This window comes from Thermobia domestica, chromosome 9 (genome assembly GCF_964235325.1).
Source record: "Thermobia domestica chromosome 9, izTheDome1.hap1.1, whole genome shotgun sequence".
NCBI classification, from domain to species: Eukaryota; Metazoa; Arthropoda; class Insecta; order Zygentoma; family Lepismatidae; genus Thermobia; species Thermobia domestica.
In genome coordinates this window covers 181,074,606-181,146,694 of record NC_137462.1, presented here as the reverse complement: position 1 = coordinate 181,146,694, position 72,089 = coordinate 181,074,606, and the positions used below count along the sequence as shown (strand labels likewise).

The window sequence follows — 72,089 nt, the reverse complement described above, 5'->3', positions numbered from 1 at the left end:
TAATGAATATGTATCAGGCAAATCCTGGATTGGTATTGCCAGTTTATAACTGCCTAGCTTCACATATTATAGCAAAGGGTCGCCGATTTATAACAATCTTTTCCAGGGATGAGAAAATCTCGAGAATAAACCAATTTATAACAAACCATTTTCTTTGGTTAAAAACCATTTTCTTTGGTTATGTTTTAACAGTTCAAGCATGCGCAACAAATTTCGTCAAAAGATTCCAAATTCTTGTTAAGTGGCCAATCGAAATGAAAGAAGACTCAACGTCGTTAACTTAAGTTGAATGAAAGAAAAAAAAATATCAAACTTACATATGCTTAACTCTATGAGCAGTATTCGAAATTATAAAATTTAGATTTGGTCGTGATCGTTTATTTGTGCCAATCAGTCAACAGTTACATTGTAATTCTCAAGAGCAACAGAATAAAATCTGTTAAATATTTGCCTACATCGCAGTACGTTAAAACAATTACGATATTATGTTCTTACATTGACTTAATATCAAAAAAAATTGTATCCATTCTCACATTTCAATATTTTTTACAATACATACTCAGTTCGTGATCACTTAAGGATAACAGTCCATATGCTCAAATTATTCATTTAACAAAATGACATTATCATTATTAAAATTATTACTAAATAGACGTTCACGATTTATAACCCTGTACATATCATTTGAGTTAGGCGACAACATAAGCCTACATGACTGCTACTACCTTCTCATTGTACTCTAGAACAATCAAGTAGCATGTATCAATCGTACATAATACATCTACAAAAAAAAATCTACGATTAATGAGATGATATATTTACAAATGAAAAAAAAAGAAAATGCTCTACTTCTACTTCTCTACGCCAGGGTTTACATATTTTATGAGAGATTAGAACGTCATTATCACCATTATTATCACTTCTAACTTCACAATATAATGTCATTAATTTTTCAAGAGCAATGGACACATAATAAATTTCAAATTGTGTTTAAGATCGACAAATTGAATAAATGTAAGTACGTATATGTTTATCAGTAAAGTTGAACATCAGTTCACTACGTTGACTTCCGATGAGGCAAATATGTAAGAAATTCCATGACGCGTGAATGGCACCTTTAAACTAAATATATGCCCAAGACAGAGTCTTGCACGGAAGCATATTCGAACAAGATTTTAAATATATCTGAAATCTGCATAGATCAAGTATGCACTCACATATCATAAGACAACAACAATGAAAAAAACCGGTATATTTACTATCCTAAATTACCAAAATCCTTTTTACATTTAAGACCCGAGTCATATGGACGAGATCATTTTCAAAATATAATTTCTTAACCTACATAAAGCCCTAACCTACGCAATTTGGAAATACATGTAAAAAAAAAAATACATCGCGAAACAAAATAACAAGACATTATTTCACCGTAAGCACACAAGTTCAATTTACGTAACCTAAGCAAGCAATCAAAGTATGTATTTTCCAAAATATATCACAAGACAAAATAATAGCACGTTATTTAACCGTAAGCACACAAGTTCAATTTACCTAACCTAAACAAGCAATTGAGACATATTTTTCCCGAAATATATCACAAGACCACACAAAAGTACATTATTTAACAGCAAGCACATAATTTGACTCCCTAACCTAACAATCAAGATAGATGTATATTATAGGACACGTTAAATTTAAATCTTACCTAACCTAAGCAACCTAAACACATTATTTAATAAGGTACACGTTAAAATGACATTTCAGAGCGGAGATATTACTTAATCTAACAATAAAGGGAAACCGTATCAATTCTCACATGGAAAATATTAATATCAAGCGGTGCGCTTAAAGTAAAGTTCACCAACAATTTTTGATGTTGATCACATATTCTTATAATATCATTCTATTGAGTGGTAACGAGATGAGCTGTTTAAACGCGTAACGCCTTTTACTTTAACTACACATATTTATTTCAAAGCACTCCATTTGATGAGTTAATGAATCTGTTTATGATCGGAACAAGAAGAAAATAAGATAAAATGGATAGAGATTACCAAATCGATGGGGTTCCTACGAAATAGTCCTCTCAGTCCTTGTCACCTGGATTCCCGGCTTCACAGGACAGAATAGGTTAGTAAACCTATTTATTACACGTTGCAGTCAATCTCCTCGGGTATTGGTTCCACGTCCTATTGAATATGGGACTTGGTCCCTTTATCTGATGAGATGAACTCCAACAAACCTACTTCCTGCACATTACGCTATCACTCGTAATGGCGGAAGTAACACTCGATGGCTTTAGCCAAAACTTGTTTTATGGAATTTTCACTTCTGTCGGATTCCTCAGTGTTCCTTTTTTTCTCCCAAAATAGGTCAGGTTTTCCAATAAATGATTTGTACTAGGTTAACTTCCAAAATTCTACACTTTTGATTACGAAATTTCTATTTCTGAGGAACCGACTTAAGCCATCGTTATTTTATACTGTAAAACGGCGTTTCACTGCGTCATCCTCGCTTCACCAGACCTTAATAATAGCGATTTAATATTGCATAGTCGACTACGAACAAAAACAAATTTATATTATTTCTGTTATTATACAAAACCCTAAGTAAATAAGCAATCGTTTTACCTCTTAAATAACATCTCCCGAGTATTAGAAGTACTCCTGTAATGAAGGTTTTAAAAACTCACCTAGTTAGTTCTTGCAGTTGTTTAATATCACTATAACAACCATCGTTCCCGCTATGTAAAAGAATCGCCATCTTGGCGATGTTAGCTTTACGTATAGCGATTCCTATGCCCTCTTGCGACCGTAACCGAAATGATCGCTATGCTCTTAACAAAAGAATGACGGAAAGCAATAACGAGAAATAACATGATAAGTAAAATTGTCGTACGATCGTATTTCTGGATTGATATTATTATGAGGTAAAGTAAATTAAGGTAAATTAAAGTAGAGTAAAAGTGTAAATTAAATTTTCACTATATTAAGCTATAACCTGAGTTGAATTATTATAGTAACGCGAAAAACATTGTAAAAAGAAACAATTCGAAATTTTGTGATAAACTATTGGTGTGTTTGCGTATCTCATATGTGTTTTGCATATCGCATATAAAACTAATAACCCTTTTGTGCCATTTATTTCATCGGCAACGAAACAAATTAACCTCAAAACGAATCTTTGGAGGCACTCGGGTGCAGTATTAAAATACACGAACCAACTTTAACGCTGCATAAGCAACCGGTAAACATTACAATACGGGTAAACATTACAATCCGGGAGCCAACTCAAATAGAATGTACACAACCGTTAATCGGTCTGTTACATTTTTCCCGGCGGCTTTAGAAAAAAATTTTTTTTAAAACTACTTAAAACATTAACATTTAAATTTTTTTAATTATTATTTATTTTTTTTATTTTTTTTTTATTTTTTTGCGACTATTTAAAGTCTCTTAACAATTCTTCTCTCTTTTCTGGAGAGCAATTGAACAATTTTATATTTGATAAATTTTGAGTCGGCACTTCTCTCCCCTCCAAATCTTTTAAAGAAACAGAGTTGTGATGCACTCGAGTCGCAACAAAAGGCCCTGTGAATACAGGCATATACTTATGTGTGATTTTCTTAAACGCATCCGATTGAAAATGGGTTTTAACCATAACCAAATCCATTTCCTTAATTTCAATCACATTATTTTGCGACTTTCGTTTTCTTTTTGATAACAAACGGGGTTCCACCTGAATATGCCGTTTAGAATTTTCTATTGTTTTCAGTTCAGACGGCCATGGAAAATTTTCTCGAAATCTATCGGTAACTGAAAAAGAAGTGAACACCTCAGCAGGCGTACATCCAATGGTGCTATTATAAGAATAGTTTAAGAGGTCTTGTGCCGTCTTTAGCACTGTTTTCCACTTAGTGTGGTTATGGCTGCACAATAATCGAATAATTCGGTTGAGTTCTCGATGCGAACGTTCGATAATGCCATTCCCAGAAGGGTTGTACGGCGAGACCAAAATATGCTGAATTTGGTGATCCTTACAGTAATTCTTCCACGTGTTCGAGAGGAACTGTGGGCCCTGGTCGGATATGATAAAATTTGGATAAGGGAAGAGATAGAAATATTCCTTTTCTAGAGTCCGAACAATCTCAGCAGCTGTGGCAGTCCTCAACGGCAAATAACATAGAAACCGTGAATAGACATCAACAATTGAGAGGATGTAGTAGAATCCATAACTACATGGCAATTTTCCCACGAGATCTATGCATAATTTGATATGTGGCTTATCTGCCTCAATATGTAGATCCTCACGAGCAATAATTCTATTGGAGAACTTCGTTCGGGCACACAATTCACAATTATTGATGAAATTTTGGAACGTACGTTTTTGTCCTTTCCAGAAAAACAATTCCTGAACTAATTTCAAACATTTACTAACACCAAAATGCCCCGTTTCATGAACCTTCCTAATCGTTCTCTCAATCAATAACTCTGGGATTACTAGCAGCCAACGTTTCGTTTTTGAATTTTGAATATAGACCAAATTATTTACTATACGAATTCGAGAATCGGCACTGTCTGACATTTTCGCTTTTAATTCGTTACAGTACTTATCACCCGCTTGCATTTGCATTAACTCATTTACAGTGAACCACGTACTCTCATCATAGCAAACAAAATTAACAAAATTAACAGAATTAACATGATATTCTTCAGGTTCGGCAGGGAGCTCCGGAGTATTACGACTCAATATGTCGGCTATTTTATTGTCCACCCCTTTTATGTGCTCGAACCGAAGATCGAACCTCTGTAACTTTAATAAAATTTTTGTGGTTCGGGGATCTAAGTTCTGTAACGTAAAAGCGTATGTCACTGCGCTGTTGTCACAATGGACTGTAACTTTTCTACCTAAAATATAATATGAGAAATGTTCGCATAGAAACAATACTGCCAGCAACTCCAGTTGAAAAATCGAATAGGAAACTTCATATAACTTTAATTTTCTACTTGCGTATCCGATAACGAGAAGTTCTCCAGTATCATCATACTGAGCCAGATAGCCGGCCAAATTTTCTAGAGACGCATCTGAAAATAAGTGAAACGGTTGGTCGAAATTAGGTTGACTGAGTGCTGGAGGCTCACTCAACAATTCCCTCAATTGTTGGAATCTATTCAGCAATTCCTCAGTTAGACAATATTTCTTGTCTTTCTTTAACAAATCGAAAAACGGCGCTGTTAGAGCAGCGAACTGAGGAATGAATTTTCTCCGCCAAGAAAGAATGCCCAAGAAGGATCTAAGTTTCTTCTTGGTTTTCGGTATCGGAAAGTACTTTATCGCTTCGTTGTGTTTGGGATTCGGCTTCAATTCCTTCCCATTCACAATGTGTCCCAAAAATAAAATTTCAGACTTGACGAACTGACATTTCTTGAAATTTAGCGCAAAATTTCCAAAGGTTAGAATTTCAAAAAGTTGTTCTAAATGAATGAAATGCTCATCGAAAGTAGAACTAAAGCACATTAAATCGTCAAGATATACTACAACAAAATGTCTAGTATCTAATCCAAAATATGAATTCATCACATTTTGGAAGATACTAGGACTTGACTTTAAACCCATTGGAAGGACACATAATACATACTGTCGACCTAAATATATGAAGCTTGTGGATGCGAAGGAATCTGGATGCAGTCGAATACCATAATATCCCGTTGTAGCATCCATGGAGCTAAAGATTTTAGCTCCAGAGATGCGAGTGAGAATTTCATTAATAGGTTCGACCTGTATTTTAGGACTTACGACCTTTAAGTTCAGTAATCTGAGGTCAATTACAGGCCTCACACCCCCAGAAGACTTTCTAACGCAATGTATCGGATTGCGGTAACTGCTAGGATGTTCTTTAGCTATCCCCAACCTTATCCATTTATTCAACTCCTCCTCAAACTCTTTTTGCATAGCCAGAGGGATTGGATAGATCTTTCCGACCACGGGTTCTTGGTCTGTTAATTCTATTTTATAAGGTTCGCATCGAATGGGTTTGGGATATTCGCAAAATAAGTGCTTGAATTTAAGGAGCAAATTTTCTAATTTTAATTTTATATCATCATCTAAATCATCGCGACTTTTAATGTAGTCTTTGATTTCCAGTTCAGAAATCTCACCGTAATCTCTACATTGTTCGTGAGAAGAAGAAAGAATTTGGTTAGGTTCACGTAATTCCGAATTAGTATCTAAATGAACAAGGAGTATCTTTGGATAAGAGATATCCAAAGTTACTTCTTCCTCACTATTATTTTTCAAGATTAACTTTCTGTTATGACTATCCAAAGTAACTCTAAACTTAGCAAAGAATGGCGAGCCCAATAACAGTCCAGCTTTCATGTCCTTCACGACAAAGACTGGGACATTAAAAAGATTATCTTGTATGTTTAAGGTTAATTCAAGCAATCCCTTAACAGGAAAATTGTCCTTGCCTGCAAACGCAGTTAAGTGTACACTTGGCACTGGTTTGAGTTTTGCCGAACGAAAGGAATTTTGTAGGTTTTGCCAAATATTATAATTTAAAAGATTTAACTCAGCGCCCGTGTCAAGGATACACTTAATTCGCATTTCCCCCACCTTGCAATCTATAGAAGGGGAAGGAAATATCTCGAAATCTTGTTTGGACATATTCCCTTCTTCTTCTTTTAACACAAAATAAGTCAGTAATTTTAAAGAAGACTCACTTTCAATCGACACATTTTCTTTCTCAAAAGAATAAAGTTTACTAACATTTTGATTCGGGGAGAGAAGTTGGTTGGAGCAGCCGTCGTCTCCCCTCAGTGACGACTGCTCAACATGTTTTCCGAAACAACTACCGGATTTGTCGGTTCCGCAGTCACCGAAGGATACGGTGGACGCAAAGCGGAAGTAACAGTAGTCACAACAGGTAAGCTTTGGGGAAATGAAGAAGTTACCATAGCAACAGAAGGACCTGGCATCATAACCGGTTTCATATTACTAAAATTATACATTCCCGGTACCGTGTAAGGTACTGGTACTGGTACACCCCCATACATCGGAACCGGCTGAATACCGTTCATGGGTCTAAAGTTATTATTTCTATTCTTTTCCCATGCTTGTTTCTGATTTCGGTTTCTTTTCCAGTTATTACGGTATGATCTCCCGTTGAAATTTTGAGGTTTGTTTCCAAATTGAAAATTGGAGCTATTTTCTCTTACACTACCTTCATTGCAGATCGGCTCCGTTTGCACTGCATTGTCGGTTCGATTAGTGTTATTAGGTAAGAAGAATGTTTTCCTAACCTGTGGTTTCCTAGGTGGAAATTTTGAACTACCCTGATTTCCTAAGGAAGGAGTTGGACTACATTCTAACTCAGCTATTCGTAGCATCAGGTCTTGCACTGTGCTGACTGAACCTAACTTCAAAATTTTCGCTTCTTCCTCAGGAAGGCAATCTAAAATCAGATCCTTCAACTCTTGATCTGAAGGTGAAGTTACTATTGAATTATATCTTTCGACAATATGCCGCACAAACCCTAACAAGGAAGAATGTTTTGATTTGTCATATCGTAGTGAGTAGAGGTGGCGCTTTTGTGCCCTCTCCAATCGCTCCGATATGTATTGCAGTTTGAAAAGCCGCAAAAAGTCAGGGAAAGATTTTATCTGAGAAGCAACACTATGATACCAGATCTTTGCAGATTTCTCTAAAACTCGTCCCACTATATACATCCTATCCCTATCCGTGAGAACATACATGTTCATTGTATGTAAAAGATCATTTAGAAAGATTTTTGCCATTCCCTGGGTCAGTTGCCCATCAAATTTTGGGAAATGATGCAATTCCTTTAGATAGGTTCCTGCACCCCTTTTATACGAAGGACCGTTGTCATCTTTTCTATGTTCACAATCTAATTTAGGTATACCCTCGGTTTCGTGATTATTAATAACAAGATCTAACGGAGGACACCGCTCAGTGCATGTTTCACAACGCGATTCTTTCTTTCTTTGTCTCATTTTCTTATGTTTGTGTGGGGGTTTATTCCTAATTTCTTCCACATCGGACGAGGAGGACATCTCAGTCATATTTATGATTTCTTTAAATCGACTTTCACCTAATTTTGGAACTGAAGGTTCCCTATCATCTTGATGACCTCGGTTACTAGCCGTCAAATTCTCTTCAAGAGGAAAGTTTTCATTATTTACATTTGCATCACCCGACTCGAGTATTTTTTCAAAGTATCGGTGTTCCGCTCACATCGTTCCCGATTTTGACGATATGCGTCAACCATGTCACGTTCTAACATCTTTATCATATTCACGGTATGTTCGTTTACATCCCGGAATTTCCTATAGTCATCAATTTGTCGCTCTTTGACACCTTTCAATTCAGATTCAAATTTGGAAGTTATGTTCCCGAATTGGGTTTTCAACACTGACACTTCTTTAGTAGTAGCTTCTAATTTACAATTCACATTTTCATTAAATTCACTAACATCTACGGTTACTTTATCTAAATCTAACCTAAGACTAGTCATATCCTGTTTTACATTATTTACTTCCATCATACAACTATCGCGTACATTTTCTACGGTTTGTCCTAAATTAGTTTTTGTCTCATCAATTTCAATTCTTAACTTAGATATTTCAGTTTTTAATTCCCCTTTTACTGACGCAAAAGATTCTTACAAGGACGAAATTTCACTACTCATCTTATTTAATTCAGTTTTCATTTCTGCAATTAAATCATTTTTATTAACGGTCATCTGATTGATCAGTTCTACTCTTACTGCTGAAACCTCAGACTTTAATTCCTTCCGTACCTCAGAAACCTCAGACTTTAGTTCTTTAATTATGTCCACTAACTTATCTAGAAGCGGACCTCCACCAATTTCAATTTCTGGAGCAACTTTCTTTGGGTTTTGTGTACGTCTCACTTCTTCCCCATCTGATTCTACAGATTGTTTACCTGCACAAGTTGCACAATACCAATTTTCCTCTGAGTGTCTTAACACTTCTTGTTCCTTTTCCGGTATATTTAAACAATTCATATGGTACCATTTGTCACAACTCTCGCAACAAATTGCAATCGCGTTCTCAACACTATTTGCACCATTACAACAACTATATTCTTCAGTCTCATGCATTATATCTGTTTCACTCATCTTACATCATATTAATTGGGTCACGCGTTTAGCAACTCATCATCGTTATATCCACTCATTATTTAGCTTTCATCTCGCTTAGCACAAAACAGAATACTTTATCAAGTAAACAAATATCCTAAAGCTGAAGTCGCCAATTTATAACACACCGTTTTAAGGGTATTGAAAATTAATGAATATGTATCAGGCAAATCCTGGATTGGTATTGCCAGTTTATAACTGCCTAGCTTCACATATTATAGCAAAGGGTCGCCGATTTATAACAATCTTTTCCAGGGATGAGAAAATCTCGAGAATAAACCAATTTATAACAAACCATTTTCTTTGGTTATGTTTTAACTTAATGTTTAGGTTATGTTAGCTTAAAAAAAATCAGTTCAAGCATGCGCAACAAATTTCGTCAAAAGATTCCAAATTCTTGTTAAGTGGCCAATCGAAATGAAAGAAGACTCAACGTCGTTAAGTTGAATGAAAGAAAAAAAAATATCAAACTTACATATGCTTAACTCTATGAGCAGTATTCGAAATTATAAAATTTAGATTTGGTCGTGATTGTTTATTTGTGCCAATCAGTCAACAGTTACATTGTAATTCTCAAGAGCAACAGAATAAAATCTGTTAAATATTTGCCTACATCGCAGTACGTTAAAACAATTACGATATTATGTTCTTACATTGACTTAATATCAAAAAAAATTGTATCCATTCTCACATTTCAATATTTTTTACAATACATACTCAGTTCGTGATCACTTAAGGATAACAGTCCATATGCTCAAATTATTCATTTAACAAAATGACATTATCATTATTAAAATTATTACTAAATAGACGTTCACGATTTATAACCCTGTACATATCATTTGAGTTAGGCGACAACATAAGCCTACATGACTGCTACTACCTTCTCATTGTACTCTAGAACAATCAAGTAGCATGTATCAATCGTACATAATACATCTACAAAAAAAATCTACGATTAATGAGATGATATATTTACAAATGGAAAAAAAAGAAAATGCTCTACTTCTACTTCTCTACGCCAGGGTTTACATATTTTATGAGAGATTAGAACGTCATTATCACCATTATTATCACTTCTAACTTCACAATATAATGTCATTAATTTTTCAAGAGCAATGGACACATAATAAATTTCAAATTGTGTTTAAGATCGACAAATTGAATAAATGTAAGTACGTATATGTTTATCAGTAAAGTTGAACATCAGTTCACTACGTTGACTTCCGATGAGGCAAATATGTAAGAAATTCCATGACGCGTGAATGGCACATTTAAACTAAATATATGCCCAAGACAGAGTCTTGCACGGAAGCATATTCGAACAAGATTTTAAATATATCTGAAATCTGCATAGATCAAGTATGCACTCACATATCATAAGACAACAACAATGAAAAAAACCGGTATATTTACTATCCTAAATTACCAAAATCCTTTTTACATTTAAGACCCGAGTCATATGGACGAGATCATTTTCAAAATATAATTTCTTAACCTACATAAAGCCCTAACCTACGCAATTTGGAAATACATGTAAAAAAAAATACATCGCGAAACAAAATAACAAGACATTATTTCACCGTAAGCACACAAGTTCAATTTACGTAACCTAAGCAAGCAATCAAAGTATGTATTTTCCAAAATATATCACAAGACAAAATAATAGCACGTTATTTAACCGTAAGCACACAAGTTCAATTTACCTAACCTAAACAAGCAATTGAGACATATTTTTCCCGAAATATATCACAAGACCACACAAAAGTACATTATTTAACAGCAAACACATAATTTGACTCCCTAACCTAACAATCAAGATAGATGTATATTATAGGACACGTTAAATTTAAATCTTACCTAACCTAAGCAACCTAAACACATTATTTAATAAGGTACACGTTAAAATGACATTTCAGAGCGGAGATATTACTTAATCTAACAATAAAGGGAAACCGTATCAATTCTCACACGGAAAATATTAATATCAAGCGGTGCGCTTAAAGTAAAGTTCACCAACAATTTTTGATGTTGATCACATATTCTTATAATATCATTCTATTGAGTGGTAACGGGATGAGCTGTCTAAACGCGTAACGCCTTTTACTTTAACTACACATATTTATTTCAAAGCACTCCATTTGATGAGTTAATGAATCTGTTTATGATCGGAACAAGAAGAAAATAAGATAAAATGGATAGAGATTACCAAATCGATGGGGTTCCTACGAAATAGTCCTCTCAGTCCTTGTCACCTGGATTCCCGGCTTCACAGGACAGAATAGGTTAGTAAACCTATTTATTACACGTTGCAGTCAATCTCCTCGGGTATTGGTTCCACGTCCTATTGAATATGGGACTTGGTCCCTTTATCTGATGAGATGAACTCCAACAAACCTACTTCCTGCACATTACGCTATCACTCGTAATGGCGGAAGTAACACTCGATGGCTTTAGCCAAAACTTGTTTTATGGAATTTTCACTTCTGTCGGATTCCTCAGTGTTCCTTTTTTCTCCCAAAATAGGTCAGGTTTTCCAATAAATGATTTGTACGGTTAACTTCCAAAATTCTACACTTTTGATTACGAAATTTCTATTTCTGAGGAACCGACTTAAGCCATCGTTATTTTATACTGTAAAACGGCGTTTCACTGCGTCATCATCCTCGCTTCACCAGACCTTAATAATAGCGATTTAATATTGCATAGTCGACTACGAACAAAAACAAATTTATATTATTTCTGTTATTATACAAAACCCTAAGTAAATAAGCAATCGTTTTACCTCTTAAATAACATCTCCCGAGTATTAGAAGTACTCCTGTAATGAAGGTTTTAAAAACTCACCTAGTTAGTTCTTGCAGTTGTTTAATATCACTATAACAACCATCGTTCCCGCTATGTAAAAGAATCGCCATCTTGGCGATGTTAGCTTTACGTATAGCGATTCCTATGCCCTCTTGCGACCGTAACCGAAATGATCGCTATGCTCTTAACAAAAGAATGACGGAAAGCAATAACGAGAAATAACATGATAAGTAAAATTGTCGTACGATCGTATTTCTGGATTGATATTATTATGAGGTAAAGTAAATTAAGGTAAATTAAAGTAGAGTAAAAGTGTAAATTAAATTTTCACTATATTAAGCTATAACCTGAGTTGAATTATTATAGTAACGCGAAAAACATTGTAAAAAGAAACAATTCGAAATTTTGTGATAAACTATTGGTGTGTTTGCGTATCTCATATGTGTTTTGCATATCGCATATAAAACTAATAACCCTTTTGTGCCATTTATTTCATCGGCAACGAAACAAATTAACCTCAAAACGAATCTTTGGAGGCACTCGGGTGCAGTATTAAAATACACGAACCAACTTTAACGCTGCATAAGCAACCGGTAAACATTACAATACGGGTAAACATTACAATCCGGGAGCCAACTCAAATAGAATGTACACAACCGTTAATCGGTCTGTTACACCTCATTGCGATTTTGTTTCGTACAAGAAAATGGCTTCTTGTTGCAAGATATTTGGAGTTCTTCTAGGGCACTTCCACCACTTCCCTTTGTATCCTTTTGCTGAGCTTTAGGTTCCTCCAGACTTTTCTTTCCGGGACTGCAGTATTTTCAGCAGAACGACCCCTACCACGATTTGAGGATCGTACAGGTAAGTTTGGTGATGGTTGAATGCCGAAAGAAGAGAGTTTTGTCTTGGAAGATTCAGAAACTTGTGAAGTTGAAACTTTATGTGAAGAGTTGCCTGAAGGTGAGGCAAGAAGCGGTGTGCCTAATTCCTCTATTGAGACACTTTCTTGTACAGATAATTCTCCGTCTGCTCTGGCATCTTCAATAGGAATAAAGTCTGCTTTAGAAAACTTATTTTGGTCAAAAAGAATAATACCACTATTCTTAAAGTCGCTAATATCTATTTTCAAAACTAAAGTTCTTGCATATGTCTTTCCTATCAACTCTCCAACTTGGTAGGTCAATAGAGCTCTGTATGTATGGTTTGATGTCCGTACGATATCAACATCTTGTGAGTATAAGTCTGAGGAGGTCACATGAATGAAATATCCGTGGGTAAAAGTCTGTGATGTGTTTGATGAAGAGTTTTGACACAATTATTACATCATGCTTTCTTCTTAGATCAAGATTTCTTGTATGGAAATAATGATAAACTCAAATCAAAACAACTGGATCTTTTTGAGCGGGTTTCCTATAGCTTAGGAAATGTTGAAGTCAGTCTGTAAAAATATAAGCCTCGATACATCTAGAAAGATAGCATCTAGCAATAGTTCCTGAAGAACTGTCGTCCAAAAGTTCAGGCTAACATTTCTCCTGCGAAATACGATCAATGGCGATATAAAAATTCCGGTTGCACTCATACATGAGACAATTGTCATCAACGAGCCTCTTTCTTGTGACAGAAGAGTTTCGACCTTATTTTTCCTCTTCACAGAAATAACTCTTACAAGTCGCGACTGAATCATAGTGATTTGTTTCGTTTACATTGAACACTAGCTGGATTATTGCCCATCTTTCTAAGTTCAGGTTCTAACATATTATAAAAGGCGATTTCTTTTTCCATACTAAACCCTCTAGCTCTGAATAATGACAGATTGTGGCCTCTGCTATCTGTAATAATCGAACAATAATCTAATCAATAGTTTCCTATTATCGGATATCCGATATTTGACAACGCAGGTCTTGTGAAAACTTTCAACTATATGCCTAAACGTAAACAAAAAGAACTACCAAAACACCGTAATATAAAATGACTCTTTTAAGTCGATATTTCATAACACTAAAACAAACAAAACAAAACTTCACCACACAGACAAACTTATAGTAAAAGATAAGAATTGAAGAGCGTATGGCCGACCAATTAGTGTACAGCTACAATAACAACCACTACGGAGCATCACCTTATATGGAATATTTCTCGATATCCATTACTGGGAAACCATCCGATATTCAGCATCTTCACGCTCCTAATATGACTATGGTCTTCATAATTTGAATTGTCTTTCATAAGATAAGAGCTTAAAGCGAAAGCCAAAATAAATTATTTGTGGTAATGCAAAGCTAATTTTTCACAAATCATTCACAATAAATTTGATCCGGCATCTTTGCAGTTTGTATATGTAATAATTAAATATTATTTACAGCGAGGAAATTCAATAACATAATTTAAGTCTGTCTCTGTAATCGTAAAATAATTAGAACATAGTGTAGGCAATCAAACTCATCTAATATAATTTTAAATTAAAATTTTTGCGGCAAGAATGACTTCGCTTTAACATAGGTAATAGAAAGAAAATTGTTACACATGCAGTTTTACAATATGTCATTAAAGAAAAAAATCAAACTCCCTCTATTTGCCCTATATCCACATAAGTCCTTAGACTTCACATAGATTTTTGGGCACCAGTTCCGTCATTTCCATATAAACACCGCGAAGGGACTTTTTCAGTGGGTGAAGCTTAAAGAACTTTTCGAAGTCCATTTATTTCATTAACATTGCATATATAACTCATCATATGATTCTTTTAAATTATGTGAATGTGTGTACGTATATATGTGTGTCACCGGTTCTGCGTTTGTCCTGAACCTATTTCTCAAAGGTACTAGTCTTGTAATATGCTTTTGACATGTAAAATATCATGAAGTAGAAACACTAGAAAATTAGTAAAAGTTATTGCTCAATACTAATGCTGATACCTCTAATTTTTCATGGTTTTATGGTGAATGCAGTTATTTCCGCACGTATAGCTCTTGAGCATTTGTTCTGGTCAGTAATAATAATAATTTTTAAAAAGTCTGCCTTCGTCACTGGTGTAAAATGTAATAATAATAATAATAATAATAATAATAATAATAATAATAATAATAATAATAATAATAATAATAATAATAATCCATTATACTGAGCACGATTTAAATAATACAAGTTTACTTCTACTGATAAATACGTAATAATCTTATTTAACGTTTTTCCTTAATCAACTTCAGTATGTTTCCTACAGAAGAGAAATCATTCTAGGTTATTTTTAATCAGTTTACTGAATTACAGTAAATAGAATATTGTTTTCATTTTTGTTTTACTGATGGGAAATTACTTAAGTTTCGTTCATTATCATTGCACAGTTCATATTTTTCATAGAAAAAGAAAATAGTTGAGTTTGGTGATCCGTAATATTTACTTAATCTAAATATTTCGAGAAGAAAGAAGTTAAATATACAAGGCTAAAATTCATTACATGCACTACTCAAAGAATGGTGACGGTAAGTGGTAGTTTCGTAAATAAAATCGAGATAAGGATATTTTACTTCAAAATACAATAGTAATAATTTGTGTGAATTAATTTGCAATTGATGATATGTGAGAAAGTATACTGTGTATTTTTTTATTTTTGAAAGTCCTCAGAATAGTGTGATAGCGTCAGTTTCGTTGCTGGATCTCGTAGCATTTTTGAGGGAAGGTGAGTGTCAGGTTTTTGTTTTCTATTTTCTAACCTTAGGGGGGTGGGGGTAACAATCCCAGTTTGGAAACAGCTTTGTCGTGTAAAATTTTGACAGAAGGGAAATGTGTGAAGGTATTTACTAAAGTGTATGATCGCTTTGAGCAATTAAATTAAATATCACTCAGTCAAGGGCCATCGACTTCATGAATAAATCACAAGAATATGGAAATCTAGAGCGGTATATGAATATACATATTATATGCATACTTGGTTCATCACAAAATTTGTGTGGGGTGAAAAATTGCGTAAATCTGACAGGATAAAAATGTTATGTCTATTTTGAGATACTTACATGGAAAAATAAATTAACAATCAAAAGAAATCATTATTACCGGCACAGTTTAAAGATACAGTTACCATTATAGAAGAGTGTAGTTCTAGTGCATCTTTGATTACAAGTTTTTCTGTTATGAATTTCCATCTTATTTTATACATATACAGTAATTTTAAAATTATATCCATGTTTGTAATTGATTTATGTTCGGAAGAAATTAGGACATTTAGAAAAACTAGGGCTTAATACAGAAATATACCTTAAGCGGCATTTATTCCGAAGTTTGTCATTCTCCTAGTTTTCGGCCAAAAGCATAATAAAAGTTACGAAAATTTAAAAATCATCAGTTTTTACTTTAAAACTCAATTCACGACTTAAGTTTACAGGCGTCCCTCTAGTTTGGAACGTACAAAAAAGCAGTTGAAACATGAAAAACTGTTAGGTTGGGTTACCCGGTAATTCTTTAGTTCGACGAGAATAGTAACGACCCGGCTTTCATAGAAGTTTCAGTTATCACAAATTCAGTAGTATATGCTTCTCATAAAAATGTAATAAGTTCTCTTCATTATTCCTATATAATTCTATAAAACTCAATTCAGATATATCACATTCAACGCACCGATTCGCCATCCTATATGACTACCGTTCTGCTGAATCATCGAAATCGTCCGTGTTATGCAAATAGTACCCAATTCTAAATATCTTTTCTCGTATTAAACGTAACTTTACTGCCAAACCTACACACCTAAACACCACATAAGAACTTCAAATCATTTTTTTACCTCATTTTCCTAATTTTTTATAAAAGGCGAAGGGACATATCTAAACCTAACTCCAATTCATATAGTAATGCCGAACGAGTGAAGGCGGGTTAGTGGCCAGGTTGGTTACATTATTTACCGTTACACTGAAAAGTAACTTTCTCCTCGTTTCTTTGCAGTTATTTGCTTACCTTACTTTCTTCAATTTATTCATAGATATAGTAAGCAATGACTTTCACATACTTTTAATAGATTTTTCTGATTATCACCACATTGTTTCACTAACTATTACTGTTACCTCATATGCAGGGCAACATGCCTGTATACCTGCAGCCGTATTTATAATACAAATCCTTATTACTTTCCCACAATCCTACCATGAGGTAACCTACCACCAAATAGTTCCCTCCGCTTGCCAAATAGTTCGTTTATATATATAAGAGAGAGAGAGAGGCAAGGTTCTAGAACGCATGTCCCCCTTTTCATTTAGCTGTAATAAAGACAGAAAGCCACATGCCCTGCGGTGCTCTAACTCGCCTTCACCCGCTAAGGCTCGCTCGGCAATACTATGTAAATTAAATATTAGATTTTGGTACAGAACGAAACCAACCTAGCTATTAATCTACATAGAGGGACAGCCGTGTTTTAGAACCTTCCCATAGGCCTAGGTTCCAGAACTTCCAACTTTGAAACTTAAGCCCATTAAGCTCCCGTAATGGGCATATATTCCAAAGTTGGGCGTCCGCTTTCGCCACTTTTTTTTCGCTGTTATCTCCTTTCCACACTTCCAGCAATTTGTTATTAGGTTCATTAATCCGTGCTCTTTACAAACTTTTAAAAGATTTTGCTCGTTATCAGCGTATTGCTTCACAAATGTTAAAACTGTTACTTCATTGCCGTTGTACATTCGCCATGTTGATAACATAAATGCTCGTTTCTTTCGGACAATGCAACTGTTCGGTTACCTTCCGCCAACTAGTTCCCTCCGCTCGCCGTATAGTCCCATGTTTATAACCGCTTATATATAACAAATAAACAGATTTTTTGAGACTCTTATATATTATCAAGCACAAAAACGATCAAATTATCCATATCTTTCCTGTAAATTTTAAAAATTTTGCTGGAAACGGACGCCCAACTTTGGAACTTAACCCCCGTAATGTAAACAAATACTTGAGTGTTTTTCTACTGTACCTTCTAAAGTATTTTAGTAATTTGTAATGATACTTCGAGGGTGTAGCGAGAATTACACCGTGGTTATGTATTAAACTATCATGCACTGTAAGGGTGCCTAGAGTCCCTCTCAAGTTTTTATTTACATATATTATCTACTTTGTAATTTTTTAAAAGAATGTGTTGAAAGTGCCACAATTCGGTAATTGAAGGCTTGATGTAAAGAAACCTGAAGCAGAGCCCCTTATTAAGGCGGTTATAATGTACTAGTATTTGTGTTGATACGGTTGCGCCAGAACACCGTATCAACGATGTTCTGGTGCGTTGAAGAATAAGTGCGTTGTCAGTCAATTGCAGTAGTTTGACACGTTCTTCGAGAGTATTTTTTAAAGTCTGTTTATTGAGCGATTGTTACATTCTTGATTACTTTTTTTTAGGTTATATAGTAATCAGCAAGCTGAATAATACCTTGAATTCTATGAAGATCTAAGAAGTTGTTTTTAAAATATGTTTTCTCAAACAGGGCAAATATCTTGTACTCGTGCGTACAAAGGTGCAAATGATATTCGGAGATTGCCTCGTGCTAATGAATAATGTTTAGTTCCGCTGCAGAAGATCTTGTAATTCCAAAGGAATACCAACCGACGTAGTTCGGTAGTAATGATGATTGTGTCATATATATCTCTAGTCATGTTTTACGGTAGGTGAATTGTACCATGACGTAACATGGAGGTTTGAATGATACTTTATTCATAGTATACTTAAGAATTACGAAATATTCAAAAACGTTCGTGCCGTATTTCCCAGTAAGAAATACCGACCCGTTCAGTAAAATAAACTCCTTCAGCTTTAATTACATGTTCTAAGCGAGTTACGAACTTACGAATCCTACGTTTGTGAAAGTTCTTGACCCTGAAAAAGAAGTCCTTTGGTGTTGTGTTTATCACCGTGATTGCATTCGCCATATGAGGTCTGGTGTCTTGAAGAAAGATCACTTCTTTCCTGTTGAGTAGTACTGGCTGCTTCTGACGAAGTGTAGGTGCAACTCTTTGCAGCTGAACAAGATCACCTCAACTGTTATGGCTCTAGCATTCTAGCAATTCGAAGTGCCCAATACCAGCGGTGGTCCACCAAATACAGAGCAGTATCTCCTTTTGATGAATGTTTCGTTTTGGAGCAGATGCAATCGAATAGTTTCCTCTGGCACTCCAAGCCCTTGTGCAAGTTCCTTGCATAATTGATGTGGATGAAGCTCCATGTTCTCTTCAGCAGAGCTTCGTCGATAGGGTATGAAGATCCAGCTCGAGTCTTGTCTTGGAAGCTCATATTCGGATCCAGGTGGACTGAACCACTTTCTTACTGTGTGCTTACTCAGTGATACGATACCTCTAAAAATGCAGAGCATATCTTTCAAGCGGCTTCCGTAGCATTGCTGCCCAACTTGAAGTCATAAAGTAAACACGGCCATAAAACATCCTTTGACGCTGAATGGTAACTTCTGGATTGTAATTCCTACAGAACCGCTTTCAACACGCCTCACAACTCTGCACTGACTGTCGGTTGCCGGGATTGTCAACATTGACGTCATCCAGACTCCGACACCAACCGTTTGAATTTCATTTTTCATCCCAGCGGCACGAACTTTTTTGGATATCTGGTAAAAGTGGTAATACTGCTATTTGGTAGCTTTTTTCGATAGCGTCTTAAACGCTTACATTATAGTATTTAATTCAAATATTAAGTTGTTAAAGTTATAAAATTATCAAAAATTTGTAATTCAAAGAGTGCAAAAAGACATGATTAGGCCAGGAAATACAGTTAAAATATATATTTAAAAATTCGGGATTCCCTCCTTTTGTTGTATAGTATCACATCAACAACCTACGTAAGTGTTCATTAATAGACACTAGATTGTCCAAACTACATTTCCAACTAGCCAAGAGACGTACGGTGGCTCAGTGGTCGAACACGTAACTTCTTGTGTTAGAGGTCCCTTGTTGGCCACTTGAATTTGAAAATGAAAAATGAAATGAAATCTTCGAGTTTTACATCCCACGATTATGCCGGTTAGGCTAAAGGAGACGGTGATGATGAGTAATGAATGAAATGGTGGAATGAAGAAAGTGGGAGAACCCCGAGGAAACCCACGCACACGGTGTTTGTCCACCACAAAGCTCACTTGGCGAACCCGGGACCCCAAGTACCAGAGGTGAACGCTCTACCACTGAGCCACCGCGGCCGCCACGTGAATTTGTGGTGAACAACATCGTGTCCATTGGTTAACTCGGGGTTTTTACGTTTTTTTCATACTCTCATTCTACCCTGTATTTCAGAACCGTCGTGCGACTGCGGTGGAAGTGACAGAGGACCTCAAATAGTATCTCCCAGCCTGTGTCGACAATCTAAGTCCTCCGCGAGTTAATGACATGGGTTTACGAGATCGGGTTGCGCGAGTGAAATCACTGATGGGGGACCATAACACGTAAGCACGTCGCTAATAATGCTGTGAACATGCAACATGGATCACTGATAACTGGGAAATGTAGTATGGTCGAACGAGTCATCATTCACCTTATTTCAAACAACGAGCCTTGTTTATGTGTGGTAGTAGCCCAAAGAAACGTCTGATCCACTGTGTATCCGCTCAACCTTTGAAACAAGATGGCGGCTCTGTGATACTATAAATCGTATTATCGTTTGCTTTTCAGTGGGTGCCGGAGACACGGTCGCTCAGTAGTAGAGCGCTAATCTCGGGCATAGGGTTCCTGGTTCGATCCCAGCTCTCGCTAAATGGGCTTTGTGGTAAAGAAATACTGTGCATGGGTTTTCTCGGAGTTCTCTCGTTTCTTCCCACTTACATTATTACACCAGACATCACTGTCTCTCTTAGCCTTGGCACATAATCGTCAAGCTTTTTTTTTAAGGTCGATACTGTGCTGATTTTTACCAGTCACGTCACTTCTCGTTATTATTATGTCGCCATTTTAGAGGACCACTTATAATGAAGGTGTTTCCCGGCAATGACACCATATTCCAGAACGATAATGCACGCATTCATTCACACAACTGAAACTATTAAAGCGTGTTTGTAGAATATCGAGATGAAGTTGAACAGCTCCCCAGGCCTACCTGATAAACAGACCACAAGATAATTGGAAATCTATAGTTAGTTTTGGATACAGAATTTGGCGCACATTTCCATCTCCATTCTCTCTCACGAAACTGTGATGCACTGCATGCAGAATAGTATAGTATTCCACTTGCTACAATTCAGACCTCTGTTACTCAATTCCACGTCTCATCAGAGGTTGACGAAGGTTATCCAACGCCATATTAATCTGATAAATTGCATTTTTTTTTTTTTTTCAGGCGTTTCAGTTCGCGGTTACGGACGTGTTTATATACATAACTGCTGTTAGCTCCTTCCCGACAACTTCTGTAAAGAATATCAGGATTCAGATAATAAGAAAAGATCTGACTTGATATACTGTTGACAAGACATTTCTGAATACTTCAGAAGCAAAGTGATTTAAAAAAAAGTACAAAATAGCCGATTACGAACATGACAGAGAAAACAACACATCTGCTTTTGTGAACAGTGTGATTCTTCTTGAGGTACAGTCTCGAAAAAATGCATGTCTTTGGTAATACAAATTGATGCTTATAATTATACGAATATTGTTAAAAGCAGGTATGTTTTAACTAAGTGTAAACTACCATTAAGAATAATATCATAGTATTTTACGAATGCGACAGCTTTGATTGCGGATGTAACACAGCCAGAAAGAAATACCAAATAGCCTCACAACTTACTTCACGAACTACAAAAATAACAGCAAAAGGGTGGAAGCAAGTATAACGTTTACAGGCAGAATCATTTAAATTTCATATTGCCTCTGCTGTTGAGCATTCTCGGTTCTAGTAGCTTCAACGCTATGTGACTACGATTTTCCTATGACATTTCTTTACTGTATACCTAGACTTAGTCCTGCCTTTTAAGATTCTTAACTTGTACTGTAACTTTCAGTCTCAGTGATCTGAGCTCTGTCTCCCTTTCAACTTCTGTTATTCAAGAGAATCTCTACAAAATCACCTTGTTCAATAGAATGTAACAAGGCTTCCGATTTTTCTTCACAAGTAGATGAGGTACAAACATCGCTAACACATAGTATCTTGCTTTTCACTAGTAACAAGAAATTTTACATTCAGAACATAGAGAAGTACAGGTTGGAAATAATATAAATTCTATTTGCCTTGGATTGCCCAACATTTCCATGAAACTTCCATTTTCTGTGGCAGGGGTATAAATAATATTAGGCGTAATTTATTAACTTTCTCCTTTGCGCATTCTGCAAATTCTTATACACTGGTTACACTGCAGTGTCTTGTTCGAACCACATGCTGTACCGACAGTTTTCATCACCACCAATACCATTAACAGCTCCCTTTCCATATAAGATGCGGGAAAAAAAAATTCTTCTGCGATATTCAAATCATTTTTCATGAATGTTAAATTTGAAAGTGTATATGTTTTTAAACTGAGCTGCACATCGATCGGAGCAAATTTTGACATGAGTAATTGCTGGTTCAAGTGTTTATAGTTTAGTGAACAAAGTATTCAGAAAAACCTACATTGTATGTTTCCCATGTGATAGGTCTTCATTTACAGTGACAAAGGAATGATGGCCTGAGGAAACCGAAATAACAGCAGTGAATACTGTAATTTGTTGATGTGATCGATGCAACATTTGGAGCTTTTCTTGGACCATTCAAGAGTAATTCTTTGCAAAATCTATTTGCACAACACCTTCGTGATCTTGTACAGCATTCCTACAATTCGGAAATGTCTTCGTTGTGAATTTTTAATAAAGGAATGAACTTGAAATGATGGAAGCTATCAGCTTCCACAGCAACCTTTGTCCAAACTCTTCCACCTTAATTCGTGGTTCAGCATGTTTTCATCATCACCTTCGAACAACAGAACTGACGACCTTCCCCTACATTTTATTACCTTCCAATCATGCAGTCTTCATTTTTAATGCTGCATAAAAGTTTTTCACACAGACTTCCATTCGTAAGGTATGTAGTGGCAAATCTCAGAAGAACCTTCAGGGCCATATCCATGTAAGTATGAACCTTCAGTATATCGGTGAACACAAACGTTATGGGGGATGTTGAAGGATGACATCATATTTGGCTAATCGAAGATTGAAGAAACTGGATTGGCCAATTTGTACTGAAGGATTAGAATATTTAAACAGTTGATAGGTCTATTAACAGTCATTGGCATTATCTTTTGTGCAGTACCTTTGCCTGACCATGACCAGTCTTCGTACGAAGTCCTTCCTTCCTGGTGCTTGCCAACAAACATAGTCATTTCTGTAGAAGTCACACACTTTGTTCTTAGTTTCTTTAGGAAGGTCACAACTTTCTAGTGATGTTCTTGACTTTTTGCGGTGAATTATACTTTTCACCAACTGTTTCAATTCAGTTGCCTTTCCTGGTGCTATATGGCCTTATTAAAAAAAAAAAAAAAAAAAAAGCCTGGGGGATTTATATGTAGTTGCTTTGTGTTCAAGACTTAATTCAATTCCTCTCATTTTTTTTTTCTGCGCCCGAAAGCTGTCTCGCTTTTTTTTTTTTTTTAATTTATTTATTATTTAAACAGAAGTATTTAGTGCAAGTTCAGCTTTTAGTTTGGCTCTTCTATTTCTGACACTTTCTCTGTCCTTGTTTAAATATTGCTGCAGCTTCTTTGCATTGTCCTTCAGTTTTGCCGAAATCTTGCAACCTCCCCCTTGGATTTTAAAGGGGTGGTGATAAGTGTGAACCTGCAAAAGAACAGTAAATATGAACAAACGGTGTTATTAGTTACTGCTCTTAATATTTTATTCAACAATTATTTTTAAAACTAATTAATACAGAACTGTTTACTGTTTCGGGATAGAAGTAGGTCAGTCTATGAATAATAGGACATGAGGAAGAAAAACTCAAGTTGTATTCACCAAGATGTGTTATACATCATTTTGTTCTTGAAAACATCTATTTTTCAGAAATGTGAAGCAAGGATATTGTTATTGAGAAATGGAACAATTGTTAAGCTGCACACATTGACAGTATTTCAGTCCTTTTAAACAAAATATCCATATTGAACCTGCATATCATTGTTATGGACGTGACAAAGAAGCTTGTCCCATCTGTGTCTGTAGTACCATCACGTCCGTGACCTCTTATACAGGCAGAACAGGCATCTTCTTCGGCAACAGAGTTTACTAAAGTATTAGTACATTAGAACTAACTTTGTGTCTGTAATACAAACAACATGTACAGTATATATTTCTCGATATTGATAAGCATTTTACGCTTATGGACGTGACGCTGACTTGTCACTTTGTTACCTTTAGCTATGACAATTTTGAAGCTGTATCAAATTTCATGTGCTTAACATGCAGTGCACTTTACATACTTCATATATACATTGTGTTAGTTGTCACTCATATAAGTGACATCATAGTCACATTTTTAAAAATAAAAGAATTGAAATAATGTTTGCAGCTTTAATAATTGTTTCACATGTCAGTAAATATCCTTGATTCACATTTTTGAAAAATAGATGTCTTCACGAGTAAAATGATGTGTAACACGTCTTGGTAAATTCAACTTGATGTTTTCTTTCTCATGTCCTATTATTCATGGATTAACCTAGGGGTTTTCATTAAATTGATAAGTTTCTGTTTGTATCTGATTGCAACATTTCTTAATTTCGGTAAACAATCTGCATGGCTGCCCATAGAATAAGAAAGAGGGAAATTCTAAAACCTTGTAAAAATAATAAATAAAAAAAAAAAAAATCTGTTGGGTTTCAAATAGTGTATTGCGAGAATCTATGTTTTTCAATTATTTCAATGATGTGCGGATTGGCAGCACAGTTACTCCCAGGGGTCCATAGGATGTGTTTATCCTCTTGGTACGTGAATTTTTTGGTGTTTTCTGTTGGAGGAAAGTAATTATTTGAGGAAATTCGAAAAGCAAATATGAGCAGTGTTTCTGAAAACACACTAAAATTTTTAACTCTAAAACAGAACCTTAATCTTTTACAAATTTGTGGCTAATGTAATCATGGCACTTTGAGTTTCACGACAGATATTTCAGAGACCTCCTGAGGGTATTTCAGAGTAATTAAATCAAATTTCCTAGTTCAACAGATTATAAAGGGCAAGGTTAATATGATATAACATATTCGACTGGTTGATACACGGTTAGTCCATCGGCTGTCAATTCCTTTCGGTTCAGGATTTGTAGACCTGAATTTCCTACCTCTTAATTTAGATGGTTCCCAAGTTGCCCCATAATGTTAAGTCAACACGTAAAATTCTGTCCTCACCGAAAGTCGAAACTGAGACAATGAGCATGAAACCAAGCAGGTTATTTTTATTGGAGGTACTCAGTAGTATATCATCGGTATAGTCTGAACTTAGGTATGTGCGTTTCTACACGAATTATAGAAGTCTTCCGGTTTATGGTGGTAGTTGATGTCTAATATCAGTCTTATTATCAGTTATAAATTCAAGATTATAACTGTGATTGTATAAATATAGTCACTTTACAGTAAATGTCATTAAGTGATAATGAGCGATGTTTCATTTGTTGATTTTTTATAATTTTTTTACTTGACATTTTAAACATTGCACTTGTAGAATCAATTATTGAAACCCAGAATACTGAATCCACATTTTCATTTCGTTGTAACTTCGTTCCTAATTATTTGTAATGAGCCATATCATGACCATAGTATTCGGCATTAAAGTACTTTGGATATACATTGTCTTGTCTATCTCAGTTGTGTTGATATGTTTGTAGAAGCCTGAAATCAAAATTTCGATGTTTGTGATACTGTCATGTTATTAGTTTCTAACATTTAATTGTAAATGTAGTATTACATGATCTCGTTTTACATGTAGATTTGAAATATGTAACAGCCTAACCAACAAGTAATGCTGTTTGGAAAAGTCTAGCTCTATGTTCGATTGGTAACACTGCTTATCTGATGATATTGCAAAGTATGTCAAGAAATTATTCCCTGTTGATATTTGCATCTTGCAAAATTTCAGCGTATTTTACATATCAGTTTAAAACTTACAAGAACATTTCAAGATAAATGATCTACTGTATATATACATAGCTTTATATTTTTAGTGGTCTGGTTTTATTTTCTCTTCCTGCACCTTCAGTAACAGGTTGCTCAAATACAAGTAATGAAATCGAATTCGAAAGAGAACGGTAATGCGCACATGGGCAGTCCCATGGCATTTTTATTGTAATTATTTTTCCGCAAAGATTAAGTACAGTGAAATATTCTCACTATATCATATTCATTGCTGTTGATTTTACACTTGAATGTTGATTGATCAAATACTTTCTTTTACCTGATGTATTAATGATTGAGTAGTACGGTGAGTGCTGTATTGTGATCAGAACTCATTGACGTAATCTTCATTTGAAAACAGACAGCTATAGTCAAATTGATCAACTCAGAAATTACTAACAAGGAATAATTCACACATGTATGAATCAGGGTTGGCTGGTTTAAACCAAAAAACGAAAAATGTTTGTAAAAGTGTAAGTGTTCGTAAAATCGTGATCAACAATTTGTTAGTTATCACGTTTCACTCCCGTATATTATTCGTATTATATTCAGACCTAAATTCCCCATTCATTACTCAGAGATTATACTACAAAAGCAACTTTTGTTTTTGTTTTTGTAAGTTTATGAATGTTTCTCTTGTGATTTTTTTTTAAATAGTTTGTTATTATTGTTATGCAATTGCAATCAAAGAAAAATTCTAAATATTATTATTGTTATGCAATTGCAATCAAAGAAAAATTCTAAATATTATTATTGTTATGCAATTGCAATCAAAGAAAAATTCTAAATATTGTTTCGTTTTAATAATGTTTACTCTTGATAAAATACATTGAAATGCCGTACTTTTTGGAAAGGGGGGGGGGGGAGGTATATAAACCACGAGAGGCATTTATTGAAATCAGAAGTATCTTTGGTATCTATTTATGTATAAATAGGTCAGAGCCAAAATTGACTCAAATAATTCGTATCTGTATTCATTTTTCTTACTGATATGCAAATTAAGTCGATTCCTTTAACTTGGACTAATAAAAGTCGTAATGAATAAACCTTGACTAAATTAGTTCTTCTGTACTCTGCAGTATTTTGAAATTGTCTATATGTAATTATGTATAATAGTTTCACTTGTGCAACTGTTTATCTTTTTGTCCTTCTGAAATTACTGTTGACAATTACTGTATATTAACAAATATGTAAAGATCAGTACAACGTATTTTTATCAGGAATCCTTCGTGAGTGAGTCGGCAGACGTATCGCATTTGTGGCCAATTAGACCCGGCTTCGAGTCCAAATGGAGGACAATTTCTCTCGGATGTAAGCCGAGAAGCGGTTTGGATTCCGCTTTAAGCTTATGTGATTCCTTCCAGCATAACCCGGTTGTTGCATAATAACACCAAGGCGAAACAAACTTATTTCTGTCCATATGTGATATAAATACATAGAGCAAATTATTTAAACCAAAAAACGGGTTTTTTGGGTTTTTCAATAAAAACCATGATTTTTGCCAACCCTGGCATGAATTGACGGACATTCGTAGTAATTCGTAAATTTACTGTTTTATTTATATTTATAGTAATTCGTAAATGTACTGTTTTACTTACTGCGTCTAATATTTAATGTTCGGTGTTTCTTGATACCTTCCTCAGCATATCTGGTCAATTGACGTTCAACTCATCTAAGTTCGTGTGTACTAGAACCCGTGCAAGGAAATAACAAATTTCTTTAGCATCATTATTTTCCATGCTCACCAAATAGTCCAAGAAAAAGTTGAGAAGAAGTAGTAAGAATGGTTGTCCAAATCTGCTGGAGAAAGTACCAGTAATACTGAAACAGTAGAGTTAATATTATGCTATATATTAGACAATCAAGCCCATAGTAAATTAAAAGTATGTTGATGCGTAAGAGAGAATGGAATTTTCAACACACTCAAACCTGGTAAGATTAATACTCACTAGGTCCATGCCTTAGATATTAATAATAATTTCTTTAAATGACCCAGATAAGAAATTGCCTGAGAAACCTATTATATTTTTCGTATAACCTATAGGTTTTACAGTGATGGGAGTATTGCAATAATTTTTACGAGTGCTGTGCATTTATTATAATGCACTATTTATCCATAGTAAACCTTTCTATGTCATAAAAAATAAGGATGAATTGGCGTGGGAAACTCGGGTTCGATTCCCGGCGGTAGCTTATGTGGTTCGGATTCCAGGTTAATCAGTAGGTCCACGTCTCATATAGCCTCGCTGCTGAAAGGGACGTTAAACTTAAAATCAATCACTCAGTCAATAAGGATGAATTGTACACTGATTGGAAACAGAATTGAAACACCCGGGATTGAAGGCGTGATTTTGTAATCCTATTTTCTTGGAAGCGAGCAAGTGTGGTAGGGAATGCCCCACACTGATGGCCTCCGCACTTGCGGATTCAAGTCCCGACGTCCAAAATCGTAAAGCAGAAACAAGAATTCATTTATTTTATTTTAATTATTTGTAATGGTCAAAATTTCTATTATGTAGTCTTAATTTTGGCCCCTAACAAGAATGGAACTTTTTATTAAATGTATCAAAGGCGTTCGTGAAACCATTTTTTACAGAAGTTGTGAGGTTATTATTCAGTTTTGTCATATGCATGGTTTCTCCAGTAAGCACCTGTGACATTAAAAATGATGAGTTGTTATAATTATAAAAATCTACGTTCGTGTGTGTATGTATTAATATATGAACAATGTAAAATGTACTGATTTATGTAGAGGATGGTAGAAATGCGAAAATCTAATACATTTTATTCCACAGCTACGAACACCTGAGTGATGAAACAGAATGGTTGGGCATGAAAAGAAGCCAGTTCAGAGGAAGAAGCCGGTAATAAAGAAAGGAATAATTGATAAAGGTGCTAAAGGTCGAATTGGAGGACCAGGGCGTTCAAAACTAGAGCAGAATGCGGTGTTGAAACGGAAGAAACTGAAGAAAGGGAAGACTATAATTTTACAACGAAAGAGATCTTCGGAGAGTTCAGAAGCAGTTCAGAATGCACAAGCAAAGAAGCAGAAAGAAAAGAAGGATTCAAAAATACCAGAACATTCGGAAACAGCTGAGAAAATTCGAAGAAAGCGAAGACGAATAAAGAAGCCAAAGGTAACACCACAAACATTAGAGAGTACAGAAATTCAAAATGTGGAAGAACAACTGGACATAAAGCCAAATATTGAAGAGCTTACTTCTGCTTTGAGAGCAGGGAAAGAAAAACCTAATAAAATAACAAGGAAACGAAGAAGAATAAAGAAAACAAAAGAAGTACCACAGACATCAGATAGTGGGGAAGCTCAAAATGTGGAAGAACAGCTGGACATAAAGCCAAGTATTGAAGAGCTTATTTCAGCGTTGAGAGCAGGAAAAGAAAAACCTAATAAAATAATAAGAAGACGAAGAAGAATTAAAAAAACAATATCGACATCGGATGGTGTGGAAGCTCAAAATGTGGAAGAACAACTGGACATAAAGCCAAGTACTGAAGAGCTTATTTCAGCGTTGAGAGCAGGAACAGAAAAACCTAATAAAATAACAAGAAAACGAAGAAAAATAAAGAAATCAAAGGAAGTATCACAGACATCGGATAACGCGGAAGCTCAAAATGTAGAACAACAAATGGATGTAAAGCCAGAAATTGAAGAGCTTGGGTCAACTTCGAAAGCAGGAAAAGAGGAAAAACCTAAAAAAATAATAAGACGAAAGATGAGGAAGCGTGTGCCTGCGGCCGAAACATTGGAGGAAGCAGAAATAATACTAAAGACAGAAGAGCAAGGAGCGACAAGTTCATTTTCTAACGTTCCAGAAAATGCAGAAAGAACTATGAAGAAAGTTAGTAAAATGCAGGGTGTTAAGAGAGCATCGTCTGCTTCAAGGTCACCTGCAGCAACAGAAATACCACACAGTGCAGGAACTAAGAAACAAAGAACGGCAAGACCTCAGCTACATTCAAGAAAGTTGAACGTTGCAATGACAAAACAACAGAAATATCGAAAGTATGTATCGCCACGTTATACTACAAGGTCAGATAATAGAGTTCTGAGGAGTGGGAAACGTCAAGGGATTCATGACTCTATGCAGTTTGGCAGTCCGAGAAAACGGAGAAGACGAGCACATAATCAATCTTTTCAGCAACCCTGTGATATTGCAATCAAGCAAGAACCTGAAGACATTGTTATCAAGCAGGAACCAATTGATGACGAGGGAAGTTACGATATGGATTCTTATAACAATATCAAGAATTGTAAAGATGATGATGATGCGTCGTTAGAGATGGAACCTCAAGTTAAGGAAGAACCAGTAACTTCTGAAGTTGACAAACAATTGTGTAAGACAATTTCAAATAAGGTATCTGCTTTGCTAAAACTTGGACAAGTATTAGAAACCGCAAAATTGGCTGCTGGTGCCAACATTCCTGTACCTAATAGAGCCAGAGTAAATTTTTCGTCCTCTGTTAGAAGGGATTCAAAAGTAGGTGATGATATCCGTGCTGCCGTTAAAGAAAGTATTTTGAGAGACTATTGTTTGCCTGATAGTACTTCTTTTGCAACTCCATGCGACCAAACAAACAAAAGACTGAGTATTGAAGACTGTATTGATCCCAAAATTACTAAATGTTCTTCTGGAGTATTTGTTAAGTCAAAAGTAGAAAATACTTCGTTATACAATGAGACTAATAAAGCAAATGGAACAGTTCCTCGTGATTTAGAGAACTGTGATACTGTTGATTACATTGCAGAGCAGCCAGACCAAAAGAGTTGCAATTCGAGGAGAGATGTGTGCACAGTGCAGCAGAACTCAACTGTAGCAAGTGCCCAAGGAATAAATTATGATAGTTATCAGCACGTGATAGCCGAAAATTCAACATGTGAAGATAACTCTGGAAAGGAATCAGAGGCATCGACTTCTGTAGATGTGTTAACACACGATGAAATCAAACAGATACACAATTACTGCAAGACAGACCTTAATCAAGCTGCTTGTGTGAACGAAAAAAGTCCTGTAGAAGACGATAAATTGGACGTAAGTAAGAAACACGGTGAAAATGTTGATATAATCAAGGAATCCATCGAGAGTATTAATTCTGAAACTGACATAATCAAGGAATCCATCGAGAGTATTAATTCGGAAACTGCCAGTGCAAATGAGATGTTTGCTGTTAGCTGTCATGAAAATCCAAATGAAGAAAGTAACAGAGATGAAATTATCAAAGAAAAAACTGCAAATAATGATGGACACCTTGTTGAAAATGTCGGTAAAGTAGATCTTGAAGCAAAAGGAAAAGACTGCAGTGATGAAATAAGTGCTATATCAAATACAAAGGAGGATAATTCGGGATCGGCCGCTGTCGACGGAATTAGTTCATCTGCCAGCTCAGAACTAACCCATATTGACTTAGACATACAGCCAAAGGAAGTTGATTTTAAGACTGATAATTTAACAGACAGTGATAATAATGTAGAGGGAGAAAATAATGAGGAAAATATCACCCAAAATAGCAATCAAGAAAGTAATGGGATGTGCGTGGAAGGAGAGCAACAGAAAGAAAGCACTACAGAATATCATACAGACAAGACTGAGGAAGAGATCGAACAAAATGAACAAATGAAAGCTGACAAGAAACCACCAAAAAGTGAAGTATTGTCGTCTGCTGAAGATACTAGCGACATCCGAATCTCTACAGATAAACCAACCATTGGTGAAGAAGCGCAAAGTACAAATCAAGGTCTAGTGTGCACGAGCGTTCAGTCAACATTCCCGGCTGAGTTAGAATCTTCAAAGAAAGAAGAAGTTTCGACTAGTGATTCAGAGCCGAATTTGGATGAAGAACATACTAGTCCAAAAGCTGAGCCTGCAGGGGAAGCAATTAACATACCAGAAGTGGAAGAGAAATGTCAATTAGATGAGATGCCAACAGCTGTTGAGAAGGAAAAGACGAGTTCACGCGTTGATGAAACTGATCTGGCTTCGAAAGATAAACAATGTAATGACGAGCAAATACTGGTAATTACAGATGCAAATGATGTTGCTATACATATCAATGTAAATGAAGTGCATTTAAGTGATATAGAAAGTTGCAATGGTAGCGAACCTAAAAACTCCGAAGAAAGGGAGACGTCCGAAACTGAATGTGAGGAATTTGAGAAAGGAGACTCTGGTTATGCAGAATCTTTAGATCATAGTTACTGTCAAGAGAAACCTCCGAATGTGATTGAAAACAAAAACTCATTGAGTCATGACACCGTAGGTACAATTAATAAGGTAGAAATAGATAAAACTGTTCCCGAGTGCCATTCTGGTAAGGAACCAATAAATATACAGGAGGAGAATGAAGACATTAAAAACAATACGAGTGAAAATGCAAGTGACAGCAATAATGTGGATGATATTTCTTTGAGTGATACGTCAAGTGAATCGAAAGGAAAACGTGGTGAAACTCCAATAATAGTCGACTGTAAAATGGACTGTCAGGATTCAGATACGGCATCTGTTTCTCCTGCGGTGGAGTGTGAATTCAGTGACAGCGCTTCTGGAATTGACCAAAAAGTCGAAACTCAGCAGGAATCAACTCCGGACTGTAAATCTACTAAGTCAGAAACGAGTGGGGAGGAGGATCAGTCAACAAAAGAGTCAATGTTAGGTGCCTTGGGTCTTAAGTCTTCACGGGCAGTTAGTGGAAAAGAGAATGGCTCCTCCGGAACTCTAAAAACAGTCATTAAAGTTCCTCGGTCACCAGAAAAATTGAATACATCGCCATTTAGACTTGTGTTTAAACATGGAAAATCTCCAACTTCAAAAAAGCAAGGGTCTGGTCCGAGAACGGTAAAAAATCGTAGTGCCAAGGAGGGAACATCAACAGAAGCTGTATGTCCTACTTGCAATAAGGTAAGTGTTTCACTGTATTTAATCGCATTTTATTAAATAAATATTATTTACTGTTTTCATTTTAATTTCGAGCTCAATGTTTTATACAATTCGGTGTTTAAAATTACTTTTGAAGACCTTTGTAAGGTTCTTTTTTTCATTCTTTTCATTTGTGTCCTTTTGAGCATGCGAAATTAAATTTATTCTATCAGACAAACGCTGAATTCGCCATATATATTAGTTCATCAAATTGATGGATACCTTTGCAAAATTTGTGAGGAAAGCTTTAGAAACAGGATGATGAATTGATTTGTTTAGGCAGCGTAACTTCTTTCTCGAAACGTATGAGAACTATATAAGGAACATGGATAACCATTTTATTGATATTGTTATTGTAAGTGTTAGTCGATTCATCGTTGAATTAATGTATGCAAATGGGTAAGTTTTTTACTCTTCATTTGGTTTTAGTACTAAGACATTATTATCAATCTTTCAGCCCGTAAAATCCTCTGGATGCAAAACTTGTGGAACAGCAGAAGCACAGAAGGCTGTTGATCTAGATGGCAGTGCGTCAGGTAATGGGCTTTATTAAGCAGCTTGAATACCACGCTGTATTGGTATAGTAAATTGGAATTAGTTTTTTGAGGGTTTATAGAGCACCTTTGGACTTGGACTTTTCTTCTAGCATAACTTATGTTTTATAATTTTAGACCATTTTCACAAAAAAAATGAAAGGCCTTTTTTAAGTTATTTATTTTCTTGAATATTTCAAAAAGCAGTTTCGAATTCGTACGAATTGAATTTCATCTGTAATAATAATACGCAAAATAGTAATAGTAATAATAATAATAATAATAATAATAATAATAATAATAATAATAACTAATGCTTCCTCATATTGTTGCAAATCAGGGATAAGAGGACTCCATTTTCGCGAAGATGGCAATAAATATTTGTTTTTGCTAAATAAAGTTAGCGCATTTACGCAGCTTGAAGGTCCTTTTGTCAGCACTGTCCAACCAAGATATTCCTCCCCCACTACGTCGGCAAAACAGTTAAGTCATTCAAAAGACCGCAGCAAACGCCAAAACACAACCACTGGAATTTTTTTCCAAACTACTGCTCGGTTGGCTGGTTTAAAAAAAAAAAAAAAAAAAAAAAAAAAAAAAAAAAAAAAAAAAAAACTGTAAATCGTATGAACTTAATGGTGACGTTTCCACATATCAAACCATCTGCATTAGTATCATATCCTTTTTACCTTTTAATTAAGACATCCCATGTTCAATTCTCGGTCGAACCGCAACCCTTCTTTCAAGTGTAAACCAAGTAGCGGTTTGGGGTCACTTTAAGCAAAAGTCTTCTTGAGAAGCTCGGTGTTACATAAGGATGTTAAGCCTAAACATACTAAACGACACCAAATTGTATATTTCTGCTTGTCTGACTGCCTGTTCTATAAAGAAGCCAAGATTGCTTAAATATATTGATAGAAACTGGCTAAATTTATCGACTGTCTACGTAGTTTCCAACATTAGCTTGGATTTGACTTCCAATTATAATTAAATTGAATGATATCTACATACTAAATTTGTAATTTAATACGTCAGTGTCGTGTGAAATACTGATTATGATACGTTGGCCATAAAATTTTACATCCCGTTATTGCTTTGCATTTAAAGTAACTAAGGCAGGAATTTCCCGATTTATTTATAATTCTGTATAATGGTTTCATTTGTTTAATTGTTTATCTTTTTGTCCTGAAATGACTCTTGACGATTTTTGCAAGTATGTAAAAATCAGTAGAACGTATTTTTATCAGGAATGCTTCGTGAGTGAGTCGGCAGATGTATCGCATTTGTGACCAATTAGTCCCGGTTTCGAGTCCAAATGGAGGACAATTTCTCTCGGATGTAAGCCGAGAAGCGGTTTGGATTCTCCTTTAAATTTATGTGAGCCCTTCCAGCATAACCCCGTTGTTACATAATAATACCAAGGCGAAACAAACTTATTTCTGTCAATATGTAATATACATACGTAGAGCAAATTATTTAAACAAACAAACAAAAAAAACTCCCCAAAGATATGCCATAAATCCAAATTAAAACTTTGTCGTATGTTCGATATCAAGAACCCACACATTCCGCTAGTTGCGATTATTCCAATCTTATTAACATCTTAATAAATGTATTCACTGTCCAACTTTCTATGGTGACGAAACTCTTAATTACTTTTTCGGTCTGCATCAGTAACCACCGATTTTTTAACGCTTAGAGTCTCCACCTTTCTGTCACACAATACAGCCCATTAATAACAATACATTTGATCACACTTCTGCCGTCCAAAGGCATATCTTCGATCATATCTGCAGCTTTGGCCGAGATTGAGTTATCAACAACAGATAAATTATATGACCATGGGGAATTAACACAAAAGCAGAAAGCTGTATCAATAATATTGGCGGTATCCTTTTCATATCCATAAATTTGCGACTTTTAGCTAAACAGACAATCGTGATTTACTCAAAACCAATTTTCTGTTCCTCAACAGATACGGTCGTTTGTCTTCGGACGGCAAATTTGAGTGGGTGTTCTCAAGATTTTTCCCCAAGACTCTTCCATGTCCTTCAGAAATAGATGTGAGGATATTTACTTCATCATTTTCATGAGACGCACCTCGGCGTTAATCGTATATATTGGCCCTAACCCACAACACATGCCCATTTCCTATATACCTATTTTATTCTCAATATAATTTTAGATTTATTGTTATTTGTGTGCTGTGTAATTGAGTTTGTTTTTTCTAATAAGTTATTTTCCATGCATGTTTCGGATTTCTTTGTTCCATAAAATACGGCATACCTCGTTCTTGTTCTTTTCCTGTTCTTGACTGTTCTAGACTTTGCCAATGAGACGACATTGACTGTTTAATGCTTTCAGCGTGTTTTTGTTAAGAATTTTCCTGTAAGTACCTGTATTCCTTTATTTTGATTTTTTGGTCTCTACATTAAGATTCTCTTCTAACTAACTAAATAACTGCTCTCTGTGTACACATACATGTTTTTATAAAATTGAATTCATTATATATAATTAGAATATTCCGTTTTTGTATTTCAGGTTCAAATGTTACTGATAGTGGAAATAAATGTCCTTCACCTGAGCCTAAAGAAAATAGTCATATGGAGACAGCAGATACTACAAGGTAGTCAACGTATAGAATTAGCAGTATAAGCAAATACAAATATGAAAATATTTTTTGTCGCATAAAAGGGGCTACATTTATAGTATGGCTATTTCTCCAACCGTATTTTGCTTATGATGTAAAGTTCACGAAAAATATTAGTTTTGTAAGTATCTCCCTCATATAAAATTCACAAAGCGATTTACTGGGTCCTAGATGAAGCGGTCAGTCTTCATCCAGCAGGAGCGAATATTACTGGAAAATATTTGGAATGTCAATCCTGTGGCTTTCAGACTTGTGAAAAATGTTGACACGATTTCAAATTCACTTATTTCCCTTCCCGTACCTTAGAGCCAATGTACGAAAACATCAGAGTCGAAATATGTGTGTGGGGTAGGATATGAAGAAACTCGTTAAAAAAAAAAAAAAAAAAAAAAAAAAAAAAAAAAAAAAAACTGGGCCTATGTTGAGTTTCCAGGTTTAATTTTTTTCATAATTCTTCAGTTCCTTTGGGACGAAAATGTTAAAATTTGATTTATAATTGAAGATGACATCATTGTAATTTACAACAATGTTCTGTTCATTGATTGATAAAGACTACTTCAAGATTTTCCATTTTTATGGAGTTCGGTTTACCTTCTCTGTCCGTGTGTGTATCCGTCCGTCAGGGGGACAAAAAAAAAATCTCAAATAGTACTTGCTAGTTCATCACCGATTTTGGCCGCCAGCATGTAGAGAGTCAAAATTTAGGAATGGAGTTCATTAATAGAGTTGATATTCAAACCGGTAATGGTAGAAATAAACCGTTTCCAGTTTCAACGTTAACAACGATAGAGCAAAGACGTTCGTAGATAGCGAGAAGCAGTTTCATGCAATCGATTAAGTGCCCCTGAATACATTTCTTGTATAAAAGTGTAAGTGATAGAAATCCACTAGAACTTCCGGCTTCAATGTTGATCCTGATCCACATAGAGCAAAAACGATAAACGACGGAGAGATTTTTTTTTTTTTTTGATCGGTTTGGCGTTCCAAGAATAGGTACCATTATCTCTCTCAACCCTCTCTTCAAAGGGAAAATGGAAGAAGTCAACCACTTCCGTTGGTGTTGATTACTATTGAGTAGAAACTGTAGTAAATAGCGGGAGGTGGTTTTCTCCAATCTATTAAGGAAACAAGAATCTTAACTAAAAAAAACGCACTGGAATGCTTCGGTATAGAGAGTTCACGTATTTGAACATTCGTAATTATTAAACTTTGTGCAACGAAAGATACCATTAACCACTAGTTCACAAATTAATTACATATAAATTACTGTCATTAATTTATAGACTTATAAGAATAATGTCACTTTATTCATATCCGGCAACCTATTAGTGAGAGGAATTTTATTCCAAAAGTATTAAGTGAAGGTTGGATTTCCCCACCCCACCTGGATTTCATACCTTGTTTCGAACTCACCCATAAATACATTTTCCAAAAGTCGAGATGTAGTTAATTAGCGTTCTTCTACTGGAAAATTATAGATTCAGTCTACTTTTTGAGGGTTGTACGAATATTGTTAACTCTTCTCTCAAAGCAAAGTTTTTCCTAGTAGTCTGTAAAGACTCTTAATAGTGGAAATCTAGCTAATTGCTTTCTTAACTGGGAGAAAACAGTTCATTCACCTCTTTTCATGCAAGTTATATAGTTCCCTTCAGATGAGTTTTCTGCATTCTCTCCTAAATGACTTCGCAAATTTGAGACCTACTAAATCGCCTTCTTCGCACCCGAAAACAGAAGATGCATCCCGTTTCAGGAAATTTTAAGCAATCACAGAAAATATAGTAAAATAAATAAATTATGCGATATTCTACACAGCTTTTTCCAGAGTAAAAGCACTGCTAAAGGTTTCATTGAAGGCAGTGCAATGTGTTGAAGTGTTGAAGTTGAAGTAAATTCATACAAGCAGCGATTTTTTTATTTTTTTTTTTTTTATTTTTTTTGCTGGAATGGAAAGGGCTTTTTTAAAAAGTGTATATGATTACGAACGTACCAAATGAGAATGAATTAAGTTGTGTATAATTGTCAGATAGAATAGTATATTGCTATTTGAGGGTGTAAATTTGCACTTTTAGAAAGTAAAATTTGGACATTTTATGCCTTGATATGAGCTAGGTGTTAGAGAATTACATTTTGTAGAAAGTGGTTATATATATGCAACGTTACCATTTACCTGGACCCACAACATAAGTAAATGAAGATATAAAGTTACTGTCTTTTACGCTGAGGAGTCGATGGCCAGCCCCCATTTCAAACTGTAACTTCATGTACTAATGTTGTGGGTCCAGGTAAATGGCAAGGTTGCATTTTTATTTAACATTGGGCGCGTAAAGAGTGTACAGCCTAAACTGCTCGTCCAATTTAAAACATTCCATCACTTTAGATTGAAAACATCATATTTGGAGACGGTTTTCCCCTCTTATGTTTAGTTGTAACTGTGATAATAACAAAATTACCCTATGTCAGGGGGCTTTTGAGACACCCTGTATGTTGTAGACATTTATTTGAATCAGATATTAATACAGTTCAGCAATTAATTTTTTTTAATGTAATTTTTAAAAATACTTTAAACTTTGAATTAATGCAGCTCTTTAATTATGATTACGACTAAAAAGCTTTTCTTCTATTTTTTTTTCTCATAGCGCAACTTCTTCAAGTCCAGTGCCTACAACAAAACTTCCAACAACGCAACTGCATTTGGTTATTCCAGAGAAGAGTTCGTCATTTTCCATTCACCCTGAGAGAATGTGTTCTGATGTGTGTAACTACTGTTATGGGAAATTCGGTTCATTGGACACTCCTTTACATGTAGCTCAGTTAAAGACTGAAGAAAAACAGAAATTTGCACTCAGTTTGGAAGGTTTATCAATGGATTCATGTTTGTGTGATGCATGTTTTAGATTCTTGGACAGAAAAGCCACTTGTCCCACGTATCAACCATACCGAAAGCCTCACTCTGGTCGTCCATCAGTGAAGACTTTGTGTTGTTGCGTCCAAGGTTGTTCTCTTCCTGCCCATCATTCTGTTCGGAGAAAATGGCTAATTAAGTTGAAGCGGAGTATAATGAAGAAGGTGCCAATAGAAATGGAAAAACTGCAGCCTCATCTTCCTGCCCCGTTCTGTTCTAAACATTATTATTGGATTGATTTTTACATGGTGTGTGGTATTTGTAAACGAAGATTGAGTAGAAATCACATGTACAGTCTTGGTGATGAAGTGCACGAATTGAACACAGTATTAATGGATGATGGGATACCAGTGTGCCTCAATGAGAAACTTTTCCTTTGCAAATTGTGCCGCTATTATGGAACGTTAAGAATGAAATACAGAGACGTCACCAAGTTAGGAAGTAGTCATAAAGCTTTTTTTGAAAGCTACCGTAAAAGGTAATAAATTTTATTAGATATATTCGTTTTAAATCTAATTGAATATATAGTGCCTTTATGGTTTGTGATCTGTTCAGTTTCTCCCAGTATGCTAGTTGAAAGAAGCAAAGTAATTAGATGAAACTAAAATACATATGTTGAATATTTTACAGCGTTGATATAACTTGAAGAACAAGACTAAAGTGGTACAAATGTTTGTGGAAAGTATTGGATTCCGTGTAAAAGAGCAAACCTCAGTAATTGAGCATTTGATTTTGTATAGGGAAGAGGTTTTTCGTGAAAACCTATGAAGTATATTTAACAAAGGTATAATACAATTAATTTATGGAGTTTTAAAGGTTTGAGTTTGGCATTAAAAAAGTGTAGTTCTGATATAAATGCCGGGTGTACACATTAGAATACCGGAATATGTGGTAGTTTGTGTGGCTATGTAGGCAAACGCATACCTTTGTAGCCTACATATGATTGAAGAATAGCTGGTTGGTAACACAAGTAACTTGTTTTTGTACCCTGCCACGTGACTGCCAAAGTTGACTTCTGAGCTTTCTCTCTGCTGCAGTTCACGAAATGGAACTTGCTTATTACAGTTCAACGAATATTCAAGCATGAAATTTCAAATGATTCCCTTCTGACAATAAAATTTGATATATCCAGACGACGAAATCCTCTGTAGAGGGAAGGGTATGAGAATGTGTATAAGACGAGACGGTCGAGAAAGTTGTACGGTTTTCGTATGTGCTATTAAAAAATCAATATTACTGGCCAGCCGTGACTTACAATGCCGCCTATGACAGTATGGAAGGTATCGGTAAGCGATTATTGCACATGAACTCGTTCTGTTTAGCTGTTGCAGAATCTAAACTTCACAACCATGTAACCTTAAAACTGTGTGCTGTGCATTAAAATCACTAGGAGCAGGAACTACCAATTGCTAATATAGATTTCCATAGTAGTGTTATTTTTAGTGATGAATTAACATTTTACCTTAGTGGTAAAGCGATCGCACATAGGTCTGGATCTAGGAGATAAATCCACATGAAACAGCGCAACATAAAGAAGGTGACGTTGTGCATTTTCCAATCGGTAAGCTATAAGGGAGGGAAGAAAGGTATAAACGTGTCCTGATATGCTTTAGAGTTGTCTTCTTCAGCTTAGGAATGGGCTAGGTAATATCATTTATCAATAAGACGATGCATCACTTGGGAATGATTGAAGTAATTCCCCATTACTGGAACTGTTGTGACGGCCTGAACAACATAACTATGCTCGGTATCCTCCAACGCGTGGACATGTCTAGGGTCCTCCAATGTTACTTTATCTGACTTCTTTCTATAAATACATACATCTAAAGATATGATTTTATGTGCTACTACTACCAAAGAGCCTTTCTAACTTGATGCACAGGATTATTACGGCCACTGCATCCATTGCACCGCAAATATGGACCAGAGTGGGGGTAGAATTTGATGATTAACTTAATATCTGCCGTCTAACAAAATATGTATCTTGTTTTGCGAGCGGTGTATGTTGTACTTCTAGAGTAACTCTTTCATCTCATATAAAGTTCTGTTATATTTTGCCCAGGTAAGCGAAATTACACAAATTGAAATTCCGGTATTGTGTACACACGGTACTAATGAATAAAGTTTTGTATAAGAAGGTCAGCAACTTCACATGGTACTAGGGCTGATCAACCAAAACTGAGACTGATTATTGTACCGCAGTTTCCTTTGTTGCCGAACGCCGGCAAGTTTGATAATTGAAATAGTTTGATAGTTTCATGTATACTCTCACTAGGTGACAGCATTGTCGTATCGGAGGTTGGGAGTAATCTGCTGTGCTTAGACTCTGCTTCCATTTCGCCTCACAACGTGCTGTGTATATGCATACAATGGAGGTTACCCGAGAACAGTATGGAGCAATAATGTTTTGTTTTTGCTTGAATCATACAGCTACTGAAACATACGAAAAGCTCAAGTAAGCTTACGGTGAAAGTGGATTACCTCGAGCAACAGTGTTTCGGTGGTTCAAAGAATTCAAAGAAGGACGAGTTTCATGCGTTAAGCAAGGTGGACTGGTATTTCGGTCTCTACTGTGACAGAAAGAAACATCAGTACTGCTGTTGTGATTGTTCGTGAGGATCGAAGAATAACATTACGTAAACAAAGTGAAGTGTTGGGAATTTCATATGGTAGTGTTTTTTCAATGATGCACGATCACCTCCATATGTCCCGTGTTTGTGCCTGTTGGGTACCACGACTCTTGATTCCCGAACAAAGTTGCTAGAGCCTTTCGTATGTTTCAGACGCTGTATGGTTCAAGCGAAAACGAAACTTTATTGCTCCATACTATTCTTCTCGTGTAACCTCCATTGTATGCATATATACAGCACGATGTGAGGGGAAACGGAAGCAGTGTGTAAAACAGAGATTACTCCCAACCTACCGATACGAAAATGCTTCCACCTAGTGAGAGTATACATGAAACAACTCTTTCAACTATCAAATGTGCAACAAAGGAAACTGCGGTACAATACTCAGTCTCAGTTTTTGTTGATCAGCCCTGGTACATTAAAAGCGATGTTGAAATATTTGATTTATTCATTAAATTATATGAATTTTCATTAGTTTAGTACAAATTGCCGTGATACTTTGTAATGAAGAAATAGTATCGTCAGTCTTTGCTTTGTTCGAACAAACATACGGAGAGAACTGTTATTTTCTTTTTATTTTCTTCCTAGGAGCATGTTCATAGCATTGTGTAATTTCTAACATGGTACTATTTTCTTTTTTGTGTATAACTAACAATTGTAAGAAAATTGAAAAAATATGGTGAAATCAAAAAAACAGAATGTCACCTCACATATCTGATGATAAAAAAACATCATCCCGTATTGTATACATACGGAAGGTTGGTTCGTAGTTATGATAGCAACCAACAGTGAATCGGTATCTTAGAGAAACCTTTGTCTCCAAATCATTGTGTTCTGTTTGTAAGCTCTGTCTTTGAAGGATGAATCTACAGGGTACGTCGCAGTTTTCGTTGTATCAGGCTCCACTGCAAAACGGCATGGTCTAATCTTTCTCCACTCCTTCCGGCCAATTTTCCCTAAACCTTGTATGGATTACGGTTGTTTATTTTCGAGACCCCGCTTAAACAACTGAAGGTACAGAAATGCGGCACGTCGAAAGATGAGGTAAACCAATACTAGTTTCATGGGCCATACCCCTATAAAGGGAACAGTAGAACGAGTGGTACCACGTACATTCTTGCTAATATCTTCGCTTTAAAGAGGTGGAACATCAGTCCAAGATAAATACTGTGAAGTGTTGTCCTGGTGGTAAGCCAATTTTATTTTGACATTATATGGTATTCTGAGAATGGGAAAAGTTTTAATTGTAACTCTAACAGACCACTACCATGACCTGTCCAGCCCACTTGAGAAACTTATTTTGCCTTCTCGTTCCAAATATTTTTGCGTTCCAGCACCGAGGACGAGAGTAAAGCAGTTTTGGTTGTTATAGTCCAGGAGATAAATCGAGACCTTATCAAGTGTCACCACAAACTTCTATCTTTCACCTGCTAGGTGTGGCGTTCCAATAAGCAGAGCTCATAGCGAGTCAATTTTTTAACTAAAAGTTACTTTTTTCAAGTTGGTCACTAAAAGTTACTTTTTTTTTTCAAGTTGGTCACTAAAAGTTACTTTTTTAGGCTGTAAAATCATTTTCTCAATGTGATTTATGTTTTGCATTAGCAGTTTTTTAAGAAAAATATAAAAATAAATGGAAAAAGGCAGAAACTTGTTACTTATTACTCTTCTGAAAAGCGCAGCTAAATTTTGTTATCTCAAGTGCAAAACTTCTCAAGGATATTACAGAACTGCTTCAGAAGGAGGAGTCCCTTGTACATGTTCTGTACCCTCGACTTCGAACTGTTATCAAGGTTTTGTTGTTGCGATTTATGAAGAAATAAGTTGTTACATTTTTGACTGAACTGGATGAAAATGTTGTAAGTGAGGAAAATATGTTACCTGTTGGTGAAGTGCAGTGTGGAGAAGAAGCAAGGTTAGCATTCAGCAGTTGGAAGGAGGAGTGCTTAGTTTCAAGAAAAATGTAAAGTCTCGCTACGTGGCAGTATATAAACACATAGTGGAAACCCTAGAACTTAAATACTTGGTCTTTAATCGGAAAATGTGAAGTCATCGGAGAGTGTCACGTATATTACAAATTTGACAAAAGTTCTTCCCCACAACATTGATTTGGATTTACTGAGTGATGAGTGGCGGTTACTTCAATTTGAGAACTTCTCAGGAAATCTTAGCAATGGCCGAATAGATGATTTCTGGAGTAACTTTTTCATCAAGTTTCCTACAGTGGTAACGGTGATGAAAGCCTGGTTGTCTCTAAGTCATGGTAGTGCTGACGTGGAATGCGGATTTTCACTGTAACGTCGTCTGCTCTCTGAAGATTGGACAGCGATGGCTTTAAAAACTCTCAATGTCTGGGATGGAGAGATTTGGAAATAGGCCAGAACCAGTTGTACTTACTCAAGCTTCTTACATCTGCTAGATCTGGTTAACGTAACTGCAAAGCATACTTAGAACACCTAAGAAAGACGGGAGCCCAAAAAGAAGTAAAGAAGAAAGACGAAACAAAAAACAAAAAGTAAAAAGAGAGGTGATGGAGAAATTGTCAAAGGGAAAAAAAAAAGGGCATTGAGGATATAAAATCAATCCTGCAACAGAAAAGAAATTAAAAGCAGAAGATGAACTTTCGTTTCAGGCTTTTAAACGTCTGAAAACAGCTGTGAAGAGAAAGAACATGACTGAAGTGCACTTTGCGGAGCGTATGTTGGAGGAGTTGAAGAAAATAAGGAAAGATTTGCAAGATAAAACAGACCGATGACTTGCAGAAAATGGTAGATAAGAAAAAAAATCCTCCTTAATAACTCACTTCGTTTTGAAGAAATACTAAGTTTATGGGAAAATATGAAAATCTGTTAGCATGCGTTCTTGTTACTGCTTTTTATTTCATTTTGTGTGCAACTGCATTTTAGTTAGCATCTGTAATTTATTTTAAAAGTTCATAATAAGGGTATAAACATAATAGTCATTATTTGCTTTGATCATATTGTGTTAAAGGAGAATGATTTAAACTACCTGTTTACAGTTTAATTTTCATTGTATGCAGAATGTTGATAGAAACCATACCTCTGTTTATCAACCATGTGGTACCAAGACAAAATTTGTAGCAAACCAATTGTACAAGACAAAATTTTATTACCAGTTAATGTAATCTAGATGCTTTGTATTAACTACATTATTTTAATTTTGTATTATTGGACATAATGAAAATATAGAAATTTGGCCTTATCCCATCCAGATCAAAGTTGAAATACAAAACCTGCAAAGTATGTAATTAATAATGAACCTCTAAACACAAGTAATCCAATTTTTTTATTAGTTGACAAACTTAAGTAAAATAATTTTTAATCTTAACATGTTAAAACATTACGTATTTCAGCTATGATCCAGCTGGTAGTATTTTCGTTGAAAAAAAAAAAAAAAAAGTAAAATTCAATTTTTCCCTAAGTTTGTCGTCAAGGTTTAAAGTTACTTTTTGATGAGATTTTTGTCACTTTTCAACTATTTAGATAAGACCAGACCACTATGAGCTCTGGATAAGCTATTAACTTTGGCTTTGTAGCTAATTTCCGTGATTAAATTGTGTTTGATAATAAGGTACATTGTTGATTTTGACATAATTTGCATCGTTGGTGGGTTTGTGGTTTGTTAATGTTTATTAACTCCCCAAAATCGTCAAATTTGGACCTTAAAGTAGGGTTGCTTTCGCGTTTATATTGAAAATTCAGCTTCTTGTGCCAGTTTTATTGAGTTTTAACACAATGTTAATGCGGTTATTGGAAACATGAAACCCTTCACTCTTCATTGCTTCTTTATTTGATTGTAGGGGTATGCAATGTCAGAGAAGGGACAAAAACAATCCTTCCACAAGGCCTTAATTTTCGGCAGCAATTCCCCAGACTTGTCTAGCAAACTGATAAGAAGGTCGTAAAGTTTGTATGATCGGCGATTTTGCTCTCAGTATTATTGCCTCAGACTTTCAAAAATGTTATCATAGCCATGAACTGACCTTCTGTATTAGTCAGGTCTCTCATATTTTACTGAGATCAACATTTGAAACCTTTGCTCTTCATTACCCTTAAAGTCATGTTACCGAATCATAGAATCGTGTTCTTTGAAATAAGAAGTCCTTATGTGTAAAAGAGTGAACAAGCGGGAAGCTTCAGGCAGTTTATTGCGACTGCAAAATTTGAAGTTTCTTTCTACTCCCAGTGTAATTAGCTTATGTAGTTGTATTCAGTGTAAAGATGGATTCAGATGAGGTCCCAAATTGTCCAATGGTCCGAAAGAGATGTATTAATAATATCTCTCCCTTCCAGTTCCCTTCGGAGTGGAAGTTCTAAAATTCGTGCAAGTGAATAGGATGTGAATGGATAGTAAAATTTCGTATTTTTCAAAGCAGTACCATCATCATACATTTCTAACTGCAGAATTCTAGTGGTTGGGATATGTACGAGGCTTCCCCATCGCATTTTATGTCCATGCACATATGGGCTTTTCGACTTGCCCAGGTATAGCTGCCATGGAATTAGTCGCTAAAAGGCTTTAATAAAAACTATTAGTCTGAGTCACGATTTTTACTTCACTCCGTAGATACGCGTGTCTGCGTTTTGAAATCCTATAAGGCAAATCCTCGTGTGTGGTGTCAACAGTGCATGTTGGTGGCTGCGCGTGTATGGTGTGTGGCAAGTTTACATGACAAGAACTAGACCTCCTAGTGGTAATGGAGGAACGCATGACTAATGTCCACTATCGGAATTTCCCCCAAATTATATCAACCCTGTTCTGCATTTTCCTCTAAGACGTTGACACACTTGGTCGTCCACGTTCTGTGGATGAATAGTTCGAGGAACATTTCCAGCATCATCACACCACCTTATCTCTCCCTATATATATAAAAGAAGAAGTTGTGACTAACTGGCTAATTGATTCAACGCCCAGGCCAAACCGCTTAAGCTAGAAACTTGAAATTTGAACAGGATATAAGATTTGTGATGTAAAGTCCCACTAAGGGAGGATTTTTGGAAATTCGACGCGGAAGGGAAAGGGGAAGAGGGATGACAACTATTAAGTTTAAAATGTCCATATACCGGAATCTCTAAAGGTTAGAGACATTAAATTTGGTATTTTGATTTCTCATTTAAAGTAATTAGACGCGGGTTTAACCATTTATTGATATTTGTCCTAGAACAAAGGAAAAAAACGTGGGAAGAAAAATTGTAGGGTTACAGTTGTTATAATTCGATGGCTATATCTCGAAATTCGTTAAGGTTTAAGACATGAAATTTTGTATTTAGATCTTTTATTTAAAATAATTGAAGACAATTTTTGCGTTTTTATATTTTCCCTAGAAAGGAAAATAAAAGGCAGCTAAGAAAGAAAGAAAAAAAAAAGAAGAAGACAGGGGTTACAATTATTAAAATGAAATGGCCATATATTGAAATCCGTTAAAGTTAGAGATGAAATTTGATACTTAGTCTTTTCATTTAAAATAATTAACGACGTGTTTAAGCGTTTTTTGATATTTCCCTAAAAGGGAAGAAAAAAGTTGGTTTTGAAATCACTATCTAAAAATGCCTTAAGATTATAGGCATGAATTTTGGTATTTAGGCACTTCATTTAAAATAATTAATTAAAGTCGTGTTTCAGCATTTTTTTTAAAAAACGTTTTTCTGAGAAGAGAAGAAAAAGTCGGAAGAGAAAAGGGAGGTTTGTAATTGTTAAAACAGGGTGTCTGCAGGTCAAGGTAGTCAAGTAAATCAAGAAATCGAACACTAGGTCAAGAAAAGGCACAGTAGGTCAAGAATTTGTGTTTTATATCCTTTTGAAAATATACAAGAATTTCTGCGGGATCAGTTTCTAGTGGAAAAACTTGAGTCTTTTCAGTCGGTTGCACTTCAGTTTGAGCTTTTTCTTGCCACATTTCAGTGTAATGATTCACTTCTGCCATTCATATACAGGGAGCTGTACAGTCTGTTGTACAGTATTGCATCCAGATTCATTAGCAAATTACTCTGTTCAAGAGACTGGTTGGAAAGTATCCATTGTCCTGCAGAATTGTTAAAGGGCCCCACGAGTGTCTCGTGTAACCCTTGCCCGTGAATAATTTGTGTCTAAGAAGCATTTATCTCCATCGATGGCCGATTGTGTGAAATGGGATTATCTTCAACTTTTCCATTCCCGTTTTTAAGGAAGCAGTTAAATCGTTCGATTGGAAGACAGACAAACTGGATGTGTTTCTAACGTTCTCCATGACACAGGTGAATAGTGTTTCGACAACTACGCTTTTTCACCAGTATCTGACCTTGTTTCACAGCAATGCTCTATGGAAAAAGGTTTCTCAGTTAATAAAAAGTGTTTGGTAGAAAACTTGACAGAAGTGTCGCTTGTTGCTCAACGAGCAGTGTATGAAGCAGTTACAGCTGCAGGAGTGATTTCTAATGTTTAGATAACTAAAGCAATGATTTTGGCTGTAAGAAATTCATCATCTAGAAGACAGAAAGCTATAAAGGATAAGAAGAGCAAAGAGAAGGGAGTGGCTAACAGTAAGAAAAGACTGCAAAAGAATTACATTTGTTGGAGATGAAGAAGAAGAGACTTATGGAGCAAAAACATGAAGAAGTTAATTCTTTGGACAGACAAATTACAAATCTAAAAAAGAAAATGAGTATGTAAGTGTGCCTAGTCTAACATAGATGTTCTGTTAAAAAATATTTGTTACTGCTTACATTTTTGCTTAGTAATATGTATTTTTCATGGCTTAAAAAGCTATTGATGTGATGAGTGAGTACAAATGTGCAAGTTATCGTATGTGTGTGTTGTGGCGACTTTTTTTTTTTTTTTTCACGGTAGTGAGTATTTGTACTTACTAGAATGTCATAAATCACTGTAATCACATATAATCTATGTTCATTTAGTAGTAGTGTATTCACAGAGAAAGAGTTAATTATGACACAACAATAAATAAAGCCATATCCCATCCAGGATGAAAGTTAAAGTGTATTCTAAGAAGTAACACAGGTGATATAATTAGGTAAATTAGATGTCAGTCTTCATTAATTACAAGTTGCTAAGACAAAAGTGTAAAATATCTTTACCTTTCATCTTAACCGGCCATTGGTAAGGGATTAAAAAATACCATAAAATACTGTAGTACTTGGTCAAGAAGATTAATCGTCAAGAAAAGGTCAAGATATTTGAATTCTCAAAACTTGTGGACACTGTAAGATAACATGACAATATCTCGAAATCCCTTAAGAGTAGAAATGTGTTAATTAAGGATATGTTCCAGCACTTTTTGATGTTTTCCTTAGAAGAGAAGGGAAAAGCACGGGGGTGCAGTTGTTATAATAAGATGGCCATATTTCGAAATTCCTTCAGAACAGAAATATGTTAAAGACATGAGAAGTGCGAGGCCGTAGGCCGAGCGAATACGGGGGTCTGACGCCGAAGTACCCAGCTAGCCGAAGGCTAGTATATAGTAAGAACGTTTTCTATCTCTCTTCTTATCCCGTGGATTGCTTTTGGCGACCGATCATCGTTTCTTGCAATAGGTCAGGCCTTTTCCACTTCAGTGCTTTTATTTTCATATTACACACCCTGACGAAAAAACAAATCTCGTGTGTTTCAGTTTCCCTTTCGAAGTTCTTGGAGGTGATGCTACGTTTGTCTTGAATTGCACGGTTCATTTCATTCTTATCAACAGAGAGGGAGAGAAAGGGATAAGAACACTCTTCTCTCGCTCAGTGAACAGCAAACTATCCATGAGTTGCAGTGTGAAACCCTTTCTCACCCATCGTATTCTTCTGATGTCTGTCACACATAGTAAAAGCTCTTCCGGCATCTCAATGACAGGGATGAACTTCCCTGGTAATAGGGTGGTGCACTGTGCAGTTAGGAACTTTTTCTTATCACAAACTCCAGACCTTTTAGTAATGTAATTTAATCATTGCTTGAACGGTGGGGAAAGTGTGTGGTATATATATATATATATATATATATATATATATATATATATATATATATATACAGGGTATGTGGGAATTCCAACGAAAAACTTCGGTGATTCTTCATATGAAAATAAGAAAAAAAAAACATTCATATAAACCTGGGATTTCGGAGTTATAGGCCGCCGAAAAGGGGGGGGGGGGGGAAATGAACTTTAGACCGCTATAGCGCCACGAGCGTAAATGATAGAGCTAAGGCGGGATGGTCCTCCTCTATGCAAAAATGCTTATGTCACAATCGTGAAATCCGTGCGAAAGGGATTCCCCACAGGTGTGTACGGATTCCCGGAGAATATGTCAAGGAAAGAAACGTCAAAATAGGCGTGAATGGATAGGTTTCCCACCTGACACTATAAATCGTATGTGCCATGTCGAGATCTCAAACAGATACGAAATGGTGGACATCATCATATCCATTGTTTGTGGTTGCATAACCACCAGGTGAGCAACAATGAAGTATGGATATGACGTGGAGGAAAGACATGTCGGGAGGTGATTCCACAATTGAACTCAAGGAAACAAGGCCATATGAACATAGGTCGACAAAGGTGGCGTAGTCCAGCAGGAACCAGGCGAAAGAGCGCCGCCCACCTTCGGTGAAGTAGAATATCTCCCGAACGAAGAAGAGATTGACTCGGTCCAAAACAAAAGAATGAAAATCAGGCCCAAGGAAAACAATGGTGCAAACCGAATGGCGCAGAAGAAACTGCGCAAGGAGACTCCACACAGAAAGACGGAAGTCACCAAAGCAGACAAGGTCGAGGCAGTTCAGTGACACATACGTATGTACGATGACGTATGACGTAGGGCTTACGTCCGAACGGTGGCGTCAGCTGGAAAATGGGGATTCTCCACTCCAGCGTCGGGGAGCAAGGCAAAGAAACACCACCGGGCATGGTGTGTTGGTGCAACGGTGCCGCAATAAGCAGAGTACGCACACATTGCAGGGCCGAGAATCACTATAGGCCCTACCAAATAGGCAACCGAGGCGTAGAGGACATGGACAAAAGTATGTGTATATATACAGGCAAACATGGACTGTATTTGCAAGGATGGTACACCACATCTCGGACTTGTATCCGTGATGAATAACTATCACACAAAATTGTACTAGAGGTTACTGAAGTCATACAACAGGCGTACCTGTAGTAACACTAAAGCAGATGCTCAAAATGACGTCCACCATTCTGAACACAGGCGTTCATACGGCGTCGCACAGATTGGTGCACACGTCGAAACGCTGCTGGCTCTTCCCGCAAAGCTTCACAAGCGGCTCCGACGCGTTGTTCCAACGTGTGTACATCAGGTATCGGAGTAGCATATATAGTTTTGAGATGTCCCCATAAGTAAAAATCTAGAGGGTTTAAATACGGTGATCGGCCGATCCACTTGTTTGGAAATACCATCTTCAAATAATCTTGCACGGGACGACAGAAATGTGCTGGGGCATCATCGTGCATGTTCCAGATATGTTGTTGTAAGACCAACGGCTCATCCTCCAGAAGTGTGGGAAGTATCTCGCGTATGAAGTCCAGATGTATAGGTCCGGTGAGTCGTTGGGGAAGAACAACTGGTCCAATGAGATGGTCACCCAGAATCCCTGCCCACACGTTGATACAAAGCTGGTGCTGGTGGCGGGCCTGTACCATTCGATGTGGATTATCCAGACCACCCATATAGCACACGGACGTCTAATACTGATCCGCAATGGACAACGGGACATCACGGGATATCCAGATGTCCGCTAATGTCCCGGAAAACGGGACCTCAAAGGGATATCCACTGGTAAATCGTAGAATAATGTGTTCCTAGGTATGTCCGGCGTGGGATTTCCCTGGGATCTCCTGTCCCATCCGGCACGTCCCATAGACATCCTACGTGGGACTGCTTTAGGACATCCATAGAATGTCTACTCATTGTCCCGATAATGCCGGGAATTATATGGAATAATTGGGATCAAAATGGAACGTCCAGTGTACTATGTGGGCACAGATGACTATTATGGCAATTGTGGATACCATCCCTTCCAAATTGGGCTTCATCGATGAACAAAATGGAGGAGAGAAACCCGACATTTGTTGCCATCAAATGAAGAACTTGAGTACAATGTCCATCCTGGTACGGAAATTCCCTGGCGCTAGACCCTGTATCCGTTGCAGGTGGTAGGGGTAAAAATTGTTGGCATGCAGGATCGACAACACGCTCTCAGAGCTGACATTATGCGAACGGGCAACCCCTTGCTACTTACACTTGGGTCATTGCGCACATGTCGTAAAATACGTTTTTCCACATGCAGAGTGCGTTCCACACGTGGTCTGCCTCTGGGAGGGCGAAACGTTCCCGTCGCACATAAACGATGAAACAGCACTGCAAACGTTGTATGATGCGGTTGTCGTCTATTCATACATGCTTCCTTGTGCTTTCTCATACACAAAAACTGATTGGTGTAATCAGCCATTGTCACAGCACACCACACTATACACGTGATGCACAACAGAAACGTAGTAGTTACCCACTTCAACTGCACGGATAACGTCGACAAACAAGGTAGGCCTGCCCTCGACGATGTATTGTTTGTTGTGCACTCAGTGTCTCGTCAGTAATAACTCCTTGTGCATCGCAGTGACCTGGAGCCCTCTCGCGGCAAATCAACAAAGTACGTATGTAGTGTGTTTTATCCGTATAGGAGCTATAGCCTTTTGCTTGTGACTGCAATGTCTTTGAAGCATCCAATTGTGGCCATCATTGTTCCTTTATGAAAGCCACGTTGCTCCACCCGCGGTTGCCGAGTCCAGTGGTTCTCAACCATTTCGAGCCTATCGCCTGCCTTCATGCATGCGATTGCCCTGATCACCTTCTCCGAAGTCAATCCACTCATGCAGAAGGCTTAACTTAAGACTGGAATAACGATCCAGACAAATAGTTTCAAGTCTTCAAGTAAACCTTGATTGGTTTGTGATGCATGCAATCAAGGCCATAGGCCGAATCACGAATTGGGTTTCGGGATGAAGTCCCAAGCTAGCTATAGGAGCCTGAAAGGAACGCTTGTTTGTCGTCCTACGATAGTCATCTTTTGCCTTCCCCCCTACCAAAAATGTCGAATAGGTCATGACATCTTTAACGCACTTTAATAGTCTCTCGCTTTCACTCGCCTTTTTTCGTTCCCACTCCCCCTGGGGCTAGATCTCACCCACGTTGCGCATCGCCACGGTAACTAGAAGTGCGTCTACTTTGCTTGTTGCTGTGCCGTCTCACCAACACAGCATGTCCGGCGGTGTTCCCTGCTCCCCAACCTGGAGTGAGGAACCCCCATTTTCCACCGTTCGTACGTAAGCCCTATGTCACGTCATCGTACGTACGTCTGTGTCACTTTGCACTGCCCCAACCGTGTCTGCTTTGGTGACTCCCCGTCTTCCTGTGTAGAGTGTCCTTGCGCAGTTTCCTCTGCGCCATTCGGTTTGCACCATTGTTTTCCTTGGGTCTGATTTTCATTCTTTTGTTTTGGACCGAGTCAATCTCTTCTTCGTTCGAGAGATATTCTACTTCACCGAAGGTAGGCGGCGCTCTTTCGCTTGGTTCCTGCTGGACCACGCCAGCTTTGTCGACCTATGTTCGTATGGGCTTGTTTCCTTGTTTTCAGTTGTGAAATCACCTCCCGACGTGTCTTCCCTCCACGTCATATCCACACTTCATTGTCGGACACATGATGGTTATGCAACCACAAACTGGAAATGATGGTGTCCACCATTTCGTATCTGCTTGAGATCTCGACATGGCACATAGATTTATGGTTGTCAGGTGGGAAACCTATCCATTCACGCCTATTTTGACGTCTCTTTCCTTGACATATTCTCCGGGAATCCGTACACACCTGTGGGGAATCCCTTTCGCACGGATTTCACGATTGTGACATGAGCAGGATTGGTTTCTCTGAGAGGACCATGCCGCCTTAGCTGTATCACTCACACTCTTGGCGCTATAGCGGTCTAAAGTTCCCTTTCCCCCCGTTTTCAGCTGTCTATAACTCGGAAAGTAAGCACTCGACCCCAGGTTCATATGAAAGTTTATTCTTAATTTGATATGAGGAATCACCTCCCAAACTTTTTCCGTGGAGTTCCCAACCACCCTCTATATATATATATATAAATTCCTAATATAATATTTGATAATACGCCTCAATTTATTGAGTTTATATATTTACAAATTGAGAGTTAGTTCCGTTGTTGAAATAAATTTATGCCCAAAACTTAAAGATGAAAGTAAGTTTCTCATTCTGTGTCATTCCTAAGTGGCATAAATTGGTGAAACTTGAACTTTAACTTAAACTTAAATTGGTGAGTGGCCTAGAAAGTAGTGTTACAGTATACACAAAACAGCAAAATGACATGATTAGAGGAACAAAAATTTCACTTTTGTATATAGACAATAACTTAACACTGAAAGCACTGTGACTCATGATGATCCCCTTACATTGCAGAAGAAGTGAAATTTTCCTTGAAAGCGTGTGTGATCACTATGAACAGCGATGCATGCTCTGCAACGTGCTCCCATGCTGCTCACAAAGTTGATAATAAGTTGATGTAGTATGCAGTCCATTACTCCACCAGCGCGGTTGAGAACTGCTGCATGATCCTTGGTGCATCTGGATGTGCTACAAGACTCCCCATTAGCATCCCAAATATGCTCGATGGGTTTCAAGTCGAGGGAACAGGTAGGCCAGTCCAGTTGCTGAGTATCCTCATTCCAAGACCTCCGTCATCTGCGCTGTTCGATGCGATTGTGCATTATTATCCGTATAGAAGAACTTGGGGCCGAATGCACGTCTCAAATGATGCACATGGAGGAATTATAGTGCCGCAATGACGTTGATTGGTGAGTGTAATGCGTTCTTGGGAAGTCAAACCATTCAATATTATGTTTCCCCATATAAGAACACCGGACCATTAAAATGAACATGTTCGACAAGGCTCTTGGGTTCATTGCGCGTGTTCCCACAAGATAAATGCATTTCCAGAATCACTCCTCAGACTGAATCTGCTCTCATTGGAGAAGAGAAAAGAGTGAAGTCGCATTCTCTTTACTCTTCCTAGGTCCAGTTCTGATGTTTTTGTCACCATCCATAAATGTGCCGCCGACCTACGAGTGTCAACAGAATACAACATAATGGCCGTCTGATAAGAATACCACCGCCATGCAGTCGACCTGCCACTGTGGACCGTGAGTCCTGTTAAATGTGTTTGCAATTGCACCCTCTGTTTAATGTCCATTCGTTCTTGCCTGTTTCACCACGTAGTGGTCATCCTATATTGTAGTTGACTGTAGTCAACCTTCTCTCCTTCGCAGAGCATTGCCTGTGTTCGGAATGCTCCTCATACATAATGAAACAAATGCTGTGGGCAATCAAACTCTTGGAACATGCTTCTCACATTTCGTCCTTCCAGTTTCTCGACGATTGGTCCCCGTGTAAAGTCATCCAAATGTTGTCTCCGGGCCATATTGCTGGGAATAACATCACCACAATGCATCTTAATATCTCTCTGATTGACACACACTATCTCGTTCCTTTCATTCAACTGCTTTGTGTTGGGGAAGCAGACCCGTTTGGCGCTACGTTCACTCTTGACATCACGCTATGAAACGTGTTGCTCCCTGTGCACGTGTGGGAGACCTCTGGCAACATGTTTGCCGAGCTTTCGTTCATTTCCATCGACAACACAATATTTTGTTACTTTATCTATTTCGTCGCAATGTTACTTATCTAACTTGTCCTTAAGATTTGCGCACCAATGTATAAGATTGTTCGTAGGTGCTTTTTTTTACTGTATTTTAGACAGGTAAAATCTACGCTACGTGTTTAAACTCATAAATTTTGATAGTCTTAAAACTGACATTTTATATTTGAAGAGTCCCTAGTCTTAAAACTGACATTTTACATTTGAAGAGTCCCTAAGACGAAAGATTTAAGTGTATCAAAATATTTATTAAAATGTAAATATATAATTTGCTTGAAATGCCTACGAATCATTTTTTATTTAACGAAGGAAACCTACGCTTAATTTAGACGTAGGTAATCGTAATTGATAATGGCATTATATGTTTTAAGTATTACAAAAATAATTAATTTTCATATTTATAATTTGTTTCGTTCGTATCTGTGACTTGCCACAATAGACGCACGAAACCACCGAGATTGTGTCATAACGAAAAAATTTTGTTGCGACCTGTAACTTATTCGGATTTTTTTTTTTTTTTTTTTTGACCGTATCCTAATAACCCATTCCGTTGACAGATACAGATGACATCTAAAGATTCGGAGAAACCAGAATTTGTAAATTTTGTTATTTATTCATTTTACGCTTTCGATTATTGTTGTATGTTAACAATGGTAAATGTGTTGCATTCTGTTTGGTATGTCGCCATATTTCTAAGCACGTTTCATAATTCATTTCGTGTCTGCCGAATTAATTCGAAAAAGGCTGAAATTGGTTATTGTTAACAGTATGAAATATTCTTTTATTTTTTCATATCTTTCCTAGATCCCTTTATTATTTGCCTGGTTGTAAATTATTTTTTACGTTTTTGCTTACACAGAGCGGTGCAAATGACTAGATCAACTTTAAAATACTCCTTAGGCTCTACTGAATTGATTGACACCTTAATTGTCCGTATCAGACAGTTTACGGCAAAATCTGTTCTTTCATTTTAATCTTAAATATATCGGCCACTGCTCATCAACAAGTGACTAGACCAATTTTAGAACACTCTTTTGGCCCTGGAAAATGTAGATCTTCAAGTTTAGTTTGAGAAGAAAGGTAGATTCTGATGTTCCATAATTCTAGTATAGCATTTTATAAATCAGTTGTAAGTAATACTTGTAACGGTTTGTATGTTTCGTGCTATTCATGGGGGGATTGAAGGTTTGGAAGGGAATTACCATAAAGCTTTGATAAAATTGATAGAGCAGCTAAAGTAAAGTTTATTTTCGATGAATTATTTTGTATTGAGATCGCAAAGGAGGGTAAACGAAGTATTGTAATGGTTAATGTACGTATCTTACCCATAATTCAACTATGAAATTGTAATTTCAGATAACATGCTAACACGCTCAGAAATTTTAACCGTCATTTCACTTACTTTAAATAGTGATTCCTGAAAAGTTCTTGAACATGATAGCTTTCAGCTCTCTTCTGGACTCGCGTTCACAGAGTATAAAAGTAGGAGTAAAAGTAATTATACAATATTATCTTTTTACGAAAAAAAAAGTCCAAAGATGAAACAAACACCTGTCGATAGATTTCTTCAATCTGAACAAAGTAATGTGTGAGAGTGGAAATCCTCGTGCATAGTTTTTGAGAAAGTCTTTTTATAAATGAAAATTGATGTTGTATGATAATTAGAGTCCGGATTTGTATGTAATATCAACCCCCTAAATATGTACATAAATATGCAACAAAAATCGCTTAAAATGTAAGAAGTATGTAATATTATATAAGAATATGTAATATTACATATGTTACATATTTATGAAAACGTAATATTAACACGCATATGAGTATGCAATATTTAAACGAATTATGAAAATAAAAAGGAAAATCTACTACACTTCATCCTGCTTAATGCAAATCTCCCAATGAAGTGAAATGCTTGAACAGCTGAGACAGCCATACGTCACTGACGTGACTGATTGCAGGATAATAAAAATCCGACGCGAATGAAGGAAGTGTGAATCGGCTAGAGAGAAACAGGAAAGTCCCGAGAGAAGCAATGCATACGGCATTTGTACGTCAGAAATCTAATGTGGTGTGGTGTGGTCCCGCTTCAAATATAGAACCTTTTACACTAAATGTGTATCCGTCACCACGGCCCAATCTTGAAATGAATTATACGCAATATACAAATTTAAATACTAAAAGCAACTTGAGACGAAATGTATTCTTTTATATATATTTATTTCATGCAGGGAAAAGTAGTCCTATATCTTTTAAACAATACCAGCTGAACTAAGATTGAAGAATATTTCCACTAATGAACATTTTTAATTTGAAATAAAGTACTTACGAAAGATGTGCCTACAGTTCAACTGTGTGTTGTTGCACAATGGGTTACAAGGTACATTTCCAAATGATCAGAAGTAAAATTTTGTCGGCGATCGGATAAAATATTCTTGTATGCAGATAATGATCTCTCCCCATCACATGAGGTAACAGGAGCGTATTTCAACAGGAGGATGTAGTTGGGGGAAATATCTTCAGGAGGTTTCTTGTTTCACCACTGAGAATCTCACACTGCCAATAGGCTGTCGTAACCTGGGTTTCTTTCCAGAACTGCATTTAGTTTCTTTCGAACTTTTTCTTCTACATTTCCACACACACACCTTGCAGCAGTCTCTTTGCATCCTCTATGATTTCCATGGATTTCGGAAGACGCCGCCCAACAGTCTCTAGCTTTTTAATGCTTGTAAGTAGCCAACCAAAATTGCTGTCTATGTATGCGATATCACACGCTACTTTTGAAATCATTAAACAGTTTCGAGCAATGCCAACTGGCACAACAGACTCCGATGGAAATGAATGAACAACAGGCTTATTTTTTTTTTGAAAATGTTCATTGTAGAAATGTACTGCCTGTATTCAAGTGTCCCATCGCGTTAGCACAGGCTCCGGAGGATGTGGCACGTCTGGCAGTTGATCTCTGTAAACTTAAACACGTTGTGGCGCCTTAACAAACTTTTTTTCGTGGAAGAAACTAGTTGATTTACTTTGCAAAAGTTGTCTCTCACCTCTTCAGCAACACGCTGAAGAGCATGGCCCATACAGGTGAAATGAATTAAGTGAGGGTAAAAAATTGTAAGTGTTCTAGCCGCTTTTAACATGTACGCTGCACTGTCTGTGTAGAGAACAAGGACTTTTTCTTCCTGAACTCCCCCCGGCCACAACACTTTAAGACCATCATTTAAAAAGCGAGCAATCGTGGAATGATTCGTGCGTTCCAGCAATTTACTCGCAATAAGATAGGATTTAGATGGAGCATCTTCACTTAACTTTCCAATCACTAAATTTGCTACATAACGTCCCAAAACTTCTGTTGTTTCGTCCACAGAAATCCAAATATATATGAACTACCTATTTCTGCCCTATTGGTATCTATAGCTTCCCTATAACAAACTTCGAGATAACACTTTCGAAGAGTGGATTCATCAGAAATTCGACGCCCGCAGTACTTCTCCAGAAAAGCACGGTATTTTAGCACTTGAACTATGTTCCAAGGAATGTTTGCTGCTCTTATTGCTTGGCACAAGTCTTTGAAAAACTCACCCACTGAAGTATCTTGATGCATTTGTGTCAAGAGTACTTTTTTTTTTTTTTTTTTTTTTTTTTTTTTTTTTTTTTTTTCAGTTTGCAAATTTTTATTTCTTGCATGGAGTGCACTTCTTACATGATGTTTTAAGAGAGATTTCATTTAACATATTTTTTTTTTGGGGGGGGGGTGGTCACACACTTGGCACAACAACACTTTACCGTTCGTAGTAAACGCATCATCGATAGTTACCCACGACCGCAATTTTGCGGATAAAGTTGAGGAAACCGGAGCCATTTCTAACTTCGACGGTCAATGCAGAACATGTGCGTTTTGCAACTGCAATACTAGAGTACTGTGCTCCTGTCATTCAGTTGAACAAGCAAAGTTCTTTGAAAGCTTAGGTTACCTGCTATGATATTGCCATTGTTGCCAGCTTCTTGGAACGAACTCTTGCAGTAAATTCCTGGAAGCACACTAGCATACAGTTTTAACTTGAATTGCAGGATTTGCTTTCATCTTTTTTCCCGTCCGACCTCCGATAACAATCAAGTAGACTTCATTTTAGAAATTTCCTGGCCAGTCGCCTGTCAGGCACGTGATCTGTCTTCCTCCAGAGTTGAGAATAAAGGGCGCTGCTAATGTACCTCGGGGGGAGGATTTTTACTTGTTTCTTCTTATATTTCTTTTGTTATCGGCAAAAATTCTGCGAAACATGGTTTGACAAATAAAAAAGAGATATATTTCTCTTTCGGTAAAGAAACGAAAAGATAGACATGACAAAATTGAATCTAGATGCAAGCCTTGCACAGTTGGAGAGTTTACTTTTTTTTTTTTTTTTTAATTTTAAATTAAAATTTGAGTAAACGCAAAATTTCAAGACAGTTTTATGTAAAAAAAAAAAAAAAAAATATGTAGAAACCATAGAAATATGTAATATTGGTCAAAATATGTAATATGAAACTTGAGTTGAAGCACCCTACAGGTGTGAATCATAAACATTTAAGGATTTGACGAACCTACATATGAAGGAAAAAAATATGTAATTACATACAAATCCGGACATTAATGATAACCATGTCAGTTGAGAAGATGAAACTGATTCTCAAGCATACCCTCATCGAACTTTTCATTATGACACTAGCAGAACGAGAGCACTTAGTATGATTGATTAGATATATCCCAAAATCATGATTAACATTTCAGTTCTAATTTTTGTTTAACTATAACATTGTTTAAAGATAATCACACTAAAATTAATATAATTAGATGCTTGAGGGTAAATTATTACGCTTAGTCTTCGAAAAGTCGAGAAAATAACTTTTATTGCGTACGTACGTCGCAAATAATAATAATAATAATTGACAGGTTTTATTGTTGGAACTGATTATTTATTTGAATATTGTGCATGTATAAAAAATGAAGTTAAGTATCAGATTGTATCGACTGTTGTTTGTTTTCTAACTGTGACACCGTATTACTTCGAAAAACATCGAGGATACATAAAGGAACGGAGTCATCAGTGGGTGAAGATACACCTTGTAAGCAGCAGCAATTGACAAGGTGTAACTTCATTGCTCTTCCTCAGTGAGTCTATTCCTTTCTGTTTTCTTTATGTGTTTACTTCTTTTTCTTCTTTTTTTATTCTCCGTGAACAAGGCTCGAGGGAAGAGCCGAAAGCTTGAAAGTGCAAGGGAGTTCTAGAAATCAGAATTTAAAGTAAGTTAAACAAACATTGTAATTCATACTTTAATTACAATTATTATTGTAACAATGCTTACCTAGTGTGTACTCTAGCTTTTTACATGCAGAATCTATATCTAGGTTGCGAGGCTTCGTTGCAAATATCCTATATTATATAGAATAAAAAGACAAGAAGATAACATAGGATTTGCGATTTTCACAAAATAACTAGAAACACACACAAATACCATAAACATTCTACCTCCCAATATCCTTGTCCTGGCAAATGTGTAAAAATTTGTAAGGAACGAATTAAACATAAATGTCAATCATGCTGTCGATAGGTTACAAGAATGACACCATTGAATTGTCAGTAAGTTATCAGATCACTGAGTGTGGTGGCACGTATATGGAATTGACTAAAAGGATCACAAAAAGTAGAATCATAGAACATATTCAAGACTTGGGACATAAATACTACAATTTCGTGATTTGAAACATTTGTTTCTATATTTAAACCTTGTTTTAAATATAAACACTGAAAATTTCAAATTTTGCATCAATCAAAACCTGCAATAGTTACCTAGAATGATATACCTAGGAATCATATCATACAAACGTACCAGCAATTCTTTCCTTAATACTAATAAATGTAGCAAGGCAATGCATGGAAATAGGCAATTTCAAACAAAAATTCTAATAAATGCTTAACTGAAATGCAGTTCGTTAGCAAAATCACAGATTTGTTACATATACAGATTATAATAAATTTAATAAATCATGTGCACAGTTGAGTGAATTACCTGGCAGCATTACATTCAAATCGTACAATAGCTGAAAACTTCATGAACGTCGGAAAATATGGGTGGTGTTGTCATAGTTTTGGGTAATTTTCCAGATATACAATAAATTAATTGTACATTATATCTCTGTAACAAAATAAACTAACACTCGCTTATTATTATCTGCCCTGGGAATCGTAATAGGATTCTTAATTACGGTGTTTACCAAGATTTCAGAAACCTATTGCTGATTTTAGTGCTTTCTGTGGAAAAAACGTCTATGTTAAATAAGTGAAGCCGAAGATTTTCATTAGTGTCTAAAATCATACTAGAAATAACAATCTTGTTAAGATTCCCAGCTCACATAATAAATGTGTGGTTATTTAACTTGAGAAAACGTGCTCAGGATACTCGTATTTTACCCTAGATGATCATATTACTAACAGCATTTCATTACTTAGACTCATAATTTTCCTTCTGTATTGCCTTTATGAGCTGAGTTTAACACCTTGCGTTATTTTAAAGTTTCGTTCATCTTTTCATTCGAATTGTCTAATACACTATCTAACGCTTGTTGAAACTCAGAATGAAAATGTTCTTGTCTTCCTTCTAACGGTGTTTTTCCTCGGGTAACTCATTGACTTTTCTTTCATACTTACTTATATCTTTCTTGGGACAATACTGTGTGAAGTGACTATATTCGGTGCAATTTCTACGTTGTACATTCTGCGCTGGACATTGGTATTTTATATGTTGCTTTCCGCATGTTACACAACCATAGTTTTGTTTTTCAGTTTTACATTTAACATTGTTTTTGTATCGAACCAATTGATTTGGTATGGTTTGTGTGTTAGAATCTAGTATCCTTCCGTTGATCTGTTGCTGTATTTACTTGTTCAGCTCTAGGATCCAATTTGTAAAATATGGTTACTTCCTTTTCAAGCAAGTCTGTGTGATTTGCAATGTTTATCGCGAAATGCATCATTAAGTCCGTAACCGATAATGTATACTTTTTTTTTTTTTTTCGTCCTTGCTATACTGCACACAATCTGATCTCTTGAGTGTATGTTCTCGGAATTGCCCGAATTTGCACTTATTTGCTTGGTTTTCCAATTGTAAAATGTAATCTTGGTAAAATTGACCTTGCCGTTGTTATACTTTTTAAATTCATTATATTATTTATACCTTTCAATCATGAAATGTGGCGCTTGTTGAAAGTGTTTGACTAACAACTCTTTGATCGTTTCATAGCTCAATTCCAGGTCCAGGTGCCGCTAGCACCTTCAGTATTTTATGCACTGAACCTCCTATTAGTGAAAGTAAAATGCAAACTTTTTGTGCGCTGGTACGTCATTGCAACTCTTACCCCCAATGTTATGCACGTACGAAATTACATTGACATTGGACCATTCCTACTAGGTGTTTTATTTTTTATTTTATTTTATTTTTATTTTTTCAGTGTAATTTATTGTTTAGGCCCCTCGTTCACGGGTGACTCAGGTTCAATTCCCGGTGGAAGCTCATGTGGTTCAGATCCTGTGTGCATCTGTAGATTACCTTTCATACAGCCTCAGTGTTGTAAATTATGCTAAATTCCAATCCATCCAACCTATAATTATTGTGTATAATTTCCAGCATAGATGTATTGGTTTAATTATATTGTCGTGCCACTCTGCCATGTACACACATCACAGATATATTTCCACTACATTAGTATGATAGGTTAAGGAACAATGTAGGAATGTAGACAATGCCATATAAAGCAACACGTATGTATGTATCAAAATTTGAGAAATTTCTTAATGCTTGAGTGGGTATTTCAAGTTCCTTACCAGCACCGAAGTTATATGTGACCTCTCTACTTACAGTGGGACCAAAACCATGAGTGTAATCTTTATCCGAAGCATAGTATCCCCACCAGGACCTTTTTGAAAATATGTCAACGACGTCATAATGTAAATAGAGAAGAAAATGTCGATTATTGGAAGTGTGTTTCAATAGCGATAGAGACTGCTTCTGCGTAGATCTAACATAATGTGTTGCCCTTTTACGTTCAGAAAGGCTTGTCCTCTTGCAGACGCATGATTGATTAGGGTATCTAAGCGTTTCTGGACACCATTTCTTCCCTTTGTGTCCCCTAGTCAGGAACCTTTCGTGTTTCCTCCTCATGAGCATATCCAATGCATACAGAATGGGATGAATACAGCATATTTAGAAACATTGAAAGCTACTTTATCATTCTGATTCCGATATTTAGATGTGTAATGATTCATATGACTGCACGATACAAGATCTTGACCTGTATTCTCATGTAAAGATAGGACAAGCTGCATGATGCCATTTTATGTAGTGTTCGTTATATCATGCAGTCATATGCGATACCATCCCGAAGAGGCTGCAGACTTCATGTTCATGACTTAATAGCGATATGCACACAGTTAAAGGTCCTCCTGGTGTCGTGTGATGTGAGATAGATGCAACCCTTGCCCTTGTACAGTCCCATTCTTTGTGTTCCCTGACCCATGCGAACTGCGCGGCAACGTGAGATGAATGTAGGATCTCGCGAGGGGCATCTAGCTATGACTTGATAATTACAGACGATTCTGAAGAAACTGACTTGAGGTAGCGTCACGAAAGGTTTGGTATAAGATTTACCAGTAACAAATAGGCTTGGACGAGCAGAAATCTCTAGGTAGTCAGCCTAAAAGAGTCTTATACATTTTATACCCCTGGTGGTACCGCTGCGAAGTTCTGACTACATCATTGTGCTACTGTCCTATTCTTCCAATTTCCTGATTCCTAAGCCTTGGTGCTAATATGATTATTCGTATACTATCAAATAGAACAATGAGTTGATACTTCATGGCAGAGATTACACAAGTACCGAGCACTACGCAGAGAATAGCAATACGAATATATACACTGTAGATAATTTTTACTGCTGTTCGCCAGTATTAGTTGCTGCAGGAAATAGTATCATGTTAGTCGGCTGTACTAGTGATTATACGCAATATTATCGTTAGCGCATCAACTTTCCATGTAATGTTTTTCATTGTTCAAGCTTTGCTTTTAACATTTGCTTTAAACTACTTTCTGCGCAAACCATTACGTTTATTGTAAAAAAAAACTAATAACATGTAACAGTTCCACCAACTATCCATTTTGGCTTCATCAGACACTATGAATTCATAATGTCCGACTTCCTCTTTAGACATTTCCATGGTGTCTGATGAAGCCAAAGTGGATAGTTGGCGAAACTGTTACACGTTAATAATTTTTACGTATTGTTGTGCTCAGCGAGTAGTTTAAATCAAACTTCCCATGTACATGAATCCTCCCGAATAAGTAATTCAAACTTAGTTTGACATCTATACGTCAAACTTTGTGAAATTGAATGAGAACAAATATTAGTTTTTAGAATTGACACCTTCTTTCAGTCAGATGTTTGGTGTATTACAGTCACAATGTAGAAAAATTTTTATACTTCATAAAATTAAGCATTAGTTTCGTAATCTGTGTACCAAATAATATAGCGGAACTGGTGTTATAATGCACTTTTATCAGCATGTAGTTCTAGTGCATAAATTTCCTATCTGACGTTGTGTATTAATTTCTCTTTTAATTTCTTCCACTGACAGAGCAATGCACAGAGTAACCTCAGGAAATTATTTTTACTTGAAGTTTTTTGTTTGTTAATTCTACAAAATAGATTATCATTCCTAAGGATTAAATTTTTTTCTTGTTATTTTGATACCTGTTAATTTAAATAGCCATAGTTATATGGTCTTAGAAAATAAATTCCACGTTAAAATTTTTTTAAAAATTAAGTGTTCAATGAATTTTCCATTTGTCTCACACTCAAAATACAAAAATGATTTAAAGAATCTATTTTCATTTGAAGATAAATGCACTCAATATAACAGGAAGAAAATGTAACTTACCGTTTCTCGTGGGAGTATTAAGAAAAAGGATATATTGGTATAATAGATGAGGTCTTTATGGTAAGAAAGTACATCTTGAAGATCTGCCCTGCTGAAGAATTCATTACAACTCAGAATATACAAAAACCTTGTCCAGGGTTTAATTTCATTTCAGCATGTACTTTTCTTTTTTAAAAATTCGCTTATGTGTTCTTATATTCCGGTACTTAATATCTCACTGGGGTCCTCATTGGAAGCACTAACTTAACTTTAATTTTCCATCGATATTTATTTGAAAAGTCACCGATTTAAATCAGTTCATCCTGTTAATGAAGGAAGTGTGCTTTGTCATTAAAGTAACTAATTGTATTTATTTTCCCCCCAGAGTTCTGCATTACCTGGACGTTGAGCCAATGGATGAAGCAGAAGCTTCCACGTCAATACCAATGCCAAAGATAAAAAGGAAGAAGTCGAAGCCTGACACTGCCGAAGAGGATTCACCTTCCCCAACTCCTGCTGGATGCCACAAGAAACAAGCAGCTTCTGATGCCAATAAAAAACAACAAACTGTAGAATCTAAGCCAAGTTCACTGCCTTTGAAAGTTAAAACTTTAGTTAAGAAAAGTACTACTACAAGTGACCAAAGAAAAGATTCTAAACCACCAACCAAAATCAGATTGAAATTAGGGAACGTTAATATCGGACAATTGGGGAATGCTAGTATTTCTTCTAATGGGGGTAACGTAGTGAGTAATATAAATGCAAGAGACAATTCAAACTCCGATACTAACTATGGTGATACCTCCAGACCTGTGTCGACTGAGGAAGACGAGTTGGCATTAAATGCAAACTTTGTGTTTCATGAAAATAAAGACGATAGACCGCAAGAGTGGGAGAAATGCACAGCAACAATACAGTTTGACAAGAAAACAAAGAAATTATGGCAGCGCCTGCATAATCCGTATGGTAATCATTCCAGTTTCATCCGTCATCTTGTGCTTCTTGAGAAATATTGGCGAAGTGGAGATCTGATACTTGCACCAGATGCTAGTCCCAGAGCTGTAACGTACGTTACAAGTGTACAGCATCGTATTAAGGCTTATGATGGGAAGCCTATGCCAAGGGCAACTCAAGTTGGTGAAGAGAGAAGAGTGAGTGTGGTGAGACCTACCCAAATTCCAGCAGCATCAGCCGTCTGTCAGACGCCTGTGATTTCACCTCCTGTTATTCATGCGTACAGTGTAGATGCAGCTAATGTTTTTACTGCTCCCGTTTTCCAAGTTGCTCACAGTAGTAATCCTGGGGCTGTCCAGTTTGATAAGAATATTGCGGGAGGGAATTCGTCAGAGGAAGGTAGTTTCGTTCCAATGATCAGTAACGTTCGCTCACTAGCATCAGAAGGAATAAGTTGGGACCAGGATGTGAATGTTAAACCAGTTACCCCAAATGTACCTTCTTCTTGTATAATTAGTGATCGAACAGTGAATAATAGTATTTCTATAGAAAGGTTGCGTGTCCCAAAATCTGCACCGGTTGTGTTGGAGACTCAGTACACTCCGAGAAATTTGGTTCCTCAGTATAATGTTTCTCTGCCTTTGTAAAATGCTCCATTTTTCAGGGTGTTAGTTTTTTTTCAGTGCACATGCAATGAGGGGAAATTTATATACATATATATATTTTTTCTGTTATCAGTTAGGATAGTCGTTGATATACATATATAAAGGACGTGGAACAGAGGACCAACCAATCGTCCATATAGTTTATTTACGGCAATATTTACCATTGTAGAATTGTTAGTTAAATTTTTGTTTTTGTTTAGAAGACAGCATATCAATTGAATAATTAATTAAATATATGTTGATTGTATTATTTTATATTATAGTTCACACTTATTTTAATGAAAATTTTTACATAGTGTCCCAAATCTCATTGCATATGTAATTTGTTGAGTGTATGCAAATAATGATGTGAATGAAGAAGCATCTATTTTAATAACTTACAACGGACCACTTCTTTGTATGTGAGAAAGCAATCTTGTTGATCTATATGGTAGGTGGTTATTTTGGTTAGAGGATGGATTTGTAAGGTTTGCCCTGTTTTCTATACGAAAACATTTGTTACACATAATTTCAATCATAATTGTTTCGATGTAGACTACACTGCAAAATGCGGATGTTGATTGGAGAAATGTTGCGTTATACGAATTTTATAATTGAGAGTATAATGTTTGCAAAAAATGTACAAATTTCAATAAATATACTTTGAATTTTAAAGTTGTTTTAATGTAAAGTATTAATATTATTATTCCTCAGAATATTCTTATATGAAATAATATAAGCCATACGAAATAGTTTAAGTAGTAAATTTAGAAAGAAAATAGGGCCGGGCAAGAAAGGACGTTGGTAATGGAAAATATCATCAATTAAGTAATATACGAGGGTTGTAATTTTAATAGTGGCAACACCGCTGTATGTACGTCATGAAACGGAACTAATGCCTCGCACTTTTACCACTAGTTAGTTAAATAGTTTCTTGTGTGCGTTCGCAGTCTGAAATCATGTACCAGCATGTTCTCGAAGCAGGAACAGCGAAATTAGATACAGTGGGTAAAAAAAGTATTTGGACACCTCACACAAAAACAAAAGAGCCGCTACTTTGCAGTGTACATAACAAGACAATAGATTGGATTGTATGTTGGAAACAAGGGACAAAAACGGTTATTTATTTGCATGTATACATATTAACAAATCTGAAAATTATAGACTATAATATCGAACGAAAGATAACAACTGTTGACAGTACAACAAAAAAAAAGTATTTGGACACAACGAAAAATGAAGATAAAAAATCTATGAAATGAAAACTAGAGGACCTCTCAGTACTTTGTCTGATACCCTTTAGCTGCGACGACTGCTTGAAGACGTTTCGGCATTGAACTGATTTATTTACAACAAATGCTAGAATCAAATTGGGCCCATTCCTGTCGAACATACTGAATCAATTGTTCTCTGCTGGTAGGGTTGCGTTTACGGATATTTTTCTTTAGTTCAAACCACAAGTTCTCCAGTGGATTCAAATCTGGTGATTGCGGCAGAGTTTCCAGATAGTAGGAAGTATTGTAAAGGATCCATTGGCGAAAATCGTAACCTCGGTGCTTGGAGTTGTATCTTGTTGGAACATCCACTTACCACCCAAGCGAAGAATTTGCTCGCTATCCTTGTAGTTTGATTTTAAGATCTCCAAATATACTCTCGCAATCATAATACCATCAGTCATATGGGTATTTTTCACTCCATTAGCATTTACACACGCCCAGACCATCACTGAACGGCTGCCATTTTAACTATTGGAACAATATTCTGTTTTCCGAATGCTTTATTCTTTCGCCACACTTGTTGGTATCCATTACTTCGAAATGAATTGATTTTAGTTTCATTTGTGAAAATCATGTTGTGTCAAAAGTTTACATGTTCATTTTGGTACTTCTTTGCAAATTCTAGTCTTTTCTTTCTATTTGTCTGAGAAATGTATGTTTTCTATCCTTGTTGCACATCCTCGAAGACCTGCTGTTTTAAGCGTATTTCTTACTGTTTGAGGTATAACGTTAACTACATTGACTTGCTTTTCCTGAGCGACTCATGTGGCCACCTGTCTTGTACTTGTTTTTGGATTTTTCTTCACAGTTCTAATGATGTACTTTTCTTGACGGGGACTTAGCTTTCTTAGTCGGCTTGTTCGCGGTTTATTTTGTAGTATTTCTTCTGCTTTGTGTTTCATTATAATATAACCAACAGTGGAAGGTAATTTGTCCATTATACGGCCAATTCCTCGGTAACTTTTACCTTCCCCATACAATTTCACAATTAACTCTCGTTTCTCTAGCGTTGTTTCTCTCCGTTTTCTCCCTATCATACTGGTTTCGTCTTCATCTGCTATGAACTGACTCACCCTACTTTGTAGACTACCCAGATGCACTTAAGTAACTCTTCAGCTCCTATTTTTGCGTGATTTGTTCGCGAACACAGCGTTGTCCAAATACCTTTTTTTGCTACTCTCCTACCTACCTATTTCTTTTTTCCTTCACTCACGTCTGTCAAATGCGGTGCATTGCAATACTCAATAGGCTAAATAAACTATGATACCTCTGGTGTTAATGCCCCAATAATCTTTTGTTCTATACTGCCTTGTATATATGGTATTTCCTTGTGTTTTTATCTCAGGTCTAACTGTCCAAACACTTTTTTTTTTTTTTTTTTTTTTTTTTTAACTAAAATGTGCACAACCGTCTCATTAAGAGCTTCATGAGACTGTAGGAAATTGAGTTTCCTTACAGTACACTGGCATGATAGGTAAAAGCCTTCAACGACAAACGCGAAACTATTGCAGATATCAGGGATGCAAAGTAGTCAGTATTCTTAAAATAAGTCAGTATTTCAGGATCTTGGAAGATTAAACGAAAAAAATTCAATTATTAAACATACATTTAAATCTTTTATGTAAATATGTAGTCAATTTACAACTATCTAGCACCAGCATTTAAACAGCGTGGTCCGAAAGATTTGCACCATTGACTGCATCTGTAAGCATACTGTAAATTGCTGTCAGCAGTTAAAAATAATTTGTAATGATAAAATTAGTCACAAATATGTTACTATAGCAAGACACAGATGACGTGATGTCTGAACTCCAATTTCAGTGGTGGCCCTAGGATCAACTAGGCGGTCAAACACTTTCCGCTTTCTGTTTGGCAAGTCGGTGTTGCCATGTTCTCACCCTACCCCTCTTCCCCGCCCCTTCGTTCTTCATTTTACCTAAACGTCAAAAAGTAGAAGGACGAAAAAGTCTTTTTATTCAGGATCATAATATTGTGTTGGTAGTGGATACAAAATTTGCTTATTTTGTTAAACTATTTTCAGACTACCACGTGTCTGTTAGTATCTAGCTTCTGTGTAGGCATTTGTATGAGTTCTTTACTCGTTTTAGGCCTATATATCGGCACGTTTTCGTTTAGGTATGCATTCTGCCATTCCATTATTATAATTGATTTACGTAAATTCTGTTGCACTTCGTTAAAACGGAAGATAAAAGACTACGAAAGACTTACTATATAATGATGCAATAGACTAGGCTTCCTCAATCTATTTATTTTATATCACGGCCCCTTTTATCACACCTTGCCTGCGAGCCTCACAATTAATTTCCTGTTTATAAGTTTTGTTTTTTTTTTTAATTGTTGTTCATCCCTTACGGTAAGTTCTATTTGTATTTTTCTTGTATTTAAATCTGCAGATTTTAACGAGTTTCATTCCTCTTTTATTCCAATTGGTTTTAAAACGATTCTCGAAGCTAATTTCTCAATATGCTTTTTTTTTTATTATTTGGAAACAAGTGTACAAATAATAATGTCTATCAAAAGAAGAAGTTCAAAATATTTTTAAAAAATATTTTTCTGCTACTAGACCCTAATTACATTTATCATCTACATTTCCCTTCGCACCCTCATATCGGGCCGCGGTGGCTCAATGGTAAGCAGGTGGCAATAGCCGAGTGGTCTCGGGCGTAGGATCATGAGGCGCAATCCACTGGGGGTTCGAGTCCCTCTGAAGAGCATGGTCGGATTTTTAACTGTCCTGGACCTTTCTGTGTTCGTACCCCTGTAGTGCTTGGATTACGCAGAAATTGCACGAACTACCATAGCAAACACTATCCCCGTTGGCACAAACTGTAAAATAAAAAGTGGTAGAGCGTTCACCTATAGTGCATGGGGTCCTTGGATCGATCGCAGCAGTGCTGATCTGGAGCAATCGCGGGCCCTCGGCTAAAGTTTGTTGTGGGCCCCCTGATCGAGAAACTTTTCACAGCGTATCTTCGGTACTTACAACAATGATTAAAGGTTTGTTTATGAAAAATAAAAGTTTCTGAAGCATTTTAAATCTATATATGTTACGATAAATGACAAGGTAAAACATACTTAAGCAATGTAACGTAGATATAAATCATTATATAGGTTTCGGCGTCAGTTCAGCATTGTACTATATGATGTAATGAGGCTGAATGAAATAAAGAGAAATGTGTTGACATAGCAAAATTATGCGAAACCCGTATAGTTATAAACCATTTTTGTATTCTATGAGAACTAATGACAAATATTTAACGTGTATTACAACATTTATATGACCACATAACTGTAAAAAGACGAAAATATTGGTATGCACTAACAAAGTGAAGCTTATTCTAGATTTATATTAATACAAACAGGCAAATTATTGATTACTACTAATAAATGATTACAATATCATAAAGCACATAATTGTAAAATTGAAAATGACTCAGACACACACACGAATTACAGAGTATCAGGAACATATCAATGCATTAATTTTCTTTTCAAAACTTCACTTGTAACCGCAATTTCATCAATTACTTTATTTTTGTCCAAATTTATAAACAAGTCTCCCTCAACATTCATCAACATTAAAGGAGATAGTAAGTTCTCGCTTAAAGAATATCTGTCTGTTTTTTACAATTTTCAATTTCGAAAAAAACTCGTTCACAAGTCACCTGAGTGGATGGAATGGTCATTATATATTTAAATACAGTATATAAATTACTAAATAATCCAGACTGTGACGATAGTTCATAGAGACATGAGAGCCATATGCACATGAGAGACATATGAAACATTTCCTTTTAGTACCACAT

At 36.2% G+C, this 72,089-nt stretch overlaps 1 protein-coding gene across 7 annotated transcripts; it reads left to right on the top strand.

Annotated features, from left to right (window-relative positions):
* The first annotated feature begins 15,315 nt into the window (after positions 1–15,315).
* east (enhanced adult sensory threshold) lies at positions 15,316–67,660 on the top strand. 7 transcript variants are annotated; one of them, XM_081725562.1, is made up of 7 exons: positions 15,478–15,668; positions 21,288–21,533; positions 28,860–32,978; positions 33,454–33,532; positions 36,068–36,152; positions 38,813–39,556; positions 65,773–67,660. In XM_081725562.1, the coding sequence occupies exons 3-7, from the start codon at positions 28,887–28,889 to the stop codon at positions 66,986–66,988; spliced, it is 6,216 nt and encodes a 2,071-aa protein (XP_081581688.1). In that variant the 5' UTR covers positions 15,478–15,668; positions 21,288–21,533; positions 28,860–28,886; the 3' UTR covers positions 66,989–67,660. The 7 variants fall into 7 exon arrangements, with proteins under 7 accessions (XP_081581691.1, XP_081581688.1, XP_081581690.1 ...); XM_081725561.1 differs by lacking the exon at positions 15,478–15,668 and adding an exon at positions 18,368–18,618; XM_081725563.1 differs by lacking the exon at positions 15,478–15,668 and adding an exon at positions 18,368–18,618 and having other exon boundaries at positions 21,288–21,609.
* The last annotated feature ends 4,429 nt before the right edge of the window (positions 67,661–72,089 follow it).

What these genes read in the sequence shown, in the direction of transcription:
- east (XM_081725565.1), top strand. Translation starts at nt 28,887, where the DNA reads ATGGTTGGGCATGAAAAGAAGCCAGTTCAGAGGAAGAAGCCGGTAATA. An exon ending in TATGTCCTACTTGCAATAAG is followed by an intron (nt 32,979 to 33,453) that starts GTAAGTGTTTCA and finishes TCAATCTTTCAG; the next exon opens with CCCGTAAAATCCTCTGGATG. An exon ending in GAGACAGCAGATACTACAAG is followed by an intron (nt 36,153 to 38,812) that starts GTAGTCAACGTA and finishes TTTTTCTCATAG; the next exon opens with CGCAACTTCTTCAAGTCCAG.